Raw genomic sequence first — 72,089 nt, forward strand, 5'->3', positions numbered from 1 at the left:
ATCCAATGAGATCCACAGATGTTTATTTCACTAAGGAGGAATGTGAGGGCCTATCAAGATCTCAGAGAGACGTCAGCTCAGCTATTTAGTCTGGCTACCATGCCAAAAGAAATGCACAGTTTTGAAGAGTTTGTCTGAATTTGACTTGAAAGGAATTGCCTTTTGTTGCCAGGTTGGAGTGATAGTAGAGGCGGTTTCGGGGTTAAACCAAACCCTCAAGATCCTGTCTATTCTGTGGAATATGAGGCTCAAAATAACATCCGTGATCCATGAGTTTTCATTTCTGATACACCCTGTTTCGACTCATGATTTTCCTTAGAATAACATTGATTTTTACAAGTCATGGCACAATAACAGCAATCCAATTCCTGAGGCAGACACTCCCTCCTTCATGATCTCCATGATTTTGGTGCTTTCCTCCTCTCTCCTGCACAGGAAAGATAAATGCTTCAGAGAAAGTGATGCTGATGTTGGCAGCTCTTCACTTGAAAACATTTAGGACAACCCGAGTGAGACATTTGTGGTTTTCCTTTGGTTATTTCCTGCACAGAATAATTTCAGATACAGAACAACTTCACCATCTTTAACCACTCACAGTGGAATACTGTGTTCACCAGCTGGTATCCAGCACAGACCTAAGACTGCAGAAGAGATGCAGCAAGAGAAATAAAGAAAACACTGTACAAGTCACATGTTTTTCTGTCTTCATGTTTAAAATAACTGCACTCAAAAGGAAGAACACTTTTTATTTCACTCTTCTTGTGTGGGGAACAAGGATTGACTTTAATATGTTTGATTTTTATTTGCTCTTTCTCTTCTTTCTCTCTTGAAGTAGATGTTTTCTTTTCATGTAATAACACACACCTCTTGATGTGTCACACTCTCTGTCCTCTTCTCCCAGCTGATGTACATCCCACCTGTTTCCACTTTCAGGCCACTTCACTCCTACTGTAGAGCTTGTTCCTGGTGGAAATAAATAAATAATCCCACGCTCAGACACTTGACAAACACTAACAAACTCAGAACATAAATAAACAAAATGGAGACAGCGAGATAAAGTAACCCCCTTTCTCAGCTTACTGAAATGCTTACTTTCCACATCTCTGGTTGTGCCGTGTTTAGTGTTTACCTTTGGCAGTATGGCTTGGTGAATTTTGTGTGTTGAAGTGTGTGTGTGCGTGTTTATTTGGAAAATACATTTAATTGGGGTGTGGGCTTATTGTTTAGACTGCGTGAGTGTGGTGCTTGAAGCTGTGATTGTTCGCCTCCCATTTAGTCAGAAAAAAGCAGTCTGGTGCTGTTTTGTTTGGGTCACTGTGTGAGTGAGAGGAAGAGGGAACACTCATTGAGGCGGCGACACAGAAAATGATTTTTATGCCTGAGATGAGCTGGCGTTTGTTAAAAATTACAAAACTTTTGAGGTGAAATTGAGGTTTTATGGGAAGTTGCACATAGAAAATAAACAAAAGTTCAAAAAAGCAACAAAACATCAAACAACAAACATCTCAAAACCTTTAAATACATTACAACAACATAGAACATCGTGGTTAACAACGGGTCACCTCTGTTAAATTCATGCTGCCATTTACCAGCTACCTGCTACACATTGCACGGACGCAGTTACAGTTGGATCTGTAAGTCACAAAGTGACACCTATGGCTTAAGAAAAAAAAAAAAAAAAAAGCCAGTGTGATATACACCGTACTGAAGATGTCATCCCAACACAGCCATAACCAAGAAGTATGGTTTGAATGTTGGCCATATAGTTTTATTGTGCTCACTGTCATGCACAACTTTCATGGTACATTAAATAGCTTTATGGTTACCTGTCTGAAGAAGAGGAAGCTTAAGGTGGACTCACTGTGTCTGTGAGTGTGTAATATGTATGCTGAGGGTGTCCTTGGACAATGAGGCAAAGAACAATGATATACATCAGGGGTGGATTGATGATTTTTCTAAATCAGGGGCCTTAAAAGGACACATTTTACACAGAGGGGCCAAGCATATGTCCAACATTCATGCGGATTTTCTTACTCAGTAAGGTGTTCATTTCACCAGTCATTCCATGTTTGCCAGTGGCTCGCTAACTTTGAGTGAAGACACGCATCATTGTGCAAACTGAGCCCTGTTCAAGCACACAGCGTATGTCAAAAAAGCAGAGATTTTCACATTTATTGCATTTTAACCCCTTTTCAGTCCTAAATGTCCATGCCTAAAGTAAATTGATAGCTGTTCTTGAATCATTTGGAGAACAAGCATGCTTTTGGTCTCTTTTGAAAGAAACACTCTGAACTTTCATCCCCAGTTAGTATCAGTGTAAGTGCTACTGGCATTGAAGTAGCCTGAATATTTTTGTGCAAATAGATGCTTGATGACTATATCAGAGACTTCTTAGCTGGAAAACATGATGGGACCACAGCATGAGGCCTTATTACCCAGTTCAATAAAAACTGATAATAATAGCGCAGAAAGTGAATATCTTCATGTTGTCTCTAATGGCATATTGAGATGAAAAAGGGGCAATTTTCCATATATTCATCTACATAAATATCTATACTTACATTCATGGAATCTAAATTTTCTTCATCTATAAATCGTAAGCCGTAAACATGGGATGCGTAAACAGGCCCCTGCTGTGGCCTCACCACTGGATCTGCCCATGGGATATATAGATGTACATGTATGATCACAACCAATGATCCATCTGATTGACTTACATGGAAATAATCAGGAAACAGCTTAAATAAGATGCATCACAACATCACATCTTTATCTATTTATCTATGTTTGTGTGTGCGTTTTTGTAGCCTGCTGCTCGTTTGTATAGTAAATTTTCTGGGGATACAGAAAGTCCTTCTGTGCTTGTTGACATGTCTAGTTGAGACCTAATTAATGATCCTTATCCCTAATCATCGATAAGTAACAACCATTGATAATTAGCTTTGCTCCAGTTGTTTTAGAGCCCTACGAGCCTGGTGGCAGCTCAAGTAATCAAGATAAGTTAATCAGTTCAAGTCTATTGGCACTAAAGCTTGGAGTCCTGTGTGTGTGTGTGTGTGTGTGTGTGTGTGTGTGTGTGTCCCAAGTAGAGTAGGAGCTCCCTGGGTGACCCCGCCTGGCTGACTGCCCTCTCGCTGGAGATCTTTACGATTACTGCTAGAAATTACTCACAGATTGCGCTGCATTCTGTGCACTAACATGCACTGTTTGTGTGATTGTGAACAGGGCCCTGTCCCTCATGAATACCACAAGCATGTGAACATTAACTAATGGAACATTAGTGCCCAAGTTTATAAGAATTTCTGCTCTCTCACCTCATTTCACACAGCGTTTCAGCCTTCCGGAGACCATAACTTAAGGTTCAGTGTTTTACCAGCTGCCAAGAGCTTTAACCAAACTATAAGACGATGGGACAGGGAATATGGACCAAACACTGTGAAATGATATATTGGCCACTTACACATCCCAAACACATAATGTACTCCTGAAAGTGTGTCCATTTTGTTCAGAGTTAATCCCTTTGAATGAGAGATTTCACATCCTTGCAGAGATATTTCTGCTCCTCCAGGACTTCAGATAACATATTCTCCCTCCTCCAATGTCCATGATCTTCTGCTATTTACATTTCAGCAATACCATTACAATTTATAAGAGAATAATCACAACCATCCATGACGTATACTCTTCTGAAAACCACTAACTGCTGATCTCACATTTCTGCAGCTTCCCACCTCATCCAGAGTGAATGGTTGATCCTCCTTAATGGAGGATCAGCTGGATAACAACATTGTAGAAATCACTGGGGATTAAGGGGCTATTCTTTGGTTTGCTTTATCATGCCTTGCACTGCCAAATCCTCTCTGTTCACTCACGCTCTATATATCAAGGGATAGGGATAGAAAAAACACAACACAAGCTAGGCACCATGTAAGCAGTTCACATGGGGAGAAAGACAAATATTGCATGATATTTGTGCTTGCGTCTGTGTGTATGTCGTGTAAGCCATCGTATATACATTCGCAGACTATCTCTTTATGCATACACTGAAAATTCACTTTAAATTGAAATCCTATTTTTGAAACTGCAAAACACTAAAATTAAAACCGAACCAGATCAGAATTGTAACCATAGGTTAACCACACTTTTCACTTTGCTGTATGGCTCAGCAGACATTTGATGGGGACAGGTGTGTCTTCAAGGAGGATAAGCAATAGATGATCAACAATTTCGTCCTTCATTCAGACCTCGATTAACTGCTCCTGCCCCTAATTGGACCAATGGACCACTTGCTGGGCTGTCGTCTCTGCTGCCGGTGTTTGCTCCTGATTTTTAAATAACTTGGCAGCCATTCTGGGAACTTTGCCAAAATCCTCGTAAACCATTTACTGAAAATTGTTTCTTACTAAGATTTAACAAAAAACAGCCAATGTTCTGGTTGTCAGCATCCTTTTCTTTTTTTGACACTTGTCATCTTTAGAAAATTTTTGAATCCCAAGGGACTACAAACATTTACTAACTGCTTTAATTGGTTTAGATCCTGACCCTGAACTGCACCACCTCCTGTTTGAAACTGACCTTTGTAGCCCATCCCTCTCCCTCATTCCCTGTCATCTTTCTCCTAATTAAAGAGGCCATATTCTACTCATTTTCAGGTTCATACTTTTATTTTAGCAGCTGCTGTGTTCATAAAACATTATGTTTTTCATACTGTCCATTGCCGCAGCACTGCTATTGTCTGCTTTCTTTCTTTCTTTTGGCTCCAGTCCGTCTTACTTACTTGCTTCAAATTAGGCTTAACATTCACATAATTTGTCTTGACTGTCGCTCAGAATTACTCCCAGTCTGTGGGATGGGCCATATTATTTGTACAACATGCTAGCACCAAGTTAAACAGGCTAACCAACAAAATAAACACTGAGACAACATAAAACGTGGTGATACTTACAGCTCTTGGTGCCGATCCATCCTTGAGCTTGCAGTGTTACTGGTCCTTGTTGACAAAGCAGTCTGGTGGAGTAACTGTAAAATGCACACAGTTTTCCAGTCATTGTGAGGACGTTTCTGTCACATTTCCATCAAAAATAAAGTTAATCGACTGGGTCTGGACATCCTCAGATAGTGGATTAGATAGCAACTTTTGTACCTGCTCTCAAAGCAGCCAACAACAAAGAAATTGTAACTTTGTTCTGAACGTTACCTTCCACATCTTCGTAACAGCAGACAGCGAGGTGAGTGGGTTACATGGGCGGAGGATGGTCACGGTGCTGAAGGTGGTGCTGTGCCAAGTGTGACGTAGACAAGTAACGGAGTGTCTTTTGTGTAGGAGAGAATAACTCCCTTGTCATAGACTTTGAGCTTTGTTACTTTTCAGATGCTTCACATGCACAAAAAGCTATATAGCACACTAAAAGAAAGGGAACAACCCAAAAAGCATTTTATGGCATCTCTAAGGCATAAAATGACACTCGAATTTTGAAACATAGATAAAAGGGTAAAATCTTACGGCCCTTAGCCCATGTGCTAGAATGACAACTGTCAGTTTTTGCTTTTATTTGTTTGGAAAATTGGTCCTCATAGTGATACAAGTACAGGAGAATACTCTCTCTCTCTCTCTCTCTCTCTCTCTCTCACACACACACACACACACACACACACACACACACACACACGCACAAACACACAAAGTTTAACAGCTCTCAGGAGAATGGGCATGGATGGGATGGACACTGGACAGTATGCACTGTTTTACACAGTTAATGTCATCAATGCAGCTCATCACTAATGGTTTTACTGTGTGTGTGTGTGTGTGTGTGTGTGTGTGTGTGTGAGGGACTTGTCCTGAGGAAGTGCACACCCTGACACTGAACCTCCCACTGGAGAGGGAGTACACTGTTTTAACCTGTTAACCTGTAACCTATCCTCTTAGACCCAATCTCATCTGCTGATGGTACACACCCAGAGCCGGAGCAGCAATAGGTTAATTACCACCAAAATGCGAATACAAATATTTAGATCCCATTTCGCTCTCTGAGTGGGACACACAGCAGCTCTCTTTTCTGGGTCCAGCATTACGGCTGTCACCTCAACTGAATGTGACCTCTGTGTGTACTTGGCTCTGACCCTTCCACAGCTTCTGCTAATAGAAAAAAAGAAAAATGTGGATTTGGACAGACTCATATTTGTGTGTACATGTAGGACAGTGCCAAAGAAATCAATGTTTACTTCAAACTCATTGGGACTGCACCCTTGTGGCTAAAAGACACGTGGCCAAGGCCTCCCGCCCAGAAAGATATGCTGCCTGAACCCAAATACAGCTGTTTTTTCAACGCACCGACAGCACCTTAGGGAATCCCCGAAGAGCAAACACCAAGTTTAAAAAGATGATCAGCATCGACTTTGGCTGGACATGTATACTCACATAACCCAGACTTAGACAATTAGAGGATTATCCCAGAGCCATGACACGCATTTCCATGATCAAATTCATCTGAGTGACTCCCATTTACTTGGAAATATGTCATGCAAGGTCATTTATCACTCCACCCTATAATAGCCTGATATTCTTCTTCTTCTTCTTCCCATGTCTGTGGCTTTCAAATAAATCAGCTCATTGTATTTTATGATATCTGTCACATTCCTGTTACATTTCAGTACCACTTTCTAATAACCTCCTTGATTAAGAGTTATATGCTGTAATTAAGGCTTTTATTCATGTCATTTACTAATGCTTTGTAGATCAGGTATAAGCCAATAACACAACGTTTGGGTTGCCAGGTTTTTGAAAATCCCCCAGCGGGCACTTTCTTTGCACTTTTAATTAACTGCCTGGCCCAGAATCCATTTGTAAACAAATTTACTGGAAAACCTATAAGCATATAGAGTATCCATATAACTCTCCTTTTGCCATTTGTTTGTGTTGTACGCACTGTCAAACAAAATACACAATGTTAAAAAAACCAAAGCGTGTCATCTCTTGTGGTTGGATAAAATCTGAGGATGTGTAGTGACCGCTCCCAGCACAGTCCTGGCTGGCAGCGGTGCAGATGCTGAGGGCCCCTCCTCTCCAGCAGCAGCAGGATAATTGGGAGTTTGCCGGGGCGAACTGCCACAGAGAAACCAGCCATCCAACACACACACACAGACACACTCACACTCACACATACACACGCTCACACACACAGACACACACACACTCATACAGAGTGCACCAGGAGTTCAAGAGCGATAGTTTGCGCTCAACTACAATTAAGGGGAGTGGAAATATTTGGGGGAAATATTCGGCTTATCCATTTACTGTTTAGGGAAGAGGCTGCGCGATTCTTTCGCTCACTTTTCTCTGCGCGTCAGGCAATTAAGGAGAGCGACGCGGCTGTCCGCACCTTGGCCATGTGTCGCCTGTGAGAGGAGACGAGTAGAGTGCGCAGGTAAGGTGAAACAGGAAATATCGATAATGTAAGTCCTTTGCAGTTAAAACCAGCAACACTGTGTAGAGTTCAGATTCCTGTGCTGTTTAGTTCTTGGTATTTACTCGGCCATTGTTTCCAAGCTGTTGCATTATACTAAGAAACCGAAGTTGCTTGATGTTATCAGTGCGGATTTTTCTTGAATTACTGAATGTTTTCGACACGTTACAGTTTGTACATTTGGTCGTGTGACTTTATATATTTATTTGAATGTATTGTCCAGATTTATACATCTTCCTTTGATATCTCTCTGTGATAGTTTTTGATAGTTTGTGTCTTCAGCCACTTCTCCAACTTCAAGTTCTGCCTTTCCAAACCAGGATTTTAACTGCTTCTCCAAAAATGTCAGCGTTTTAGAGAATCTGAAGAGTTTCTTTTTAAACCATGGTGCCAACTAACTTTTCATATGATGCAATCCACTCTTACAGGATTTTATGAATCTGAAATGTTACCAATCCAGAAGTGGCAGGGAGGTTTTTTTTTTTTCCCTTTTCTTTTTTTTTTCTCAGATTACTGCAATTGTAAAACTCATGAATCTTTGTGGATCTTACTATTCATCAGCCATGATCTTTTTCTTAACTGTGTACTGATAGTGTTTAAATGAATAAAATAACATTAATGTGATATTAATCCATTCAAAACCTCTTGCGATGCAAGTGAATTTAAAACCTTTAAATCAATGTCTCACAGTGCAGTAATGTTTTATTTTACACCACTCAGAGAGCTGCAGAGGTACAGAGGTACAGATATGTATAGTTACTTGGTTGAGTGGCAGAGTGCTGGGAAACCAAATGTGTTTGAGAGTGTTTTGACAGTTTTTGAGGAGGGGGGCGAGTGTGCAGCTCCGAATGCTCTCAAACTGAACGTGACCAGGTGCACTTAAACAGCCAAGGCATTTTCCCTGATCCCTGATTCGCATTGTAGATCCTCAGCACATTAAACATACTGCAGTGAACCCGGCTTGCTTTACTTCTGGAGCTCACTGCAGTGTGTGTAGGCCTATTTCTGTTGCTTTACTGGGCGGCATAAAAGGGGAAAAAACAGTCCCGTGGGTTTAGTGGTGTAGTTATTTAGCCATCCATCCTCTGCCTGTGTATCTAACAGTCTCAAGGACCTGCTCTCCACTCACTGCGCCTCTAAAGGTTTATCTAACTCCCTACAAGGAGCTTTGGGTTGAGGGGGTGTTGTGAGAGAGGCAAAGAGGAGAGGCAGAGAGATGGGAGTTGTGTGGATATTGATTTCTCTGGCAGTGTTTCAGGGCTTTCGATCACTGTGAATGAGGTAAATAAGTGATTTCTGCTTCAGGCCACAGAAACACAAGTCGGAGAATCGTGTCTGATTTTCTCCTTTAAACACTGTCCAGTCGTTACGTCATTGAGGCGGTGTCTGTGAGGCATTAATGCGGACTGCTGTATACACAGGCAGTTAAAGGCTCACTCGACTGGAGATGGGGCAGGCTGAGGACTGCTGCTGAAGTCATCTGTACTTGTGAGCTTTGAGGACTTCGGGGGGAATTTTGAACAGTGACAACATGCTTTGCATATGAAACTGTGTCTGAATCTCATTTCTGTGAGTGCTATGGTATATTTTGGAAAGTGGATTTGATAATAAGTTATAATGTGAAACTAGCTGAAAGGTTTTGGCAGATGTATGAGTTCCTTTGTTCTCTACATCAATCGATTCAAGGCCGTGCTGTGCTAACCTTGAGCCTCCCTGGTGCTTTGACTCGCTCCTGTTCTGTATGGCGTGTCTGGACTGATCCAACATTACCCTAAAAATCACAGCATCAATGTTCAGCTGTGTTTTGAATGGCCTACAGCACCATTCCTGCGCTGTGTGACAACGTCATGCAGTTCATGCTGAGGCTTTTTCCTGGACGGTGATGAAATCTAAAAACTGAAAGAGGGCTTTCTCAAAACTCAACAGGTTTTGGGTGGAAAGTGTTATTAAAACATACTTGTCGCCATGCTGCACGCTAGCATAACCTTATATGGTCATGTTTCCAGAATCCTTCATTGCAGACAGACAAAACAGCTAAGGCACCTTTGCTGCAGTTAGTGTGTTTAGAGAGTCTACAACGGCTAGGTGCCAATGACTTGCAGACAGACAGCCCGGCTGGGTTTGCCTGCCCTGCAGCTCTGTGTTTCCTCTGCCTGTATTAAACTGGAGCCGGTGCGGAGCTGACCGCGTAACAAAAAACCTCCCCAGAACTTAGAAGGAACAATAGTGTCCCACATTTGTAGAAGACTTTAATGCTCTTGAGAGGAGTTGTTGCATAGCATGCACGGGTGTTCCTCTGTGTCCTCAGGCCATCAGGAGGCAAGAGAGAGCACTTCCAACTGTCAGTTTTCATGCCTTATTGCTCCCATCTGCCTACCTCAGGATGGTATTGGCTTACACACACATATGTTCACACATGCAGGCTCTCATACACATTCAGAGTTGCACGCCCAGGTCGTGCCCTGTTCAGCATGTGTAGAGTTACTTGTTTTGTTGTCCTTATCAACAAACCCATGTTTATCTATATGCCACTGGCTCAGTTACACGGTTGCTTCTCTGTTTTGAATAGCCACTCGACTTTGTTTCCACTTGTTGTTTTTCCATTTCCATCTTCTCTATTGAAAAGAGGCAAACCACAGATCTAGTATCACTTCTCACATCCACTCTCCCACCTTTCCATTCCTTGGTGTGACAGCAGACCTGAGCCAGCACTGTTCCACTTTTATATAGTTGAGTAGAGGAGGTGTGGGCTCCGTCTTTCAGCAGCAGAGACCGGAGGATTAAACATATAACATAACATTAAACATAAGGCAAGTCTTTAACAAAGGCAGCACAAGCACTATTATCTGTCTTTGATGTATTTGGTTACCATACCAGCAGTTGGCCGGAGTATTCTCTTACCAGTGTTTTCAGATAACAGCTTAGGGAAGGACAAAATGTGGACAGACAGGACCTCAGGGTTGGAATTTTACCCATCTCCTTTGGCTTTTCCCCACAGACATGCTCTTCACTTCCAAAACGGAAGGAATTCCGTAATGCGATTGTCATGAGATGCCTGTCATTTTTAATGTGGTGTTGTTAATGTGTTAATCCTCATATAAACTCTTTTAATAGGGCAGTGGAGTTAACTGTCAGTGCTCCTCTGCTGTTTAGTTATGTGAGAGGTGCTTTCAGTAATCAGACAGCCTGTGGATTTCTGATTTATAGGGTTTATTAGAAGGCAAACGGCTGCAGGAAATACAGGCTCTCCTAATGGCAAGGGATCAAATGATCCCCGTTCTAGTGCACAGAGAGGCATTGGATATCCTTGCCTAAGATGTTCTGTACTATACATTTATTCATTATTTAGGGCTAATTTACTGCAGCGTTTTCAACTTCAAAGCCCATCTCTGTCTCTATCACCATGTTTGCATGATTAAATTGTGTGCGTAAGGAGTTATCTTGGCAATTTATTTTGCATTCATTTTTTGGAATGATATGTAATTTCCCAAGAGATACAGACATGCTGTGCAGATAGATTTGGTGTTGCACTCCGATAAGGTGGAGTTATGTTTGTGTTTAAAATGTAAAATGAATCACAGCTCGCTGCCTTGATGTTTACTTTATGACCCGAGTAAAGAAATTACAGAAAAAATGAGGAAGTGATGCTATCGGGGTTACCAATAAGCTTTAGTATGATAGTATGGGATCACCTGTTTCATATTTACTTACTTTCTTCTTCTTGTTTCTTTTCATTTTGCCACAGTGAGATCTGGACTAAGTATGTGTAGTATTAAGGGAAAATGGTTTAGACAGAAGCTAGAACATATACTGTAGATGTTGGACCCTTCAGATCAATATTACTAGTGTTTATTAGTAGCCTTTGGACACAGAACTGACGGTGCTATTTTACTTTGTTTCCAGAAGTCTTTTAGCTTGTTATGAAAAGTGAAATGAATGACCCTTTCTCTAAAAATATATCCTGTATTACAGTGCCAAGAAGTAAAGAAAAGGAGTGGTTTTGTGTTCCTTCTTTACTGCCATCTATAACTGGAGCCAACAGAAGAACTTTAAATTTAATGCTCCTTGTACATGCTTGATAGTTTGTGTTTACTGAAAACACAAACAGTGTGGCCTGGTGGCTGTCCTGTACTGAGACATGAACTCACACAGACTCACGGGGGAGTTACACGCTTGCTCAAATGCAAGGTTGAAAAAAGATGATTGACTGTTGCCAAGAAAAACAACTAATGTCTTGAGAGCTAGAAACAATTACCTATGTTGTTCTGCCAGGTCAGTGCCTGTGGTCAGGGAATAAAGACAAATAGCCGTGCTAATGCACTCTGTCCCGTGGAGAGGGAAGGGTTTGATAATAGTGTACTCTGCAGGGCACCTGGGTGTTGCTAAATGCCTCATTAGGGGTGGTCTCTGTGTGAGAATGCCCATGGCCAGAGCACTTCTTCACCATCTGCTCCTTCCTCATGTTGCTGACAGCCTCTACAGGGAATATCGTGTCTTTTCACACTTCATCTGCTTTAGATTTCATATATTTCCAGATTTTTGATTGTGGTTCATTGATAGCTGCTGGTGAATTGTTGTTTTATACCACGTAAATATGCTGAATTTGTTTGACGTTGAGTCCGAAGCTGTTACATTTGAGGAGTTGACATCCATTAGGTGCTATATGTTGGGCTGAAATCAGAAGCCAGAAGCACCATATTGGCTGCTCTCTTCAAATCTGTCACCATCACCATCAGGATTGTTTCCCATCACCCCCTGCACCGTGTGCCGGTCATGCTGCCAAAGACAACAGGGACTATGGCCGCCAGGAAACAGGGGTGTTAGTTTAACCCACGTGGCACAAGCTGTCTGTTTCTTCTCCTTCTCACCTCTCTCCCTCTTTTTCCTCTATCTCTAGTATTCACTCTTTCCGAATTATTGACTCACTGGTAATGCATATCATGTAGTTCCCCGCGTGACCATCCCCCCTTGTCATCCTTTTCTCAACACATGGAGAAATTTTAATGCTCCTCTTGTAACACTTGAGTTTACTCCTTTGTTTGTGCTGCAGTCTTCTGGAGGGGAGCTGCACAGACCTGCTGATAGATGTGGGCACTCAAGCAGTTCAGAGAGATACATTACTTGAGCGCTACTCACATGGGTGAATTCGTGTCACTGCTCCTCTGAGCATACCATGGGGAGGATGAGCCCCACCACCAGCACTATCACTGTCGCTCAGAAAGAGTGCACGGATTTAAACCCGCTCGCTGTCTCACTCTCTTTGCTGATTAGCCATCCATCACACACACAGCTCTATATCTGTATTTCTAACCCTGAAGGTGTGAAGGTGCCTCAATTTGTCATCTTAGATAAACGGCAGTCTGTTTATCTGGGTCTAATCCTCCGCAGTTTAAAGCAGTAGGGCGCTTGGATGGGTGCCACTCTGCCCTGATTCTTAGTAATGAACTCAAGTTTCAAACACCAGATGACAAAACTGGACAGGGAAAATAAATGACGTGACGTGAATGTTACTTTTATAGCTTGCATCTGTCTGACAGCCTGGCAATTTACATTTTGTCATGCAGTCCAAATCTGCGTGCATTGACGGGAATGAATGTATGCGCTCAGGATGTCACCTTCCATAATTTTCTAGCCGCTGCAGGCACAATATTTCTCTCAAACACTGATTGTGTCTTTTCATGTCTGTAAGTTCAATTGCTTCAACTGGAAGCAACATGCTCGGTTTCAGTATTTGAGATGCGAGTGTGAACGTGTGTGGCACACTGGATCTATTAATCTAGGCTGACATTGTTTATGTTGTCACAGGACAGGTTGATGTGTGTTATCTGACATGGGGGTGGAAGGAAAGTAATGAGAGAGATGTAGCAATAAGGTCTAAGGGGGAGGCATTCTTTTGATGCATTCATTAATTTCCTCATCGATTGCCTGGTTACTTAGTAGCTCGGCGGTAGAGGAATGTGCAGGAATGCAGGTTTAAAAACACTGTTAGTTATCAGTTGGCACTTGTGTAGGGTGATGCTATAATAAGTTATCATGAGGTAAAGGAGCATTCCAAGTAACAGCTTGGTATGATGCAACACTTGCATGTAATTGTGCTGATTAGCTCCTGATTCAAAATCAGGAACAGTTGATTAGATTTATTTCCTATAAATCACTGGCTATTGGTTCTTTGCATTAGTATCTAGCTTTTCTGGTTTTCAGGTATTGTTGTTGAACATATAATACTTGATTAGGAGTTCAAGCACTACTTGTTATCGAATCATTTATAAAGGCTTAGTTTCTGATTTCTTCCTTACTTGTCTCTCACTCATCAAAGAACAAAAAAAAAAACTGGCAGTTGCATGCCCTTCAACACATCCTGTGTCCTCTGACGATCACATACTTGTGTTTGGAAGAAGGTGCTATTCAAAATGAAGATGAGTGAAAAGAATAAAGTCTACCACTAACTTCAAACCACAAATTTACTTAAATGGACAACTTGTCAATCCCAGTTAGGTCTTTGTCAAAATGACTGGGACTGAAATTTGTCACATCTGTTCCCTGTTGACCATAACCAAAAATAAAGTCCAGTTCATGCCACAGTCACTTCACTTTGTCCCATGTTCAATTAGTGCACATCGCTCAAGTTCTCCTTGCTTATTAGTAACAGAAAAGCCAGTGAATGTTCCCATGACTGTTCACTCATTTGATGCCCTTTATTGAGTGTGAACCAGTGTCTGTGCCACAGGCCTCTTTAATGCACTGTGAAGTCCTAGACAGGACGTGGACCATTTTTTTTACAGGACATAAAGGAGGAGCTGACAGGCTCATCAGCCAATGCTAAAACTATTTGCAAGTATCATTTAGCTAAAGAATTAAATGAGTTATCCAAGTCAAAAGAGGAAAGAGGATGGAGGGAAATTGAAAGAGGCATGTGGAGTGAAAGATAGTAGAATGCGACTGTTTTGTTAGCCTGACCTTTGTTGTGGACAAACAGATTTAAAGGCGACACAAAAGGAAAGCCAGTGACGGGCAACAGCTGATGTAGGACGGGTAAAGAGAGGGGACATGCCTGTAGGGCTCCATGGTGAAACAGCTGAATAGTCACAACAGAAACCTGTGTACATATTCTGCATGCAGTTAGATGAGACCGCACACATACACACACAGACACACAGACACACAGACACACACACACTTATGATTGCTCCTCCCTAGCTTGACTCTTTTCTCTGGTCTCCCTTAAGGGTTTCAGAAAAGGACAGAGTGAAAACGGAACAAGACCACTTCACACACCATGAAGACAGAGGGCTCTGTAAATCAGAGTCTGGATGAAGGAGGCACTCCACTCTGCATGTCTGGCAGTAATTATGGCAGCAAAGGGAAGAGGATTAAGGTACTATACCATCCAGGGGTCCCATTAGTGGGATTGATGTTGTTGGCCACCCTCCCTTTTGGAGCAAGCATCAAACAAAGTGTCCCCAGGGTCAAACTCAGCCACAGAGGTAAGAACTGAAATACTGTTGATTTGTCTGTTAATTTTTATTGTCGTTACATGTGTACATTTGCTTTAATAATGTCATATTATTACAGTATGTGTCCAGGGCAGCCTGAGAGGAAAATAAAGTTTGGGTAATTTGAGGTAATTTGGGATATTTTATCTCATGCCATCAACCTTCATCTGTGCACTTGTATGTAACTGGAGTTATAGTTAAAGCGATATATGCTCACGCTCACCTATAATTCCCTTGAATTTTTCACCTATTTTTGTCCGGTTGTGTTTCAGCCATTCAGTGTGCATGTTGAGCACACGTCTAGCTTTGTCCGTCTCCCTCTGTAACACTTACACTTGTCTTACACGGCCCGAAGGAAAAGTGAAAAGAGAGATTAGCAGACTCAGTTGCACTGTTAAAGTAAATGACCTTTGAAACATCACTGTAAAGTAGAATGAGAGATTTAAGACTCAGCTACCGATCCATTAGCCCACTTCATAATAAGCTTGTCACATGTCATGTATCCTTATTATATGAACCTGTTTTAATAAGATACAGTGCTGCTTCAGTCCAGCCCTACATGTCTTATTCACATGCAGAACTTGTTGATGCTCTTGGTCCGTTATAGACTGTCATTCAATCTGTTGTGTGTATATTAGCCGGTCCCGGCAATGTGCACTCTGTCCATGTGTTTAGTTTCGCGTCAACCCAGTCTGTTTGCTTTGTGCCACTGGGGGAAAGCTAAATTATTGCTCCCTTTAAAACCCATTCTAAACCCCAGTGCAAACTTTACTTCAAAGTCTCCATCCCTCACGCTATGTATCAGCAAAAGAAACCACACAAATGAACTTCAGTCTTACTCCATAAAATCGAATCCCTACTGTGACCTAAAAGTAAACTCGCTCTGCCTTCAACCTCCAAAGGCTCTTTTCTGGTTAAAGGCTTCTAAAACCCAGTATGGCTGGAAATAGATACACATGTATGTCCTGAGTGTCCAACATAAATATATGTAAGTAGCTGCAGGAATAATGATTGCTGGGGACGGTGTTTACTTAGCAGTTAGGCTAGTACAGTTTGTCTCACTTCATGTTTGTTCCAAACCTACCACATGATAAAATAAAGAAGTTCATCATTTCATAGATGATTGCATTTTAATGGGGCCATATATCTGAGGCAGCTTTTTTGATACTCTATCAGGGTGTGTCTCTTGGCTTTGGCCACGAGCACAGCTGATTAAACTGTTCATTCAAGAGAACGGCCATCTGACTATGCAGTGGTTTCCTTTGGATCTCGGATTAACAACAGAAGAACAATGTCCATGTTTGGCTCTCTCAGGCCGAATGACTGAAGCAAAGAAGAATCCATCAAAAGCAAAATCACCTCCAACCCAGTGCACCCATCATGCACACAACTTGTCATCATCTCATCAGCGCACACGCTTCAAAAGCAACACCACCCAGCACTGATCACTCTTCAAACATCACGTCGCATCACCCTCCTGTGAAAGCAAGGCTTCAGTGAGTGAGGGGTGAAACGAGCGATCAAAGTGAAATCATCCCTGATTGAGTGAACACCTCCAAAACAACTGCCTTCGACTCCAAAAACACATCACATGGCACAAGTTCAAGTTTCATCCAGAGCCACAAAGCAGGCAGTGTGGCCTTCTGCCAATGAAAAGTAAAATCATCTGGTCATGATTTGAATATATTTTAATATGATGGACTTTCATATTGTTTTTATGCCTTTGTTCTTAATGTGTGACCAAAAGGACTAAGTTACACCACATGAATTCATAGTCTTGTGGCCTGTATTACTCAAAATGCTAGAGTTTATTAGTTGTGTATAGTAGAGGGACAATTTATTGGACGTTTTCCTTCTACTTGTAAACAGGCTCAATACTGTACTGCAATTTAGTGAACAAATTCACTCAGTAACAGCATTTCAGTGGATTAAATCAGAGTGTCCTTTGAGCTTATCTTTAGTAGGTCTTTATCAACATTATGTTTTGGCTCAACATTTGATTCTGGCTATGACGTTACTCTGTATTTTCTGAAACCATGGGCAGAACATCCTACACTGCATATTAATGGCAGACCGAGGCTGCGATAATGCAACATGAAAACAGTGACCTCACCTCAGCTAGCTTAAGTGCAGTGATCAGTAGGTTACTTCTCATGAATACCGTTCTAATTCATGCTTAAATGATGTGACTTGTCCCAGCACATGTGGCAGATTCATATGCAATTTATCTAATCTAAGCAATTTAAGCATGACCTCACTCATCCATTGTTGGGTGGTCTGCCTTTCTACAATAGCAGATATTATAGTATTATAGAGAGCTTAAATCTGGTCTATCAGCAGAGCCTGAACTTGTCAGCAGCAAGCGAGCATGGTGACATGGGGATGTCTTACTCAAATAAATGTGAGGATGAGAGCGCCTCCGAGCTCCAGCAGCGGAGCTAATCAAGAGTTGTTCAGGGGTTTGAGAGCTCTCTTCTGTGGAGAAAGGTGTAGAGCGCTATGCCAAGCGGCAACAGCTAAGCAGGCTGTTTCAATGGGCTCATAGTGTTGTGTGTTTACAGAACAGATTAGCGTTAGCCAAGGGCTAGCAGGCCTAATCTCTCTGGAAGGTTTAGTCTGCTTGGGGCATGATGTGTGTGTAGGGGTGAGAGATATGAGCATGTGGGGGTGCTGTGCCGTGTGTGTGAGCTTGTGTATAGGAGGAGGTATTAAGCAGGATTGCGTGGTGTGGAGGGGTCCCAGAAGTTCAAATATTGAGGGTTGGTAACCTCTCCAATCCTTCACACCAAGAGGGTAATCACAATGTCAATCCTTTCAGAGTGACTCCCACAGGACTCCCCCGCATTGAGCCTGTGTTTATTCAAGGCATGTTGCTATACTGGCAGACTGAAAAGAGCCTAGTGATAGAAGAGATTTCCTCAAATCAAAGACATCAAGGACACAGCGCCGAGCTGAGAATTTAGTCAGTATTCAGCTCCCAGACACGAACCTTGGAAACTGGGAGTACAAAGACCAACCGATACTAATGGAAACAGGCAGAATGCAGTGTATTTTCACTCTTTATATACAGTTTCATCAAAGTGCTACAACTATAAATTATCTATAAATCAACCGCAAACCATACCATCATCTAATGGGTGAGCGACAAGTAATCCACCTGCTCTTATCATGGTAATCTCATATTACCCAGAACAGGCATATGCTCCAGCCACAGCTCATGTTTTTTGAAGATGTTCATCTGAAAAGGAGGTTTAGTCAGGAAAGGACCGGTAGAGAGACGGGCAGTTTTAAAATAAACAGCCCCCTGTCATCTCTTTTTAAATAGCTACCTTTAAACTGAGAGATACAATTAATGAAGTCGTCATGGAAATACCCTGATAAAGATCTCCGATAATGCATCCACCGAAGTAACAGGCGGTCGACTTCTGTGCAACTGTATCTCCTCTCTATCAGCATGTGTGGCTGAGGTGCTGAACCACAGAGGATTAGGCAGTTCCAAGTCAAGCCAAGACACGTTCTTCTGTAGAAAAGGAAACCCAGTGCTTGTTTAGGGGATTTCGTCATGAGTGAACTGCAGAGAAGAAGTTAAACTTGGCAGCGTAATCCTGCTGATACAGTTTTTAAAATGTACTGTAATTCAATGCTATATATGCTGGGAATAATCTCTTTGTTTGTCTCTTTGTCTGTGTCACTCTGTCTGGGTCAGAACTGCTGCAAGCCGGCAGTGTATCTCTGTTTTTAGGCCCTTCGGATGGTCTCCACTCCCACTCGCTGCTGTTGGATGAGGAGAGAGGTCGTCTTCTGTTGGGAGCCAGGGATCACATCTACCTTCTTGACCCTGACAATCTGGCCAGAGCCCCCAGAAAGGTACACTATGCTGTGAAGAGCACAGAGTGGGAATGTGCAGGACAGAAGAATATAGAATGGGAAAAAAAAATATCCAAGAATGACTTTGGTGCAATAAATGAACTGCAGGTTTTGGTTTTGTATCTATTCAGGCCATTTACTATCCTTGAGAGGTTGTTTAGGTAGATGTTGAAGTGTTTATAGCAGTTTTAAGAGTCCCCACACCCTCTGACAGAAGGATAGTGCTGGAAGAAATTCAAGTTAGAACAGGAGATGGAGTATCTCCTCTACACACAATAACCGGCCCAATCCCCCGACGTGCAAACTCATGCTTGGAGTCACTTGAGATGTCCTAGTAACCTCTGTTATTTGCCGTGAGCAGCATCATAGAAAGAGTCATTTGGTTTCAGCTCATCACACTTATACCTGTCCTGCCATTAAGTGGGGTGATGTCAGGTATTTTTTTTTTCATATTGTTTTAGAGGAGGGCTCACCTTTGAGTCAACAGCAGTCTGAAACTGTCTGTCTGGTGAGGTCAGGGTCATCATGTTGGGGGGCATGCACACACACACACACACACACATCTATACACAAACACACGTATGCATTTGGACGGATGCCATATGTTCAAGTTTGGAGATGTGAGGGTGTGTTTATGCAGCTGAGGTTGATCCGCAACTTGGACGACAGTGTGTTTATTTGATTTTTATCTGGTTGTTTTAACTCTTAGTCTTGCTCTCAAAGTGTTGCCTTTCTGTTGCCTCTCTGGTCATTGATACTGATGCTGGAGAGATATGCATCAAAAGATTAATTCTCTCTGCCTTTTGGGACCAGCCCTGAGCAGCGAATAGGGTCTAGAGACACAACATGGTGTTTATCAGTTAACGAAGAGGCATACCTGGAAAGGGACCCTCGGGCACCAAAACACAACCAGATATTCAGCTGAAAAGCATTCCAGTTGTTCCTACCTTGATTTTCAGCTGATAGCTGCTCTGCTCTGTAAACTTTTTACTACAGTCCTTAAACATCCCCATATGCTGTGGTAAAACTAGGCCACTGATCATTCTATATTCTGCATTTCAAAACCGGTTTAAGCCCTTACACAGGCCACACACCAGTCGGTCAACAGCTCCAGTTGTAACACTGGTTTTCTGTATGAATTCCTCAGCGACATGCGATGATTTGGAATCATGAGATGTTTTGATATTTGTGCCACTGTGTTTGCATGCATATTGAGCCTCTGTCGACCCATGAATAAGACTGGCGATGGCTCTCCTTGGTAGGATTTAGGGGAGGTAACACGCTAAGCACATAAGCCTGTTATAACACATGTATGAACATGGTGGGGTACATTGAAGGGACCTGGATGTTCTACGTCCATTGCTCTCTCGTACCAGCACCTGGAGCTCTTAATTATTCTATAAATGAGATCAGCTGTTCTATAATCCCAAGAGGTTGCAGAGGGAGGCAAGGAGGAGACTGGACAAAGCAGAAAGTAAACTGTGCAAGTGTTCAGGTGGACACACGAATCTACAATAATTACTGGAAAAGCAAAATATTGTGCCGTAAAAAAATGATTTGATAAAGTCAAGGACTGGCTTGCCAGAACTTCTCCCGTAGTTTATTCCAGAGTTGAGGGGCCCTGATGGCCTAACAGCCACTTAAAAAGGACCTTCTGGAGGATCTGGGGCTGCACTTTGGCTCCTATCAGGTTAGAGGATCATGAGCTTACTAGGTGATACCCTTTAAAGTAATACAAAACATTTTACAGCATATTCTACCTTAAATACAGAGGTAGGCAGTGTAGGGATGCTAAAACGTGAGTATTAGACTCTCTCCTCTCAGATATTGTGAGAAGTCTGGCTGCTGCATTATTGCAGCTTGAACACATTATATTGTTATTTTACTGACTTCTAAAAAACTTGAATTATAGAAGCATTTAAATGAAAATAACTGTATGAGGATGGTTTTATGATCTGAAGTGAAAGGCTCACATGCTACATTATGAGACTGAAAATGTTTCTGTTATTATTATTTCATTAGATTTATTGGCCTGCTTCCCGGGACCGCGTCGAAATGTGCAAACTGGCAGGCAAAAATGCAAATGTAAGTGTTTCTAAAGAAAGTATGTCATGACAAGAAATCGAAGACCCTTTTTTGATTTTGTTGTACATTGTGAGTTACCTATTCAATCAGACTACAATAGTTCATCCCTGACCCTTCTCTGTCCCTGCTGGTCCTAGCTGGAGTGTGCTAACTTTGTCAGGGTCCTCCACAACTACAATCGGACACATGTCTATGCCTGCGGGACAGGAGCCTTCCACCCTCACTGTGCTTTCATTGAAACCACCGGCCGCAGAGAGGTAAAGTAGATATGAGTGCAGGAATAATTTTTGAGTTCAGGAGTTGAATTTTTGAAAGTGTAATATTATCTTCCTTTTTGTCCTCAGGATGGCGTGTTCCAACTGCTGTCTAGCACAGTGGAGTCTGGCAGATTGAAATGTCCTTTTGACCCCATGCAGCCCTTTACCTCAGTCCTCTCAGGTAAGACGAGCCACCACACAGTCCTCTGCCTGCCTTCCCTCACCAGAATTTTATAGCTGCACAGCACCACTTACCCACGAATAAATTATGTTTCAATTCTCCACCCGGTTGTTTGAGTAAATTTGTATTCATGTATCTGCTTTCCCAGCACTTTTCTGCAAATTATTTTGGTCAAGAAAGATGCAAGCCGACATTTCTTGCTCAAAAACAAAGTTACTTGGCAGAGAATTGTAAACAACAAGTGTTTTGGGTCCTTATCTCTTTTGCATATGTTTGTTTCTTGAACCCTTTCTCAGTCTGTGTTTTCATACATGAGTTCACTGAGGTAAGCCAGTGAAATAGTAAAAGCCAAAGGATCTGTTTTATGATGCTGTGTGTATTGTATTGGACTGTAAAACATTATTTGACTTTTCATGGAGTATGTAATTGGTCCAGATCAGTATCTGTATGCGGGCACATCTTCCGACTTCCTGGGCAAAGACACAACGTTCACACGCTCCCTCGGCCCTCCACCTGACCAGCACTACATACGCACAGACATCTCCGAAGACTACTGGATCAATGGTACACACGCGCTTGCACATATCCACGTTACATGTCGAGCGCGCTCAAAACTTGTTATTGCTTTTCCTCCAAACTTCCAGCCTCTGCAGACACAAAGAGCCTCTCTGTGCCCTCAGGATGGTTATTGGCATTCCAATGCAGAGGAAACAGCCCACTTATTCATTTAGCTGGAACTTTTATATGAATGCCATAGCTGAACAGGGACCACACCTACAGGGGAATTTACAGTGTGCCACAAAGTTCACGGTCTTAGTCACACAGCCGCATAGCCACACACACACACACACACACACACACACACACCAGCATGCACAGTCATCACTGAGGAGGGAGTCTCCTCCCTCTGTATACATCTCCAGTCTCCAGTGTTTTACAGCCACTGATGGGTTGTCGTGTATCAGCAGTTGTCACCAGGACCTAAATCCTTACACATGGTCTCCACATTTCACAACCACACAGTGAGAGATGTTTGGAGTAATTATGTCCCCCTCTCTCTCTGTCTCACGGTGTGTATACAGCATGTGTTGGTGTAGGGCAGGCGGAGAGAAAGAGCACATGATTTCTCGCAGTGTTTCTGTTCCTGCGAGCCTGTGGAACATCTCTCCAGTGCCGCAGGACTAACAATGACCTTCTGTCGAGTGTGTTAGCAGGCATACATTAAGCTGTTCCAGTCGGGGAATCACCCTCTGGTGGTTGGCTCGGCATCCAGGGGTTGAGATAATGTTGATGTAATGTCACTGCAACACTTAAGCCTTTGGACAAGCTCCCCCTTGAATCAGGACGCCGATGGCAACATGCTGTTGACAGTCTCCCCTCTATTTCCTGCATCACGTATAGTTTTTATTGTCCTTGTTCTACCACCACCTTGTCGCACTTTTCAACGTTGTGAGAAAAGCAATTACTCACAATTCTTAGCATTTGTTTTTCTGATGTCACATGAGATGAGTGCAGAAGCCTTTGATATTTGTAAAATTTTCAGTCACATTTTTTTTTTAAAGTATTTGTCTTGGTTCACTTTCAGCAGCTTTAATTGATGACAAAGTTAGCAACTAGCTGGCAAACATAATGGAACATTTTGTGGATAACAAGCCAGATTTTTCCTTTGTTGCCATTAAGACCGAAACAGAGCAAGACGGAGAATGACTCTTGGCCTTACAGCCATTGTTCGTCCAGAGAAAAAACTCGAAGTGAATGCTTATGTTACTCTGTATCTGCTTGATGTGGGAAACTCTCTGAACATGTCCAACTGAACAATGTGGTACTATGTCAGTGTTGTGTTTACAGCTTCTTCTGCTGGCCAAGAATCAATTAATCCTGCTTTAAGTAAGGTTTTGAATGCAGGACTCTTAGTTGTAATGAAATATGTACATGGCATTGCTTTCAATTTAAGGATCTGTATACTGTTTCAAACATGATTAGGGTAGATATTTGAGCCTGTGTGTTCCAGCTAAAGGATGATCTCTGTGCCACACTGCTGCATAACAGATTCTGCCAGACAGGCTGAAAATCATAGAAAAGTAAACAGAACTGCTTTTAAACTAACCTAAATATTCTGGCAATCAGTGTTTATTAGTCCATGAATCAAGCTGGACAGCAAGTTGAAGAGTTATGTGCAGCCCCACACTTTAGCTTACTAAATAGAAATGGTAGTAAATCAGACATTACTGTAAAAACAGAACAAGACTGTAAATAAACATGTACTGTGTGCAGTGTTAATGCCACCTCAGGGCTGCAAGGCATGGCAAAGCCATTACCTGACTTATTTTAACACTCTCTCTTTTCCTCTCTGTGTCTTCAGAGGCCAGGTTTATATCTGCTCATCCCATTGCAGACACCTACAATCCAGATGATGATAAGATATACTTTTTCTTCCGTGAGGTGTCATGGGAAGGCAACGACAAGAGCATCGTGTCCCGAGTGGCTCGTGTGTGCAAGGTGAGATATTATAGAAGAGAGGTGTGGAAAGTGGGAGCTGTACAGAGGCATGGAGGCGAGGGGAGGGGAGGGGAGGGTATGGCAGATGAGTGGGGAGAAAGAGGAGGATGGAAGAATGAAAACCCCAACTCGGGTACTTGTAATGAGAGAAATGCTGTTTCAATGGTTGAATTAAAATAGATGCAACCTGACGGCACAAGACTTCTTACAGTGTGTGGGGAAGTCGTAGCTCCTACAACGATCTGATCAGATAAAGATCTCTGTGTCGGATGCTGCAGAGGTGTTTTATGTCCCCCAGGAGGAGGCCTTCCTGATTCATTCTTCTTTTGTAGCCATCTGAAGGAGTCTGTCAGGGGCAGTAAATCATAGTCTTAGCCCCTTTGTGTGCTGCTGACAGGGCATTCATAGTGCTGCTGCTTACATTGTCACAAAGCTTGATGCAGCTGAAAGACCTTTGTCGCATCTCATCGGCTTTATTAAGAGTGATAAGGAAAGAATATTTTGTGGCGGTGCCATTCAAATCTCAGGGACATATTTTGGCTTTGGGGAAATTTAAATTGCGTGAGAGCTTGCACGTGTGTCACCGTTACATTACATTACATTTGATTATGTTCATTTGGCAGATGCTTGCGTCCAATGCAGTGAGAGCATTCAGCCTTGACTGGAAAAAGGGCCAGTCATCATTCAGAGGTCCTTTGTTCGAAGCACATTGTCAAACTTCAAAGTCATACCTAAACCCTATAATTTTGACAATACAAGCATTCTCTTTGTTTGTATGTGAGATGATATTTCAGAAGTCTGTCATGTTTCAATGGCCATTAAGTTTTATTTGACAACATGTCAGAGAGCTGTGAGCTTGGACGGCCCTGCCCGGCTGACTGAGGATGGAACCATGTTAGATTCAAGATTGGGGACCTTTTGTATGATTACAGTGTGTCATTAGTCATTCCCAATGGGACTAGCCCACACAGCAGTGTGCTATTAGCATTTGGAGGTCTATTGCTACATTCTTTGAGAAGAGCTTTCGGTGTATTTATGACTTGGGAGTAAGCTGTAAGGCAGACTGGAAGGAGATTCTTCTGGATTACAGCCCTCTCTTTTTCTTTCAGCTAACTCTCTCTTGCTCTTTGTGTTTTTCACTTCCATTATCTGTAAGTGCCTTTTTTTTGCCTGTGTGTAAAAGGAATGAGGGCACTTCACTTCAATCCTCTTTGAAGATTATCGCCACTGTGAAACATCCTCATTAAGTGCTTACATTTTTTTTTCTTGTTGTCGTCTCTTAAACACAAGTGCGTTTTTTGTGTGTGTTGAGCCTTTTCTGTATCACTTAGATAGTGCACAGGCCCAGTTTAATGGGGAGGTTCTCTTAAGTTTTCTATGCATTATGAAGAAGTGTACTTGAATGCTCTCACCGCAGTGCAATCAAAGGTTGCTACTTAAAACAGCAATTCATATGCTAAGATGAAACCTGCATTATCAGTCAGCAGCTTCACTTGATTTCTTCCCACATGCTGCACTTCCATTTGTTTCTCCATGATGTTTTCCCCTCTTCTCTCGCTGTTTTACTCTCTTTCTCTTTCCTCTCCCTTTTCAATTACTCCTGACTGTCATTATACTAACAAAGAAGGTCTCCTTTGTGTCGGTTAAATAAGCAGATCCATACTAGAGGCATGTGGTTCACCTGTTTATTTTCCTAATTAGTGCAGGAAATCTGAGTCAGGCTGCGATGCTATGTGCCGTGTCTGCGTGTCAGTCCACTAGATCAATTACAGTTGGATTGTGCTTAAGCACACAGTGCGTGTTATTAATTGTGGTCGTCTTGTGGCTGTGTCGGACAGCTGCACTATGCTGACTGTGATTTTGTTACAGTGTATGTGGTTGTGTTTCAGAATGACGTGGGTGGGCTGAGGAGTCTGACCAATAAATGGACCACCTTCCTCAAGGCCAGACTTGTGTGTTCCATCCCCGGCCCCGACGGAGTGGACACACACTTTGATGAGCTCCGTAAGTGACTGTGAGAATAAAAAGTGAAAATGTAGGCCAATAAACTGGGTTTTATCTTCCAGAAACTACCTTCAGAGTGCACTTCAGACAGGGATTCACTTTCCAATTACACCAGCAGTGGCACAATGGTAACAGTAGTCAATATGAGATTGTAGTTGCTGGTTCGTATAATAAGATGGAGGTGCAGCAAAATATTTCCGTGCAGATGAAGGTAATAAAAAGAAATAACCTTTATGTTTCTTCCTCCTCTCTTATAGAGGACATCTTTCTGCTCCCTACCAGAGATGACAAAAACCCCATAGTGTATGCAGTCTTCACCACCTCTAGGTAAGTTCATTCTTCATCACACCATCATCAAAACCACCTGTGGTCTCTCCTTTTCTTCCCTCGCCTTAATCTGGTCTCTTGTTTCCACTTTCCTCTCAGCTCCATTTTCCGTGGCTCAGCAGTGTGTGTGTACAGCATGGCAGACATAAGGGCTGCTTTTAACGGACCCTATGCCCACAAGGAGGGGCCCGACCACCGATGGGTAGAATACGAGGGGAGGGTACCGTATCCCCGTCCTGGAACGGTGCGTTACCCACTGAAGGACACAGAGACGAACAAATTAGATGAATAAAATCCTCAACATCCTTGCTAATTACAAAATAATAAACATGGCCTAATTTAACAGAGTGCCTTGGTGGATTCAAGGGTGAAATGTTCAAGATGCTGTAGGGTGTGCATGCTCGCATCTGCACATGCAGCTCATGATGTATGACATAACCTTGGCTTTGATGAGGTCACTCGACATGTTAATCAGATTCTTGTTTCATTTTGTTTAAGAAACGTAATCAAGGGAGAGAAGCAGATGTATGAGAATATGGTGCATGCTTCAGGTGTACAGTTGAGTGAGTGCTGTGTTTGAGCTATAGTATATGTAGAAAGGTGGAGCAGGAGTGACACAGATGTTCCAGATGTGCTTTGCCTGCTGCTGTTTTTTATTTGACCAGCAGAGGGAGACATGCACCAGTAAATTATAATAGCGAAACCACTGGTCAGTTAGCTGAAAAACAGACACGGGAAAAATAACACATTCAGGGAGTGAAGTTATCTTTGTGAACTTTGGCACAAGATCAACACTTTTTATTTGTCCTTCAGTGTCCCAGCAAGACATACGACGCAAGGATCAAGACCACCAAAGACTTCCCGGATGAGGTCATCAGTTTCATTCGATTTCACCCTCTTATGTATCGCTCAGTCTATCCTCTGACTGGCCGACCCGTGTTCACACGTGTCCGAGTGGACTACACACTGACTCAGATTGTAGTGGACAGAGTTCTTGCAGAGGATGGACAATATGAAGTCATGTTCCTGGGAACAGGTGAGACATATGCCTTGAAGTTCTATATTTACCCAGCAGAGGGCACTAGATGATTAACTGTTGTCCTCAGCCTTAAATAGTTTTGCTGATGTTGTATGGTCTAACTTTTGGGATAATTAGTAAATGTAAGGTTGCGCTTAGAGCCTGCATCTGGACTTAAGTCTCAGAAATGACCCACAGAAATTCTTGGTCCATTGTTTCCTGTGTTTGTTTTTTGCTAGTGCTTCACAGGTGGGTGTGAGTAGAGGTACTCACTTTCATTGGTTGTGAAAAGAATACAGTGCTCAAACCTAGCAGGTTTACATTATTCACTTCTGAATGAAAAATACATGCGTGTGTGGTTCGCTCGATTTATTCCATCACTCCCTGTCGCAGATGCCGGCTCAATTCTGAAGGTGGTGAGCATCACTCAAGAGAACTGGTCAACGGAGGAAGTAGTGCTCGAAGAGCTTCAAGTTTTCCAGGTTTTTTGCTCCACACGTCTACACACACAAATCCACAAATACTGAAACACAAGCGCACACACTTCGATTCGCTGCGAGCGTTGCGTTTTGATAGACGATGCCAACTGTTCTGCAGCCGTCCTCGGTGGGACAGTTGACTCATCAAACAGTGAAATATTCATCAAGCCTCTGTTGTACAAACTTTTCCGAGCTATAAATCAACAAAGTCATCTGCTGTGTTTATTCAAACAAAAATTAATGTTTATTGATGTGTTGAAGCCGGTGAAGTTTGTTTGTTTTACTTTTTGCAGGATCCCACTCCCATCCTCAGCATGGAGATGTCTTCAAAACAGGTTTGGCCTTGTTCTCGTCCACGTTATTTCCACACTCTTCCCACATTATTTCTGCATGTCTTCTCTCCTCTCTGCCTTCATTCGTGTCACACACATTTCCGTCGCGTGCATAATGCCTCACGTGGCAGAAGACATATTGTTTTCTATCCCCATTTCATTCATGTATTCAATTTTCCTGTCTCTTGTCTTCCCCATTTTCTCATAGCTCTCTCTCCCCCTTCTGCCTCATTATCTTAGGGTCAGGGGTGTCAGTAGACACTTCAACCCCAATCACAGATTCCATTAATCTCCAGCAGTGTTTGACCTGTGTGAGTGTGTGTGTGTGTGTGTGTGCCTGTATGTGCATGCTCACTAGTGCTTTCACCGGGGGTTTTGAAGCTCTGTTTAGGAATCTCTCTAAGTTAAGACGAGTCAGAGCAGGCAGATCCTTCGAGTCACATTTGTAAAAAATTCCTCAAAGCGAGAAATCCTTAAATCTCTGTGCTTTGTTTCAAATGTATGTTTAAGGTTTTGACATTTTAAATGAGTCTTAGCGTGATTAACATCTTCACCCCTAGTTATTCTTGACCTTAATTCACACCCTGGGGAAATTTTGATGAAGATTATATGTATAAGGGAAAAAAAAACTTTCTCTATGTGTGTATTTTTTGCACTTCTAACCAAACGAATTTCCTGTACAGATAATAAACTTGAACTTGAAATTGATCTGCATGTCTACCCTCCCTAAAGCAGAGTGTGGTGTGTGTTTCACTGTAGCAACAGCTCTACGTGGGTTCAAGAGCAGGAGTAGCCCAGGTTTCACTCAGCAGATGTCACCTATATGGCCAAGCCTGTGCTGAATGCTGCCTGGCACGAGACCCATACTGCGCCTGGGATGGACACACATGCTCACGATACATCCCTGCGTCCAAGAGGTATGATAGAGATTTACTGAGTTGCAGCCATTCTGTGGCATTATCCAGAGCAGAGCCTGCAGATGCGTACATTCATAGTAAAAATGGAAAATTGTCAAAAAAAAAAAAAGCTTATTTAGAAATTGTTTTCAACTGTTTTGACCCTTTGTTGCCTTACTTCTCCTGTGTGTGTGTGTATGAGTGTGTGTACCCCAGAGTTCATAGTTGTTGCTAAATATGTTTCCTTCCTCCTCCTGTTTCCTTTCAGTTCTTATCTTCTCTTCAGCATTTTTCCATGCCAGAGGGTGTTAGCCCGTTTGAGGCATTGATTAGAGATGCTGTTCCTCAGCTGATTAATGCTACTGTCATTCCACACCTCTGGAGTTTAGTCCTCGAGGTGCAAAAGCATGTGTGTGCATACACTATGTGTGTCTGTGGTTGTTTCTTTTTTCTTTTTGCCCTTGCTTGCACGAAGCAAGGCTTTACAGAATCTATACCCTACAGTTAGAGGTCACACTGCCAGATTATTGGCCAGTGGGGATGCTGTTATGGTTTATGGACTAGTAGAGGCCCTGCTTTTGGTCTCCAGGGCTCCTTGAAAGCTGATCTTCACAGTGTCAGTGAGTACAGGCTATCACACAGGGCTGGCAGGAGGTGGAGGAGGTGAAATCAATACAAACTGAAGGAGCCCAAGTGAGTAACGCCCAGCTAGAGGCCAAAAAAAATTGGATTTTTTAAAAACCATTTCCAGTTTAACATTTATGCAAACGAGGCTATGAATGAGGTGGGGGTAATTTCACTGCTGCTTTCACTCCAGTTTCCCTTGTTTCAAGCATTTAGAAAGTGTCAACATATTGAAACAAGACACAGTAAGGCCCATTTGTGGACTTCAGGAAAATGACATGAATGGAGACCATAGGACTCAATAATAGACAGAATGACTTTCATACGTGTCGACCAGAGAAAGCCACTGAGGGTTAACGGTAACCAGAGGTTATCTTAAGTCACGTTTTCTACATTTATCTTTTTAATTTTCTTTTTTTCTATAAACATTCTGGCTTAATAGAAAAAGCACCGAAAATAGATTTGAATGATATTTTGTTTGGAAAAATATAGTTGCTGGCACAGTCCTGTATCTACTGAGTTTATAACATTAATGTGGCTCTGATGTAGTGGAAAATGGAAATACACAAGTAAAGATGAAGTACCTCAGGATTTGTACTTATGTACAGTACTTGAATAAATCTACATAGTTACATTCCACCACTGCTGACAGTATGGTGCGATATATATGCTGTGTGCTAACTAAAAATAACACATACATATATATATATGGTGTGTTTGTGTTTTGAGTGGTTTTTTTTTATATATATATAAAAAACACTCAAAACACACCACATGACGTGAAATAATCTTGATCTCTTTGTGTATTTATTCTCCAGGCGAGCCAGAAGACAGGACATCAAGCATGGAGACCCTGCCCGTCAGTGCTGGGACACAGAAGACAGTATGTAGAATTCAGCCTCTGTCTGTGTTTGTAACAAAGCCTGTTGTTTTCATTAAAAAAACACGTTTGGATCAGTAACAATTATTTTTTTAGGCCTTGTTCGGGGACGGGTGGAGGAGAGGGTCCTCTTTGGGGTGCAGAACAACTCCACATTCCTCGAGTGTATCCCCAAATCTCAACAGGCCCAGATCCGATGGTACATACAGAGACCTGGATCTGAAGGCAGGGAGGAGGTGAGAGAGTTCGCTCATCCACACACTTCATCCACCCAAACGTAAATTGTCGAGCACCGTCTTTGCTCTCCTCAATTCCGTTTCTTTCTCCGCTCTCTCTGAAGTCACAAGGTGGACCTTGTTTTTGCTTTTCTAGAGTTTACTTTAGGCAACATGAGGAGTCACATTGTTTTCATGCCAGGTCAGGAAGCAGGGAAGTTACAGGGCCACATAACTTTCAGCTCTTACATAAGTACTTCAAAACATCCAAAAACATAATTTTTAACTTCAACCTCACAGACTGTGACGTCTGAGCCTTGAACCCATCTGCATCTGCTAGTGCCATAAATCACACGGCTGCAGGTCCTGCTTATCTTGGTGAAGATCAAAACCATGCTTGGACCCAGAGGATACTGTGTATACAAAGTAGAACACCCAAAAGTCACATCCTTTGTGAAATTATAGGTAATAAGGGACCACTTCAGGATCTCACTAGTTCCTTGAAGAAGGGCATTATTGATGTTTATGGGTGCCTGGGGCTTTCTGAAATTTTCTGCGGCTCTACTGTTTTTGGTGAGGAATGACTTAAACCAGACCCACCAGAGGGAATAGGGTTGCGACATTACCTGTCATATAAAAAATAGGGAGCATGAGTCCATTTTGTTTTTGCCTTTTTGGATTTTCTCAGTAGCCAACCACTTTTCCCTGTAGGCCACCGTAATTTATTCACGCAGGATTATAGATTCTTTCAGTTGTGTTCCTGACAGCAAAATGGATGGATCAGAGTGGTGGATCAGAAATGCACACTAAAGCCTGACAACATACTGACTTCACACAAAGCATTGCTTTAATTGAAACAAGTGATGGATTAGTTGATGAAAGAGTGTAGAAAGTTGCTCTTTTTAAAGTACATTGAATGCCGAATTTCATGCAGTTGTAAAGCAGAAGCTAGAACAGATATAAGCCGCAAATATTTAGTCTTCACTTATAAAACCATAAACACACACAAAAAAATATTTTTTTGTATTTGCTCATTTATGCATGAGATGGTTCTACTTGCACTTGGCAAGTTTTGTTATTTTTCTGTTTCCTCAAAAGACACTGATAAGTCTGAGCCATCGTGGTTTTTTGTGGCACATAGCTTGAAGCCTGGAAAGATAAATTCTTGGCTTGTGTGATTTTGCAAATCCAGCTGCATTGCAAGGTCAGCATAGACCAAAATCACTTTAAAACTCACATCCTGGGAGGCAGGACGGTGGACAGCGGGGGATATACAGGGACAGAGAGGTAATGTGCTTGTATTTGGGGTGTTGAAAGGAACTCGTTGATGATGACACCCATGTCCTGATTGAGAGAACAGAGACCTGCTTACTATTTGCCCTCCCTTCCCCTATCAAAACATACAAACATCCTCCACCCACTGCGAGTGGCTTGCTTACTACTCAACCCACTCACTCCTCCTCTCTCCCCCCACTTCCCGCTAAACTTATTTACTCCCACGACTGGTCCCCTGTCCTCTCTCAGGGGTGAATGTAAACACACTGACAGGTGCAGAGGTCAGTAAAGACCCATGTGGTCCTTTATATCCCTGCATAGCAAAAAGCCCTGTGTTTTCCCCTATGTGTGTGTGTGTCTGTATGTGCGTGTTTCTTTATGATCCCCTACAGCAGAAATCATAACAGAGCGCTCCCTAGGGACAACCATGTGTTTTGAGGTAATGAACACAATGGGGTGTTTTCTGTGTTTGTGTGTCCAGGCATGCAATGATATGTGACCTGTTGAACTCTAGACAAAGTGATGAAGAAGTGAATGCAGGAGTTCTTCCTCCCTCGGGATTGTTATGTGATGGACACAGAAGCTAAACAAATAAAGCAGAACGTGCAGAAAATGATGGATCAACAGCAAGTTTAGTGGTGTTTATAAAGGCAAATGTTGGGAGTGTGTATATAAACATGTCAAGGTGACTGAAATGTAATCTCACTGTCTTTTCTGTTAATGATAAGGAAGAGCGAGCCACCACCTGGCCACTAACTGGTGGTCCAATATATATACATATTGTCATTTTACATTTTTGTCATGTATCGTGATTGAGTGATTACTAAGTTATTATTCATACTCAGCTGAACTTCAGCAAAAACTTCTACAGTCTGTCCAGTCTGTCATAATATATGTAAGATGCTGCTTTAGTGTTGAACGACTGAAGCCAAAAGAAACCAGATGGTGATGATCTGATCTGATTCAAACAATGTTCTGGGGAAAATAACAGAAATATTTAAATGGGTAAACACAGCTTTATCTTACACCAGAATTTTCATAAATAAATAGATGTGATTCTTTGTCACGGCAGCCAGTGAACATCTCAGATCTTTGCAGACACAAGATACCAAAGACAAAAGGAAACTGCAGCAAAATGCTTGGATTTTTTGTAATTACACACAGGGGTGAAAGATATGTTGTTTCTGCTAATGGGCTAATAAATTAACATTTAATGAGCACGTAAGACTGCAAACATGGGTTTTACAGTGAATGGCAAAAGCAGGAAGTAGTCTGAGAGAAATATGTTCTAAATCCTGGCAAGACTGTGTTTGAACACATCTCCTGTCTTAATTGTGCTCACATGTGTTTAGCTATAAAATAAGTGCTTAGCTAGTTCCACTTAGCTTCTTTCTCATGTGTGTTACTGTTAACGATCAAGCACATGATTGATTGTTTTCTTGGCTGAATCCCAGGAATGCTGCTGACAGTCAACACAACGTAAAGCAGTTCAAGCGAACCCCACCAACTGGAGGTCAAAAGAAAACTCTGTGTACTTTTTCAGGTGGTGGAGGAGATTAGTTATGGTATGTTTTCAGAGTGTCTTTGTTTTAGTCATATGACTTGGAAGATATTCAAATAGAAGTCTTGTAATTGATGCTGGTTGACCTTTTTCCTCATCTTTGTATGGAGACATGGCTTCACAGTTGCTGTTGCTTTTAGTCTTTTCAGTATTAGTCACTGTTTTCTCTCATTCTTGCTCATTACCACCTATCGCTAATGTTGTGTTTACTGGCAGCTGGATCCTGTTTAACAAGAATATTAAAACCACACCCCTATGAAACCAAAACAGCCAAAGATTATCATTGTGAACAAAAAAAATTCTGGTTTTCAGATTTATTTATCAGCACAGACGCAGGAGTTACGAACGAGCTGTCTCTTGATTTGATGTGTTCCATCTTGTAGTTGGGTTTGTTGGCGTAGGGTTTCCCTCTTGCGGGACAAGGTGGTCGACCTGCTTTCACAGCTGGACGTGTGGTGTTGGAGCAGGTGATGTGCGAAGTGTCCGGCTCATTTCAACCTCTCACTCGCTGTGCTTTTCTTCCGACTCTGCTTCCTTCTGTCTGTCATCCCTTTTCCACTCCTGTCCCTCAACCTCCCTCATCAGTTTTACCTTAACCTCTCCTCACTTAATCCCTGCCTTCCGTACTCTGTCTGCTTTGTATCTACATGCTTTTCCTGTTATCTCCACTATTTCCCACAGTCTCTACCCTTCTGGGTCTCTCTACACACTTTCTGCCTCCTGATGGGTTTTGATAAAAGCATCTTTGACCAGCTGCTCCTGCACCTGCAGCCCACTCCGATACTCACGATACACTCATACACACACTCCCCTCCTCTTATACCCTCATAAAGGTCAGCTATTAAAGATGTGAGCTGGAAGAGATCCCTCGATCTTTCTCACAGCATGCTTGTGAGTGTGTGTGTGTGTGTGTGTGTGTGTGTGTGTGTGTGTGTGTGTGTGTGTGTGTGTTTGTTGTGTGTATTCACCTCCTGGAGCCTGGAATGCTGGCCCATTAGAAAATTTGTAATAAGAAAAGCATGGATGATGTGAGTTTCATCCATGGTGTTTATTAGAACAAAGCACAGCCTTCCTGTGTGCATGGGAAGTTCTTAACCTGTTACTTAAGCTTTGAAAGCACTTATCCACACTTGTGATTCTTTTGAGTGTTAAAAGGTACGTTTCATTGGGTTGCTCCACATGCACAAACGCTTGTTCACACATACAAATATGCATCCGATTGTCCCCGGGGACACAGAACCCCAACAATACATTCAAAAGCTTTGTTTATTCACATGCCCAGATACACACACACACACACACACACACACATGCACGCACAGGTACACAAATAAAGACAGACCATCTGGGTGAGTTTAAGAGTCTGGCATTGCCATTTAGTCACAGATGCCTTGATTTGGATGGTGGGGGCGGGGGCTTCACAAAATAAACACATAAATAGTACTTGAATTAAAAGAGAATAGAATATATAGAAATATCAGAATCAGATCAGAATCAGAAATATATATATACAAAATATATATACAGATAACTAAACATAAATATATATACTGAGACAAGTGCCATTCAGAGGGAGGAGTTGTACAGTTTGATGGCCACAGGCAGGAATGATTTCCTGTGGCGTTCAGTCTTGCATTTTGGTGCGATGAGTCTCTCACTGAAAGAACTCTTGTGCCTGACAAGCACATCATGAAGTGGTTGTGAGATGTTGTCCGAGATAGTCCGTAGCTTAGTCAGCAAAAATCCCAACGAATCTGCAGAGACTTCACGAGTTACATTTTATGCTTTTCATGCATATCTCATGCATTTTGGCACATCGAACAGGTGTGTCAGGAAATGGGAACATGATAGGAGACTAATGTGGGCAAAGGTCAAGGTCCAGAGAGGCTCTGAGGCCTGTGGGTCTGCCTTGGGCTGGACAACACATCATCAGTGTCAGACTGACCACCACAGAGCTATATAGACATGCACACACACACACACACACACACACACAAGCAACTGAAGTTTATGCCGGGCCCCCTTGTCTAGCTCTCTTATCAGTTGCACCTCTGGGGGGTCGGACAGGCCTGTGGGAGGTAAGCTTTTGAAGCTTCCACACATGCTTGGACACACACACTGGACACGCACACACACACACACACACACACACACACACACACACACACACACACACACGCACACATATGCACACACACTCTATCCTCTGAACAGCTGTATTGTTTTAGGACCTGACAGTAGTTACTCCACCTGATGAATTGTGGTGGATTATAAGCACAAGCACTTCCGTTCACACCTTAACAACAATGGCATGCGCTCTCCCACACACACACACACACACACACACACACACACACACACACACACACGCCCCAAACACCTTTGCTTACGGCTGACACTCATCATGCATCTAAAGATCTCTCCACACCACATAATAACCCCAGGCCCCCTTCTCTGTGGGTGACACTCACCACACCCAATTCAATATGTTTCCTGTTTCAGGGGTCATTACCAAGTTCAATGCACCTTGGATACAAATCAGGTGTGAAAATGTATGTGTGTAAACAGGCTGGCAGGCACCAAGCTGGTGTCATTCTGATGGATTGTTTGGGGGCAGCGAGACACAGAATATCTTCCTGGTTCGTCGTAAAGCACTGAATCTTGATTTATGGAAAAAAAATTGAAAGGGCAATTTAAGAAAGGAATATCACACTTTTTGCATTGTATTGTGTACTAGCTGATTGGCCTAAGGGGAGGCATGTGTGGTCACATGATTTTGTCCTTTGTGATGAAGCTCTTACTGTATATGTTTATTTCTGTGTCCCAGGTCCGGCTGGATGATCGTGTTGTACACACAGATCGAGGTCTCCTGATTCGTTCCCTCCACGCCTCTGATGCTGGCGTGTACGTCTGTGTGGCTCAGGAGCACACACACTTTACCCACACTCTCCTCCGTCTCACGCTCCAACTTGTTACACATGGCCAACTGGATGGGAAGCCTAAGCCCAGTGAAGACCCCGTGGTGGATCTACGCACTGAGTCCCGCCAGCGTTACAAAGACTACCTGAGAGTGATGACCTCTCCCTTCAGCACTCTGGAGGAGTACTGTGATTCGCTGTGGCTGGAGAAGAGGCCGTCAAGGGCACGAGGACGAGGCTTAGGAGCTGGCAAATGGAAACATATCCAGGAAATGAAGAAGAGCAGGAACAGGAGACACCACAGAGAGAGGGAGGACAAGTGGGAAAAACAAGGGAGGGTGGTGAGGACAGCAAAGCAGTGAGGGATGTGGTAAAAAAAACAAAAACATTCAGGGTTATCTGTCTACAGAACTGTAAAATTGCATTGACAGATCAACTCAGAGTTAATGAGGTATGATAGACTAACACTGAAATACACAGTTCAGGAGTTCAAAATAAAATCGATTTCAACAAGCATTCATTTATTAACGATATAGTGAAAATGGTTCAGATTGCTGTGGACACAATCTTACATAGTCATCCATTGACTTCTGTTTCAGCTACATTGCTACAGGGGATTAGCTGACCAAATGAAGGATTGCAACATGACTGGTGTTTCGTACAGCGCTCACTGGCAAACATTACACACTGATGATTAATAGATGCGATCGTTTGATGATACTGAGACATGGTGGAAATAATGAGAGTGGGGACAAACAGTTTGCTTGTGGTGATGACAATGCATTCATGTTGAATGACTGTAAATATTTATAAAACATGTACAGGAGTTACAGCATGTTCACTTTAGTCTTATTATTGATCTATATAAGTATAATGATAATCATGTATTATGTTTGGGTTGACAAAATGACATATTTTTGTACAAGCATTTCACTCGTATATGCTGTAGGTTCCATAGATATTTTCTTTATTTCTATTTTGGAAAGCTATTTAAATAAATTTATCTTGGTGCCTCTGTTACCTGAATTGCTTGCTTATATTCAGTGGAGACAAAATCATTATAGAGGAAATCTATGACTGTGGAAGTGCAGTTTCAGGCACTCTCAGGCAAACAGCAGACAGGTTGAGAAGGGGTTAGGGTTAGTTCAGCTGAGCCTCTCCTGATATAGCAACACAAGTCCCTGTGCACTGTATGCAGATGTCAGAATGATTCAGGACCAGCTGGTCTCTTGTTTAGCGTTAGTGTGTGTGTGCATGAGTGTGTGTAAGAGAGAAAAAGAGTGTCTTCAGGAGAAACCATGCAGAATATAAAAGCTTGTGATCATACTAGCAAAGTTACAGGTTTCATAGAATAGACTTATAAAGCTGTAAAGGCTTTAACCCTGAGCCTGACTGAACAGTATGTTTACACTTACATAATAATGTAGATAACATCATACTCTGTATTGTGCTGACAAAAACATGATAAGGATCTCTCTGTGAAAGACAGTATCAGAGTCATTGGAGTCTTCTGTTTTGAGTCACGTACTGGTGACCAGTGAAATTAGATTTCCAGAGCGGCTGAAATACTGCAGGTATCACAGGGCACATACTGTCCCACCCATACTAATATTAAGATATCAAAAAAACATATTCTTCAATAGCCTTTACTGGTCTCATATAGAGTCCTTCCCATTACGCAACATTTTATTGCTTTAACTTTTGCAGAAACCACCATGCCTCTCATGTCATTATCTTTACTTGCCCTCTGTATGCATACATACATACTGCACGAGGGGCATTCAAGTCTCCCATTTTGTGTTTTTCCACAGTGATTTCTCCCTGTTTCTTCTAACAAAGACAATAAATATTTCAAGCACTTCCTCCTCGTCTATAGTTTATTTATCAGTCAGCGAACAAACAGTCTACATCTCCCCAAAAAGGGAAACAGTGAAGGAACACCAGAAAAGGACTAGAACAGGCTTTAAAACAGTGCTCATCCAGAAACAAAAAACAAAAGCCGCTTTTGTGCATTATCATCAAGATATAATTTGTTGGAGAAGCACAGCAGCAATTGTATAATTTTAGAGTAAAAATCAGTGCTACATCGTGAATGTATGTTAACCAGGTTGCCACACCCGGTTAATAGCACGATTCATCAATGTAAAGGTGGTACCAGACTGTATAGAAGTCAGTGACATAGCAAGAAGTCATTTCTCATGCAGGTAACTTTTCCAGGAATCTCATATTTACATTTACATATGCTTTGACGCAACTGTCCTTTCCTACATAAAACATCCTTTGTTAGATGTTATCTTCCCTCACATAGCACAAGACATAGTTGTGCGTCAGTTGCTCAGCACACTAGTGTGCACAGACTTAACTTGACCTTCACATTTGGCTGGAGAGGAACCAATGAGTGAAGATGACTTGCTGCGATAGACAGGCACACAGAGGCGGTGGGGGGTCAACCGAGAAAACAGAATTCAGGGAAAGAAACCAGATTTTATGGAAAGAAGTGCTTAATTTGATGTGATTGGTGTAATGAGCAAGCAAGTCTGCTCAGGACCCCTGCAGTGGCCTTACAGGATACTCACACAAAGACAAAGGCACATGCACACAGTATACTCCTTTTCCACTGTCCCATTTTAAATGGTTTCCCTGTGTCCAGTGACCCAGGTGGGCATGTCAAGATCAGATACAGTGCATGGGACCGGATTCTTCCCAGCAGGTGGCACAGGTTGGACTCTCTAATTAAATGACATTGTCTGGGCCTGGTTTAAAATGTGTTTTTTTGTTTTTTTTTAAGCTATTTTCGTGTCCTGCTGCATCAGGAATGCAGTGCTGTAATGTCATGTGCTATAAAATATCTGCTCCCCTAAGCAAGAGCTTAGTCAGAGCTTCCATGGCCCTATTATTTTGGATGAAGTATCTGACAACACATAGTGGAGTTTCTTTTTTCAACTGAAATAAAACATGTCAAGTGTCTCTGGTTAAAGAGAGGTTCAAACATCAAAACAAGCCTCAGAAAACTATTACCAAGAGTGCAAGTGTTACTGCTGGCTGGTAGTTGGCACATTACACCAGTAAGCACATGTTTGTGTTGGGTTTATGCAAGTGTGCCCAGGTGCAAGAATTTAAAGCCAAGCTGTTTTCCAATAAACACCGTCCCACAGCTCTATTCCAGAATCAAGATATCAAACACCGTGACAGGAAGACGAGAGGGAGAGAAAAAAGGAGATGAGAACGGAATTGAGGTGTCAGACTACAGAGGTGTCTCTGGTTCTATATTACAGGGTATTTACAGCTGTGCAGATGTGTGTGTTTGTCAGGTGTTGACACTGAACCTCTGGGCCCGGGTGCAGACAGCCAAGTGTTGCATGGGAGTTGTTGGGCTGGGCGATATTGATGGTCGCCTGAGGGTTTCGGCAGGTAAGAGGTATGTGTGTATGAGCCAGAAACAGTTGTTCCCTAAGAGTAATGACTACCTGTGCTCCCTCTGCCTGATTTACGGACGTCCATGATCTCTCCTCACTCCGGGATTTGTGGCAGGACAGGCAGGATGCAGTGAATATCTTAACCACACCCTATGATAGATGGTTTCATTTGCTGTGTAAAGAGCTGCTTTGAAAATCCATGTAAATGAGATGTCTCCTCTGAATGCTCCTTGTCCCGTCGCTCTCCCCTGCTGTGGCAAATCCTTTGTAGATGTGGCATGCGACTGAATCGGGACGTGAATCTGAATCCAAGTGTTGGCCGTGCAGTCGTCACTGCTGATTGGATATCGGATGTCATTTGGCGCTGTGCATCCGAGCATATCTGCTTTCACAGGGGTTTTGATCATGCCCATGTTTTTCTCATTAGGGGTCCGGGGTCACGAAAGAGGCTGTCAGGCTCAGACATCTCTGGTATCAAAGTACCAGAATTTAGGGAATAGTGCTTTTTCAAAGTGGCAAGTTCAAAAGCCATATTCACTGTACTCATGTGTTTTGTATATAACCAGATATAAAACATATGTAAATGAACTCATACAGCTCAAACTTGTGTCTGTGACAGTTTACGGTAGTTGGTCTGGCCTGTGGTCGTAAAATTCAGTTTAGTCTTTCCCTACAGGGACATGGGAAGTTTCTCATTTCATGTGGCATGGAAATGTCAGTCACACAAACCTCGTGAGACATTATCAAGCATGAGAAAACTTTCTGATTATATAACCACTGAATATGTGTTTCTGAAGTCTATAAAGGCATTCATTGTGATGGCAGGCTGCTGCCAATATGACTGTGTTTGGTAACAGCTGTGAAATCAATTCCTAATTGCCTCTAAGGATCAAGGATCAGTCAGTAAATAATTTTATTATCCTTGATGGAATAAATATAACTTTTAGTAACTTTAATAACTCAAAAAAATCTTTAACTTGTTAGTGACACAGCAAAAGAAATGTGTAACTTATTTCTGATATTTTATGTATAAACTATGGAACTGCAAAGGGAAAGATAATGTGATTACATGCAAAGCAGTTTGAAATGTCAATTTTGAAAGAAAACTATTCAAAATTTCACCCTAATTTTTTTAAATAATGTCCTTCATCACCATAATTACTTATGGAGGTGGTCGTTTACACATCCCCCATGCTGCAGACACGTTAAAAGGATTTTAGAGTAGCAGACCTGGACATGCTGTGATCAGGTTTCCAGTCCTGTATGCCTGATTAGATTAATTAAATATAAGGTTTGTTTTGCTCTCTTTAGAGAAGAAGTTAATTAAAATGGGCTCCTTTTTAGAGCTCAGTCTGAAGTCATATGATCTGGGGACATGGGGATTGCTCTCCCCTATTTTTTTCAGCCCTTCCTCCCCAGAAAAATCGCCATTGTAGGTTGTCTGTGCAAGTAGATTATTATGACCTGTAATAATTATGATGGGAGGAAAGGATGGAGTCAGGTTACGTAGTAGGAAGAGCAAAAAAGTCCACACATAGCAGAGGGTGGGGTGGATACATGGGCCAAGCAGGAGGCTGCTGGTTGTGCGCTGTATGAAACTGTAAGTCAGCATTGACTTTTTTAACTTGTTTAACCTACTTAAATTATGTAATGTATTTATTTTTTACTATTTTTAATCCGAACATTGATCTTTTCCTAAACCTAACCAAGGAGTTTTGTTGCTCAAACTTTGCCAAGTAGTTTTGGTTTCTAAACTGAACCAAGTCATTTTTGTTCCCCAAAACTACTGGGATGGTACAATGCATAAATTTGACTGATGGTTGTCTAGCTCTACCGTCACGCATGGAGGAGTAAGTACTGTGGTTTGTCAAGCACTCTGTTGCTCTTGTCCAGGTGGGCAGGTTTACATAAGGTCTGTTGGCTACCAATGTTCCACAGGTGAACTTTGAATTTTCCTCAATAACCTTTTCTGGCCTTTTCCTTTTCTCTCATCACTTCTCTCTGTTTCCATAGTAACTTTGGTGTTTTCCATGCGTCTGTATAGGTTCATCTCTAAGGCATGATCATAAAGACGTTGGTTTTGGCGGGGAAAGAGGAAAAGCCCCATAAGACTCAAAAGAAATCCTAAGTGAGGGTAAAGAGAGAGTGGACAAAGTGCTGTGCATGATTAGCAACAATGTATGTGGCTGTCCCATGCCCGCCGTGTACTGTGGAAACCCAAGCCCACAAGAGGGTACCTTGGGCCATGAAGGTTAATGAGCTCAGTAAACACGGAAATCTTCCAGAACATTGTGGGCCAGGGAGGATTTTCAGCTATTTTCCATACCATGAAGAAAGTACTCACATTTCAGGCTGGATTTTGAAGATCAGCATACAAACAGCCCCCCTAATTTTCTCAAAATACCCCCTCCAAACAGCTGTGGGTTACCTTGTTTTCCAGTCCAGTTGAACGTGTAATGAATTTCACACCGTCAAACTATAGATGTAGTATATAGCAAATTTCAGTGGATACACATTCCTGCATTATGTTGTAGCGCACTTTCATGCTGTGCTGATCTAACTTTGATCCACAAGGTTCACATTTAGATGTGAAAATATACATGACTAGATATGACTGACTATTACCTATTATCATTAGCCCCCTTCAAAATAATCCAAAGTGTTGGGTTGTGTCTTGTGTTTGGTCAGCATTGGAGCATAACTTGGTGTATTAAAATCACTCCGTGGATATGAAGGAATGTATTTCCCAAATGGGTGCTTTGTCTATGTCAGTTTTAAATTGTTTTTACACTCTGCACAGAAAGAGGACATCTTTAACTTGATCAAAGATATGTTGGTGCAGCGTACAAAACTTGTATTAAATTTGAACAAATATTCCACAGACAGGCCATTAAATTTGTGAGTCTCTCCACAGGAGCCTCGAATGATCACGAGTTGATTATTTCTGGAGATAACAAGGCGCTCATCCTTGTGATAATGTGTTGATTTGTCACATCATCTCAAAAAAATAACAGGCCGAGTTCTCGAGATAACAGGACAATCCGCCCGTTATCAGGAGAAAACAAAAGGCGCTTTCTTCTTATGACTTTAAATGTTTATCAGAGATCAGGATGCCAGCATGTATCAAAAGAATCTTGACAATTGTAGCAACTGATATAAGCATAAAGTGTCAGATCAAGAGGTATCCATAATTGATCAAAGCATCAGACTACTTCAATGTGACTTATTTATAATCATACAGTACTTTATTATAGCATTCAAACACCCACACAGCACGTGTGTAGTTTCTTTTGCAGTTCCCCTCTGCTAATGAAAATTCTTTGTTTGTAGCCTCCTGGACAGTAAATACTGCTTGAAGTTAACCGCTGTAGTATGTAACCCTATCCCCCACAATAATTAACCATAATGTAAATGCCAACATTCTTCCACATTCTTAAAACAAATGGTAAAAGGTCAAATGATTTGCTTTGAAACTCCCAAGCCCACTCAACAGAGCAGTATGTGTGTGTGTGTGTGTGTGTGTGTGTGTGTGTGTGTGTGTGTGTGTGTGTGTGTGTGTGTGTGTGTGTCATGGTCCACTCTTATGAATGTCATGAATTTGTTTTCTCATGAATAATAATCTTGTTATCCCAAGAAACCGGCCTTTTGTTTTGTTGAGATAACGAGATAAATTAACTTGTGATCTGGAGATAATGGCATTGCAAAAAAAAAAAAAAAATTGCAAGCACGCCTTTTCTTGACTTTTAATGCTTGCTTTTCCACAGCAGACTAATGGTCTCCTCTTTCTCAAAACATTACAAACTAAATTTTCCGCCCTATTCTCAGACAGTTTATCCATTTTCGTACAATAGAAATGAAAGCAACATGCAGCAAATTAAGACAAGAGCGGTTATTAAACCTTAAATAAAAGCAATCCTCAGCAACGTAATAAACATCAAAACTCGATCAACACATGACCATAAGGAACAATAAAACAATGATAACAAATAAAGCAACATGTTCATATTTGAGAATCTGCACACTAAGAAGGTGGCTGATAGATATCACAGGTATCTGTGCTCATTAAACAATTCAGACTTTATTCATAGAGTCATGTGGACACATTCAGGGTTGCATTTATCTGATACTTAACAAATTAACATCATATTGCTTATGTGTCTTCACCAGCTTCATACAATTTACTCCCACAACACTCACTTTAATTACAGTAATAAAGTAGCATCACCATCCTCCCCTGATCCTCACGAGAGAGGAACAAGCCAAGAAAGTAACACAAACTATAATAATAGCTCTTACACACTGTTGTGAACATGATGAGGGTTGACAGAGATGGCATTTCCATTAGTAATTACTTCACCGGTCTGCAATTTGAATCTAATCATTTTGAACAATTTACACAAGCTCTGTTAAAAATATCTGAGGACAATGAATGGCACTGACTGTGTCTGCTGATGGACAGATTATACTGCTGTTTCACAGTTTAGACTGTGGACGTGGAGTCTGAAGGGAGCAGAACTGTAGATAGAGACAGGGTGATTCATACATCTGCAGACAATGCTTTTAAATTACACAGTTAATTTAATATACTTAATGAATTGGCATATTCAGTTGAATGTCTACGTCAGCATAAGCCTTATTGCATTTGGGATTACAGTGTGTTGATATAACTTAGTGCATGCGTGTATTTGCAAAACCAGAACAACGCACATCCCTAATGGTATGTGTTTTGGTATGAGTATGTGTGTTTGCATGTCTGTGTGTGTGTGTGTGTCTCATGTTGCTGCTGGCATCCACAGATCCCAGGGGCGAACACCGTGTGCGTATCCATGACATGGATATGGCTTTCAGTTCAGTTTGATGCCACACCTCATTGACCTTTAGCCTTTCAATTGGTTTTTCCAATTGGTCACATATCTTTACTTTTTCCTTGCTTTGCTCTGCAGCCGCGTGGACTGCACTAATCTCATTTGGAAAATATTTCCCTGATTCATATAGCAGATATCAGCTGTAAGGAAAGGAATACCACACCACCATACATAATACATACAACACATTACTTGTGATTGGTCCCTACATCAGATGGGCTGTAAAAATTGACTTGACTGGAACTGACCACCATAAATTTGGCAGATGGGAACAGATGGACAGACCAGCTATCTATCTATCTATCTATCTATCTATCTATAGGACACAGAGATATTGGCACTGAAAAGGATGCAGAGATAAAAAGTGTGAGGTCTTCATCATATTGATCTGAGACACTGAGTAGGATACCTGGCAAGTGGTCAGGACAATCAGATGTTAGGGTGAGGAGAGGCAGAGGGAGGATGCAGCGGTGGGACAGAGAGGTGAGAGAAAAAAGTGGATACTTAAATGGGATTAGTATCCCTCTACAGACTGATGGCATGCGATGGCATCTCTTCCTTCTTTAGTCATACCACATCACATCATACCACCGAGGATTTGGCGGCTGAAACCGAACACCCTGCAACACTGCCCTCAGACTCGACTCCCTCTGCTTGACCCCAGGGTGAGAAAAATTCCTCCTCCTTTTGAAAGCCTATTTGTTATGCATTATAGCCAATAACAATAGGTTTGAAAGGTGAATTTTCCCTGACCTGCTCAGACTTTTGCCTGTTGGGGTCACTAATTCACTTGTTCATTCAGGAACAGTGTTTGAGAGTGCTGTGCAAAGCAGTCTGTGTCATGCAGTTTTGGTGGACTTTTCTCTGTTAAAGCAGCCTTTTCCTGTGCTTTTCTTCCTGATTTTCATTGACGATTAACTGTGTTTCTTGTATGTTTATTGACATTGATTGTGATTCCTTCACTACTTACACTGCACTATGGCATGAAGCAACAGCATTTCACTGGGTTTTGTATTTCTAGAATGAGGTTATGCACAAGGAACAATATCACAAATATTTGGCAAGCACTGCAATACACTACATTACAGTGCCAAGACGCTGCCAAAACCTGATTTCATGCTTTTATTTCTGGTGCTCGAAAATTAAGTTATTTTGACTTATTTATATTTAGTTGAGGGACCAAAGTGCATGCATATCTATCTGCACTGTATCGGTCTGGATGCGCCTGGATGGACTTGGTGCAAATATTGTCCCCTTTAACAGCCTCAGTTAAATCTGTTTTGTTTCACCCTTTACAGTTATCAACTGCAGTAATGACAGTGGCAATGAGATAAACAGATCTTCACATTTCTAAAAATATAACAAATCACGCAACAAGATGTGATAGAGTGCTAGTGGTGGCTAAGAGAAGAGGGATTTCAGCTGTGTAACCCAGGAAAGGCATCATAGCCCTGTTTAACACATTAACAAACAAGGTGGCGTAAGAGACTCCAGAGTGCTTTTAAGACTGCATGTGTGTTTCCGTGTGTGTGCATGCTTGGTATGTTCTAAGTATTTTCCAGAGGTGTGAATGGTGATGAGTTGCCAGCATCGGGAGATCAAAAGCTTAGATGAAATGTTTGTCACTATAACAGCTGCAGCACTGTGGATTTCCACTTGATACTTTGAAGCACAGTGGAGACTGCTGGCAAACTCTGTACTTATGTCTCTGCTAAATGAACAGGAAGAAACTGTTTTCCTTTAACTCAAAACATTTGCAGAACTTATTAAGACATTTCTGCATGTTTACCTTGGTTCGACTCTTCCATTTTACAAGGTCCACATTGGCGATTTTGCAAACAATCTGTTGTTCTTTTGCAACAACACACACAATGTTCCTCTCTGTTTTCCTGTGGATAACTTCCAAACAGAACTGTTTTATTAAGACCAAGGGGTATTTGATATAAATCCCCAGGTGCCAAGCCAAATTCACAACAACGTTACATAAGACCAAATCTGGGCAAAGTTTACTTCCGGATAAAGCAATAAAAGAGGAGGACGACAGTAACAGGCTGAATAATAACACAAACCTGACTATTAACCTCAGAAGGCAGATTTGCAGTGACCTTAAGAGCTTCTAACCCCACTGCAGGCAAAGTGCAACATCATCACCGGACTAAGATATTTATAGAAGGACATTTGACGTGTCACATTTCTATTTACGATTGCTAACAAGACTCGATGCTGGCACCCTGGCAAAAAAACAACAGCACAGCAGTGCAAAGGCAGTAAGTATTGGAATTGTCAGTAATAACCAGTTTCAGCTGAAAAGATGAATGGAAGGGCCATGCTCCTATTGAGTGAAAATTCCTTTTCAGATTTGGGACCATTCAGACGTCCCAGTAATGAATGCCAGTCATCAGCAGCCTAGCAGTCCAGTTAGCCTGGCCTATTGTGTACAGCTGGAAATGAAAAATGACATCCACGGCTCTACATCCCATACATTGCTTCATCATTCATAAAACTGATGTCATGGCCCGGCGATCACAGCAGGTCTTCACATGGCTTCCTTGTATTTTAAACTGATTTGTATGACGGATGATTCAGTGCTTTCATAAAGGAGAAGCTGCCTGTGCCTCTTCGACTGTGATAAGCACCCGTCTTCTAGCATTTGTCTTAATGAGGCCATTCTACATTCATTGCTGGCTAATTACTTTCCTTAATCATCACCAGACACATGGTAGTCTATTATGCTTATTATTTATGGTAGACTGTAAAATGGACTGTGTTTTTTACATTTTATGGAGTTTCTTTCTTTCTTTCTTTCTTTCTTTCTTTCTTTCTTTCTTTCTTTCTTTCTTTCTTCCTTCCCTCCTTCCTTCCTTCCTTCCTTCCTTCCTTCTGTCCTTCCTTTCCTCCCTCCTTCCTTCCTTCCTTCCTTCCTTCCTTCCTGCCTGCCTGTGGTTTTGGTAACCTTACCCATATGGCTTGGTCTTTGATGTCTTTCCCAAATCCATGTGCATGTTGGTTGTCATGTTGCTTCATGGCAGGCACATTCCTGTCTTCCAGCATGGGGGCCTCCCAACACACACACACACACACACACACACACACACACACACACACACACACACACACACACACACACACACACACAGGCAGTGTCTCAGTCAAATCAAAAAGGAAATATTCTGTCCCATATGTCTCACATGTAAACATGTCAATACTGGTGAAATATGATTTGCATTTAAGAAAAAATGTGAAATCCCACTGTTGTCACAATCACTCTGGCCACAGATATTAGTCTTTCATTCAGTCTCCCAGCTGAATCAGACAGTCGAATGATCAGCAGATGCACACCTTAACCTTTATCCCAACACCAACTCCTTTCTGCTTGCATACAGAGAGGTACTGAGGCACCAGTTTTGGCAAGCATGAAGGGCACTGCTATCATCAGGACAGAGGATGTTCAGTAGCCTTCTACAAGTGACAGATGACTGCACTCACTGCCACCTTGAGCCATGCTTAAAGTTGAAATATGTGAGAGAATAAGCAGAGCATATATTTCACACTAGACAGGGAGGTCACATCCAACTTGCTATGAATTTTATGGTGGATCAGATTCCTACTCGCTAGATATACAGTGTGTGTGTGTGTGTGTGTGTGTGTGTGTGTTACCTAGATAGAGAGAAAGGGCGAGAGATGAAATAAAAGTCACAATCAACTTGATAAATGGTATCACATGGTATAACATTCTCAGCGGAAAGTGTCATTTCATAAGATTCATGAGTCTCAGTCCTTCCAGCTGTTCAGGTCTGCACGCTGCATTCAAGGCTCAACTATTGCTGTCGGTGGTGTCTGATATCTATCTTGGGAGTGCTTGACAGTTTAAAAGACTCTGGACTTGAACTTCATTGAAGTGTACTTTTTGCCTCATTAATAGAAGAGCATTTATTACTGTTTGTACTGTAATCACATCACTGAAGACACTTGTGAATTCTCTCTTAAACAAATGTGGCATTTTTCAAAGGGAAAGTGTCATAGAAAATCATATTAATGTGTAATATAAAAGACAAACTATTTAATGGTGGAGGGATAATTTTTAACAACTGGTAATTTGGCTTGATCATATTTTATAGACACAAATGTGCTCAGCACCCTTTGCTGCCTTTGTTTATGCAAAGTGTATGCTAATGGACATTCGTTCTTGTGTGTGACTGTGTGAGTGTGTCTGTATATGAAAGAGTGCAAGAGAGAGATAAAGAGAGGGAGATTGATCACAGAGAGATATTACTCCCCTGTGAGTGTTGTAAGGGCAGCACTATTATGCAGATGAGGGTGTTAAATGTGGTTGGACACCACCCAGCATGTCATTAAATATATAATAGCAGTGGGACCTTAATGTTAGGCTGCTATTTCAATGGGCTCCATCTTTCCCCGTTGTGCGTTGAACCACCATTAACCACCTGGCAGAGCCTCTCGGCCGCTGACAGCTAATTTTTTTTTTTTATATATCTCTCATTCTTCTCACTGTTTTTTCCTCATCCTCTTGTTCTCTTTGCTCTTTTCCTCAAATCTGGATTTTTTTTTCTGCCTCAGTATGCTCTCTCTCTCTCTCTCTCTCTCTCTCCCTGTCTGTCTGTCTTGCATTCAAACCCAAAAATTACCTCTGGCTCATCCTGTTATGCCATTGGGCAGCTAGTGTAGATGGCCTACATATAGCCATCCATACCTGTTTGTAATGATGAGCTCAGACTACTACAGTGAAACCCATTACCCCAATTACCCAATTATCTAAAATGATGGATGATTATCAGACATCATTACCAATACTGCTGTAGCACCACCTCTAGAGTAGCTGTTTTTCTGGTCTGAATATGGCTATTCATGTCTCTATTTTCTTAGTGTCAACACACACACACACACACACACACACACACACACACACACATATGTATTTGGTCCTTGGTCGGCTGTCATACACCTATTTTGTGACAGGTCATTCAGTGCAGTATTTCCTTTTCTGAACGATTCAGGGATCCTGGATGAGGCTCTCGTATTCGATGGCAAAGGAAACAGAGCTGTTAGTGCAGGGTCACAACCTCTCAGCTGACATGTGAGAGGGTTGTGTGTGTGTTTGAGACATGTGAGGAGCCCAGATTACACTGTTCAATATCAAGTGATATGTTGTTTTTGTAGCCCCTCTGCCTCTCCCTGTCCATCCATCTGTCCACCAAACCAGGGCCCAACAACGCTCAACAAACAGGGCTCTGTCAGGCCTTCAGAGAAATAAAAATTCTTTTGAAATGACAGCAGTAACCCAGCAGTGATACAGATTGCGTTTCTGTCCTTTAATCAGCGATAATAGCCCTAGGTCCTCATGAGTCTAAAGTCAAGAATGTGCCTAAGCTCCCCGGCAATCCTACTTCCTGATGATTGTCCATCTCCTCCTCCTGTTCCCTCCTCCTCGTCTTCATCTTCTCCACCCACCTCCTACAATTCATGGCATCACACTCAGTGATGATGGACATCTCAAGCACAGACCACTGTTTACTCAGTCTAAAAATAAGAGGTTAGGCTCCAAACGTCATAACTCGTGCATGCCTGACATATAAGGTGCAGCAGCAGCTTGCATTTCTGTGTGTGCGTGTATGTTTCTCTTTGAAAGGTTGAAGGGCTCAACCTATCTATGCAGGTAAAAGAGATGTCTAATGAAGGACGAAGGCTCCTGTGTCTACTAGTCATCTCCCATGTGGCATGGTGTCACTTGCCCCCCTCTTCTCCCCACTCACCCCCTCTCTCCCCCCGAGTGGTGGTAATACAGCCAGGACTATTCTTAGCTTCTGTGTCAAGCCTGTCTCTGGGGAGCAGTCGAGGGGTCTCTGTTACATGACACACATACACACACACACACACACACACACATGCACACAGGTGTCTTCAGACATCTTTATTTGATCTTTATTAAGCACTGTAAGTCTAAAAGCAATTTGAGGAACAGCCCTCTAAGTATGAGATCATGTTCCACCACAACTGAAAATTCAGTTAATTGAGTGGTATGCAGATTGGGTTGCATCAGCAGGACGCCTGCAGTTGACATGTCACTGCTTATGGCTTCATCCATGGTACAATCACAAGAGCTAGGGTATTTATGTACTGTAATTTTAAGTTTTGCAAGTATGACTTTTCATACAGATGGCTGACACAGATATTAGTAGCTCTATATTTTGGATGAGGAGTAAAAATGTTGTATTATGTAAATTAATTTTATTCTAAAAGTTTTAGTAACCTGTGTTTTCCATGCAGCCCTCATATCTAGCATTGGAAAACAAAAGACCAGTTTCACTGTTTTAACTTAGAAATTATACTCGGTGCTGTTGCAGAGGAAAAGTAAAGTTCATCTGCAGCTTTACAGAGAGCTGCCCCAGGGTGACTCTGCATGTGACACATCAACACAAAAACTGATGCTACTGCCCCTTTTTTCAACCTTGGTAACTCTAGCCTCTCCTTGATAGCTTGATGGCGGTAACTCAATCCTCCTTTTAGATGTGTGCGGCTTTAATCTACTTTCTATGACAAATATATTACTCCCTTCGCACACTTCGTGAAAATAACCCTGTCTGTGTTCATTAGTGAGACGTTACCACCTGGCTTTTGGTGGCAGTTGTGAGGGTGTGTGTGTGTGTGTGTGTGTGGGTTCACATGTCCGGATCAGGAGTACAGTTGAGACTTCCCTCTCATGTAAATCCTGAGGTAAGTGTCTCGAGCACGCAGCACTTCATAACAAGGGCATTGCCTTACGGACCACACGTAAGATCGCACCCAGCTAACGCCTCACAGAGGGTAGAAAATCCTGTCAGTGTGTCTCTGTGTGTGGCAGAGGAAGGGACATAAAGACGAAGGTCTGGGTTAGTCCTCAGTACAGCTGTCCTGCCCGGGGTGAGGGCCAAGTAATTCTGCACTCGTCCAGTCAACTTCACACACATTACACACATGAACACCCACAAATACTGCACTCTCTGTGCAACAGTTTCTCGTGAAAGGTTGTTTTAAATAATTTCACTTTGATAGTGAATCTTTGGTGGAACGTAAAAGGAACGTACTGTATGCGCCTTGATTGAGGATATTGTGACATTTTGTAACGCAATTCAGCATTAAACAGTGTGATTGTAGAAACAAAGCAAAGGTTAGTTTGAAAATAAATGTCTCCAACAACATTTCACGCTTCAAATTGCAATGTTCCTTAATTTAAGTGTTAGCCAGTAACTTTCAACAGAATCACAGATGGAACAGTTTGTCCTTATTGCCAAATTAGATTTGCCAAATGCAGAGTAATTGACCTTTCAGTCATAACTTTATCTCCTAAAATGCCTTGTGATGAATCAAATGATCTTCTCTGACCATGGAGAATATGTCAAATACCAGAGCTTTTGCTAATACATCTCTGCAACAAACTCAATGTGCAGTAATCCAGAGGTATTCTTTAAAGCCCTTACTTAAAAGCTTAAGTCACTGCACCAGAAAGGGCCATTCTTATTCAGTTCCCTGGGTGCTGAGTAATGTAGGATGCCCTGAATTACAACATTAGGCGACTGTGGTTGTGTGTCTGCCAAGTGACCAGCTCCTTCATTAAACCCCAGACCCCCAGAACAGAATTACATCTCACAACTGCAGATTCAAAAGCTCATTGGCTTTATGCTCTGCACTGCAAGAAGCAGTCACTGTCATTTTACAGCACAGTTTTGTTTTTTTGCTTTTTTTTTACTACTTATTTTAAAATATTTTTCGACTGAGTGATCTTGAGATCATGAGACATAGACCACTCATGCTATAAAAAGATATTCATCTAAATACAGCAGTTCAATGTGCAATCTTTTGTAATCTCTTAAAGTGTGCAAAAATGCAAATGTTAACGAACGGAGGCCTAATTTTATTATCTGTTCTCTGTGTATTCTAGATCAACAAAGTAGCCAGAGCTGAGACACATATAAATTCATAATTCTCCACTAAGTCTCTACTGTTGATAAAAAAATATCTATTTGATCTGTTGCTGATCACTGTTCACAGTACGTAGCTGCAGGGCCATTCGCTACACAGAGCTGGTTTAACATACTTGGTTCAATGGTTGTACACAAGAGTCTGCAGTCGTTTTGCTCTGCAGCAGAGCTCTAATGCTGCGTTTCTGGTGGTTAATGGCCTCCCATGAGCCCGCTCCTGTTTTACTGCCCAGCCTGTGGGAGGGAGCAAGGGAAAGAGTGATGGTGCCTGGGGGAAAAGAGGAACAGAAGCCCAGAGAGAGAGAGAGAGAGGGAGGAGTAAGGCAAAAGAGAGAGTTAGAGGGATGAAAGGAGGAATGACGCATTGATACGAGATGGGAAAGAAAGAAGCCGACAAGGGTAGAAAGGTAGAGAGGGACTGGGATTGTGGAGTGAGACATGGTGTAAGGTGACCCGGAACCCTGCAGCCAGTCTGACTCCTGCTGATGGATGGGCTGTTCAACGGGAGATGTCGGGCTACTGGAGCTAAAGACTTGACATTTATCCACACAGCATTCTGCTCTCCAAATTATAAAGGAACTAGGCTAAAATACCAAACTGAAACTGAGTGTGTCATAAGTAATTTTCTAGCAACATGGTGTGAAGTTCTTTCAGCTCGAACGCAAATAGGAAGGCAACTCACACAGTCACCACCCTCGCAGCATGAGCTATTTATTTCACATGACAATTCTGTATGTGTGGCGTGTGTGTGTGTGTGTGTGTATATGTTTTACTGGTTTCTGTACGTGGCCTCCAGTGTACAAAGGTCCACCATCAAGTTCAGGGTCACATTCACACCCATTAATCACCAATGAGGCACCAGATTGAAGGAATGCCTCAGCTTCTCTGCCATTATCTCCCATTCAAGCAAGCTGAGGTTGTAATTTGTCACTTCAGGGTTCAAAATCTTCTTTTCATAGTCTGCTCTGAATGCTGATCCAGCAGGCCAGCAGTGAACCCATTTTTAAATTTGTGTTACCTCCTCTGCATCATGATACACTCGTTTGCAGACAGAATGTGCTCTAAAATTTTTAAAGTTTATCTATGTGTGTATGAAGTTATCCAAAAGGAACAAGAAGCAACTATAAAATATAGTATGTATAGTATTGTTTCATACAACCATGTACTTGCTTATATGGAAAAAAAAAGGATATAAGGGATGTAGGTAGAGATTTGTGAATGAGTCTGAAAAGAGAGTGAGGCTTTCTTTCTTTTTTTAGCCTGGGCTTAATGAAAGCTTGCAGGAAACTGTGATTGTACTTTAGTACCTCTGTAGTCAATAGAGTCGGAGTCAGTTATAGGGCAGAGTGATGAGCAGCCACACCAAAGCACCATTACTGCAGTTATATATAGAGGCTGTGCACCCCTGCCCTGCTCTGGAGGTGAATGGGCTCTATGCAAACACATTCTACAGCTTACATGACCTGTTTTCACACCCACCTCCTTGGCTCTGCTTTTCTTTTCTCTTCCAATTTTCACGTCTTCCATCCCTTGTTTTTAGTTAGTGGTTTGGCACAGCATGCACAGTATGTGGTTGAAGAGAAAATTAAAAACACAAAGCAGTCTGGTGGGATAGCTATTAGCGTAACATATAAGTTCACTCTCTGTCATGATTGTTGCCTCAATTTATATTTTTATGTGCATAAATAGACTGATTTTTGACTGATTTTCTGTCTCAGCAGAAACTTTCAAATTCACACCCAGGCTGCATCTGCAGCTGCAACCAGGACATTCCACATATGCAGGGTTGGTTTGGACCAACAATTCAGGACGGGACCTAATGTTATTCCAGGCCAAACTCACACACACATTCACAACAGACAACATATACTCTAACCCCTTTTATTGATTATTTTTTCTGTTCACTGTTTAAGAAAACATAAAAAACAGTGTTCAACTGTTAGTTCATTCATGTATTGTGTATCGTGTTGATCATCATTAAGCTCTGGAAACTCTGAGTAGCTGGAGGTGCTTCCACCTGACGGAAAAAAAGTATACAAATTTGTCTTAAGAGGTTTTTCTTTGTGCTGACTTGTTTGTTCTGGTGGGTTAAATGACTGCAATTTCAAGGAGAGAAAGTGTGAAAGAAAGTGAGAGAAAAAAACAGAAAGAGAGCGAGTGAGAGCAGAAAGAGGGATGGGCGGGGGTGGGGTGGGGGGGGTGCTGACAGCAACAGGATGCATGGACAGTGTCACAGAGGCCGGTGCAGTGTGCTATTGGTGGAGGCCTCCCATGGCGCTGTGAGTGTATTTGGCTTGCTGGCTTTGAGTGCGTGAGAGGTCAGAGCTGGATGGATACTGTGGCCATTGTCCTGATATGGCTGAGCACTCATTTCCTCTCACTGACCAGGTGCTGAGGCCAGACAGATGACCTGCAAGGAGTCTCTCTCTCTCTCTCTCTGTGTGTGTGTGTGTGTGTTAGTGTGTGTGCAAGAACTGTCACACATGCTACTTTTACCGTTAATAAACGTTTTACTGCTAATGGGCCAGGTGTTAATCACAGCAGAAATGATATACAGTTATGGCTCAAGATGTGATAGTATTATAGGTAATGCCATTACGGGACAATCTAAGCCACATTACATAAGTCCTGAGAAATGTTTAGGCTATTTAACTATCAATCATTATTGAGTTCGTGTCCCTCTGCTCATTCTCCCCCCGCTGTTTTCTCTCCAGAGTTAACTCACAAGGTGTTGTTTTTATTGCTCTTTCTTGGTGGGTCCTGGTCACCATGTGGAGCTCCTGCTGTGAGTGTAAATCAACAGCTTGTCGCACACACCAGCTCAGAGCCACCTGTGACAAAACGACCAGAGAAAAGAATCTGGTGGTGTACAATGAAAAAAAGAGAGAGAGAAGTCGAGAGAAAGAGAGAGAGAGAGAGAGAGAGAGAGAGAGATGTTCTCCCGTTCTTCCCTTTCATTGTACTGTCCATCACGTGACTCATCAGTGACTGAACAACAACAACAGCGCCAGGAGACACTTTCCACTCACACACTTTCCATATCCCCGAGATGTACTGACAAACACACCCGTGCAGTCACCAGTCTGCAGTGTCACCAACAGCTGCTGCCCACAAAGCTTGAGACAAAAAAAGGCTGAGAGAAACTCAAAGGTGGGAACAATGGGAGACCAGTGTTACCAGAGTCATTCTGAAAAGCTAAATGATAAAAAGTCTACCTTATGTGCATGCGGATGGATGGCTAAAACACTAAAACACAGGATTTTCTCTCTCTTATTTTGTCAGATTTGACTGGTTTAGTGTGGACATGGCCTCAGTAGCACCTCGACAAATCAAAGGCACACTTTCTCTTGCACTCTGTCTGTGGTCCAGCTGCTTTTTCCATTATGTGCCAGCCACCTGATCAATCACATTTACTCATACTGGATAACAAATATCACACATTAGCTGTCATCACTACAGAATATCTTAATGATATTGATCACAAACACTATAAGAGGAGAAAGTATTAATGATTCAGGAGGTTCAGAATAATTTTAGCCCTGCAATAAAAAGCGCAGCCCCTCTGTTCATTTCAATTGGACCACTATTTAGTCAGAGTAGGGGGGGTGATAAGGTGGGACTCCAGTGAAAAAACGCAGGATAGCCTAGCAAATAAAGCTGAAAATTAAACCTTGAAATTGAATGCGTGCAGGCACACATTCCTGGCAGATGACTCGGATTACATGAACGCTGTAATTCTACAAGTATCTCGTAATCGTTGCAACAAAAGAAACAACGTCCCCTGTGATAACTTCCCAGGGTTGTAAAATCCTGTCTCAGATTGACATTAATCACTGTCAGTGTTTTGGCATCCAATCAGCCTTCAAACTCATGGAGCTGTTTCTCAAACTGGATTTCCTGCATCATATCTCATGTCTGACTGGTAGCTGAAGCAACGCGTCCCTTGCATTTTTTTTAAGTGTAAGACTGTTTTCGGTCTTAGAGCCAGCTCAGGGCCCAGAATTGGCTGTTTTTTAAGGGGTCTGTAATTGCTAGCAATGCTCGTGGACACACCTACGTAAAGCTCCTCATCTTCTACAGTCAGCTACAGTCCATGCAGTCGACAGTCCAGTCCAGGTTCAGTTACCAAACATTTCCGCCTCAGGTAGAAATAATAAATAGAAAGTCTGGGCAGGTCAGATTAGAGAGACCGGTGTGTATTTACAGACAGCTGAAGACAAGGGCTGCATGCTAAAGCTCTAATGCCCGACAGATGGTTCCACTCACTTTAGTCAACTACAGGACGTACCCTCTCTCCATGCTGGCTATTTGATATGCTAAAGCTTGACCAGACCTCTGATATGTCTGCGTCGACTTTGTGGGAGGATAGCCTCTATAGAGGAATTCGTCAAGGATTTACCTCGTCAGATAATAATCTGCATCTCATAGTCTACAGGCTGCAATCTCTGCTTCTCACTCAGGTTGCTGAGAAAAATACAGAATTTATTAACCAGTGACTCTTTCTGGGTCACTCAAGGAAAAGTCCAGAGTAAAGTAAATGCACCTCACAAATACTGTTATGTTAAGATGTTTTCAGTCAACAAAAGTCTCCATGAGAAAGCAATCTTCATTACAAGTTAATGTCACAAGATAATTTTGTCTCCAGACTGACTGTTGACATTTAACAATCATAGAAACAGAAATCCTTCCAAAATAAACATCCTCTCTTTCCATGGTTTTGACTTGCGCTTTCCTGCTTCTGTAAAACTACCAGCTGCAACATGTCTGGGCACGTTTTTTATGTCGGATATCTCCAAAAACATTTCAGAAAACATTGAAAATCATCAGACAAAATACGCAGGAGTAGATAAAGAAGGTTGAGAGGACTGTTAAGCACCATGCATGGATGATGTAGATTTACATATATGTGGTCACAGTCAAACTAAATAGCTAAAATGATGATCTCAGACTGCAGTGGAATATTGTTTTTCGCCTTCTTGCTGCTGGTTTTCTATTTAAACCAGATGACCTGGGATTATGTACACCATTCACCATTCTCTCACCATCTATCTAAAATGCTGCCTGTTATGCTGACTGTGTAGACATTCTTGGAGAACATACTCTGTACAATAATTCATCAGGGATTTAGTGCGTCAGATAATAATCCTCCTGTCATAGTCTACAATGTGCACACAAGAGATCTGCCTCAAGCTGATGGGAAAAATGCTGAAATCATTACCAAGTTTGATTTAATTGCCACCCACCTTGCTACTGCAGGTCAACTTCAAGGAAAAATCCACCCTGAAACATGTTTTTAAAAAGTGGTTTCTTTTGGTATGTAGTGGTGTTTGTATTTCTAACACTTATACCTAAAATACAGCCGTATGAGAGAACAAATAATGTGCCGTGAAAAGTTAAATAGCAGTAGAAGCTTCAGTGAAGATCCATGTTGCGTTAGCCCTCAGAGGTTGAAGTAAGCAGAGCTTGACTGTTCTCTTACAATATTTTGTAGGTGTCCTTTGCCTTTTGAGTGTTGCTGGTGGTCTTAAAACATTTGACATTCAGCGTTTTGTTGATGTAGGTTTAAGAATCCAAAACATTTCCAAACATTCCTTATCGCTCCGCAATTGTAAACATTTAAACATTATCATAAGAGAGTGATGGGGAACAGGAAATAAAAAAAGTTCTTCAGTGTAACTGGAACCTTTTAGATAATGTCACTAATAATCTTGGGATAAATTTAAATACAGCTTTGAAATTAACTTATTTACAGATGTAGGTTGTGAGCTTACTATCTCATTTGCTGGGGGAAGTTGAAAGAAAGGCACAGAAGCCCTTTCTCTGACAGCAAGAACAGTGCGTTTTAGACCAACATTTGATTGCTTGATCTTACTGTTTCAGTACCAAAAAGTGAAAAGCAGTTTCAATTTCCTTTGAATATATGCAAAACTTCTTTATTAGTGTCAAATCAGGTAGTGGTTCCCAAGCTATTTGAACCTTTTTGTGACCTCTAAAAAGTGAAGCAGTGCCTAAGTCCAACTGCTGGGTGAATTATGAGCAATTCGGCCCTCTTAACCTTTTGAGTGTTCCATATAGTTTTTAGTGACTATATGATGTTAAACTGCCCAGAAGTATGTATTGAAAAAGAGTGGATACATAAAAATACAAAATGAAAGATAAGAAAAAAATGTTAATCATCTTGTGACCCCTCAAATACTTTTTGTGTCCCAACCAGCAGATTGGGAACCACTGCTTGGCAGGAAACACAGGTACAAGTACGTAGGTAATATCCAAATTTATTCCTTCTAGCCCCAGATTCACACTCCTTGTTTCTCTGGACAGTGTTTCCTTGCTGAGCTGTGGTGGAGGGATGGTAACACAGCAAGGCAATTTACTATACAGACTCTGATTATGGAAAATACTCACTTTTAGACTCACTTGAAGATTTATGTAACTCAGACTGAAGCCTTACATTGTCCTCAGGTGAAAAATGACATTTATTTTTGCTGTGTGATCGACTTGGATTTTCCTTTCTAACACTTTAGACTTCATAGACTACAGATTTCAGACTGTGCTGTAGAAGCCTTTTGGACCTGGTTTTCTTCTGTTTAAACAGGGTGACCTTAAATTATACACACCCTTCCACTTTGTATAAATGTGGGACAAAGTTAGAAGTTTTGTCATCAGAACTGTATTGCCTCTTTTTTAATAACTGTCTGGTCACATCCGTTTCTCTCGTCACTTCTGCATTAACACGCTGCAGGATGTTAAAGGGCATCTGCAGCGTCTCCATAATACAGTGGACTTTACAGTGGAGGTCAAAGAAGTGTCACAGATGTAAATACGTCTGATTGCTGGTGAAAGGTTTGCTATGATCCATGAATTTAGATTCAGTATGTAAAGTTCACATTCACATCCTCACTTCTTTTATTAAATGGAATTCTCCACTCATTCAATCGGATCTGCTGAATTTACAAAAGTCTTTTCTTTTCTTCAGTTGTGCTTCACTGACTTTTATTGAAAACTGTACTTATAACTTTGATTGCTCAACACTGTCCAATTTGGGCTATTAAGTTTAATTTCAAGCTTGTAAACATTATAACTTTGTCTACCGCTCTTCTGTTGTTAAGCCACTAATCACACTGGAGCCTTGAATGACTGTTGTTTACCAAGTTCGCCAACGGAATGCTAATCTGTACAGACACATAATTATCTCCTAAGATTTCTTGCTGTCTCTCGGCTGTTCTGTTCCTTGAATTTCATTAGACTCACAACTTTTTGGTCAAGCTAAATTATCTTGTCATTTGGACTAATTTGATTTAAATGAGATTTTGCTAATGGAATGGGTCATGCCTCAGTTCAATCATTCTCGTGGACTTTCTTCTATTAAAATCACTTTCATAACAGACAAATTATTCATCTGTGTTTTTTTTATGTAATGCTATTAGATTGGGCCAGTCTGTCTGGCTCTCTCTCCATAGCGAGAGAGGTAAGAGAGACAGTAGAACTCTTAGTACAGAGGGGCTTTGTAAAGGTAGCCAGGGACACACACACACCCACACACGCACACACTCACACACACACACCACACACACACACACACACACCCCCACACACACACACACACACACACACACACACACACACACACACATACATGCATGCATGCATCCATGTGCATACACACACTTCCTAGTGCCGCGGCGACAGGCAGTCCCACTCCATTAGGGGTAAAAACACAGAAATTAAACACTGCGTGCTTGCGGTTTTTAATTTAGCATGCTGACAGCCATCCAATAGTCCTGTGGTGACACTGATATCTTTACAACCATGGTGAGCACAGCCTGGGACAGGGACCAGGACAGACACCCACTCCAGCTTCAACCCCCTTCACACACCCACACACACGGACACACACACGCTCACTTTTCAAAATGTGTTCATGAGACACACTATCAAAGGTCTTTGTAAAGTCAACGAGCACCACACTTAGTGGCTTCCTTTCTCGCTTGCTCAGCTTTATAATGCCTTTCAGTACTCCTAAAATTTCTAAGTAACTGTGGGATTCAATGAAATCCCTCTGCTGTTTAAGCACTTGACGAGCCTTGGTTAATTTTACATTCAAAACACCAGAGAAGGCACTTAGAATGATTGAAGTTGATGCCACTGAACCAGGTAACCTCTTCTGATCATCCAACTTTGTTCAGTGTTGAATCAACGTTGTTTGACATCCCTTGAGGCCCTTTGGGACTTTACCACAATACCAAATTGCGTTAAACAAGTTGCCCAGCTTTTCTTCTTTTCGACCCCATTTGCTAAGATGATCGTCCCATTTAAAACTGTCTGGTCTGGACATGCTCGCCCGGTTCAACTTTCAACTGATTATTCCAATACATTATTATACATTGTCTACAGTGAGAAGTGATCCAAATTGACCTAGGCCCTTGAACTTGTCCTCCTCCTCCCATATGCATTGATAAGCCTGCGTAACCATCATTTGAACAACCTGGCAAGCGGATTTCACTTTCCTGTTCACTTCACTACAACAGTCCTCTATATTGTCTTCAAGATTTGTTGAAATTTCTTTTTCATTTTCAGGATATTTTCTCATTTTGAGCAAGAAACAATGTCTTTCCCAATGGCCCTAGCCACCTTCCTCTTCTGAACCTTCTCATTCAGCTCTCTGACATACTGGCTTATCTTCTTAGAACAAATAGTAAAATGTGACACACTGTCTTCTTTTTCCTCTGCCTTCAGATCTTGCTCCAAACAGATCTTCCCATTACAACTACACATTTTAGGGAAAGCAGGATCCCCAACCCTTGCACCCTGAAGCTAACAAAGACATCAAGACATGACATTGCACAAAAAAAGCTAAATGCCACTTAGTTCACCATTCTCTAGTGAGCACAGAACAGCTTCCACCAACTGTCCAAGTGAGGTAAAAATGGAAAGCTGCTTTGGGAAGACAAACAGAAGAGAAACCCTCTTCCAAGGCTTGCAGGTCACTTCCCTGACATCAATAGCAGCCACATATGAGTGAAACGTGTGCGTGTGTGGTTGTGTGTATTTTATTTGTTGAGACTTCACTGTTGTACTGCCAGTTAAGTAGTGCTGTGAAAGGCACTCATGTATTTTACATACATTTGCCTTTGTGCAGTGTGTGGTTAAGAAAGCATCTCTTGTCTCAGATTACCATAGTTCCATTACTAGTTGTTGAGTGATGAAAACAGATCTGACTCTGTGTCTTTGCTCAACTGAAGCTTGTGGCTTGGTGTCTTTACTATTGATTGGCTAAACCCTGTCCTGAGTTGACAATATTGACATGCTGTCAAGTGTCTTACTGCCATTTGGCTGTGCTCAGTATGACCTTGGTAGTGTGAGCTAAACATCACTGTAATGTGAGGAGTGAAACTGTCTTCAGACCAACATTTGCAATGTGTCAAAAAGTGTGGTTTCCTCATTAATTTAAATGATCCCACCCTGTTGGCGTAGCACGGGTGGCAACCAGTGTTGTGCATGATTGCACTAAAAAAACACATCCATCAAACATACTCATGTTTTGGATTAACGGTGTACTGACTGAGTTAATGACACTCACGTTTTCTATAGCTCCTGGCCATACCTGTCAACATTGGGATATGAAAAACCAGGAATTTTTCCGGCGCCCTGCCCTGGGCTGTCCCACCACCCTTACCACTGTCCACATACCCCTTACTTTTAGACGAGTGCACACACAGTGAATTCTAAAATATCAAAACGACAAGGATTGTGTTCACTAGTTTCTACATTAAGAAAGTCAGTACAATTAGGCTGTCAGAGTCAGATACCTGAAACAACACAGAGCTGAAGCATCGAGCCAGTCGTGTGAGATATCACAGAGTGCATGATGATCACAAGACATCATTAACAAAGGGCAAGATGAGCCAACAGCCACAAAGTTCCTCCACCCAAGTCAAGCTCACAGCTTTTTGTAAAGGACCAGCTGACCTTGCTTCCCAGTGTAATGATAACTTCTCAGAGATGTAAAATCCTGTCTTATTAACCACTGCGTACTATTTGGAATCTGCACATACAGCCACTAAAAGATATGAGATCATCTACAGGCAAGGATTCATGGATAGATAAACACACACATACATATATATAAATATACATGTAAAAGAATGCAGATGAATGCAGAAAAAAATAATGTGCAGGGTGTGGTCCAAATGTTTTGCTTTAATATTCTGAATTTGCAGTGTATGTGAAAACACATCTATATTCAGAGTCACAGATGTGCAAGTACATGAATCGAGTACTTCAGAGGTGGCCTCATGGGGATGTGTATAATTTTTAAAGTGCTTGCTCTTGAGGTGCTGGCAATGTGATTGTTCTATTGCTGCGCGGTGGTGACATTGTGTGTTGATGAAAACCACATGCAATGCCAAGACTGTATGCGGTTGGATTTGTGTGTGTGTATTTTTATGGAAGCTCAAGCTAAGTGGATTGTGGTCAAGGCTCAATGGACATCTAATTAAGAGGCTCTGACAGTGAACTGCATTACTACAACATGGTGACACATGTCTCCAAATTAATACTCAGCGATACGTTTGTATATGTGTGTTTTCTGAATGAGGACATACATAAAACAGCTCATGTGAAGTCATATGTTGGACTGTTGTAAGGGAAAGAATTGCTCTGCCGGAATATTCTGAATGGTTACCAGGCAGGCTGGTCTACTGTGTACAGCAGCTTGGAGTGTTATAAATCTTTGTCATTTGGGAACCGTAGGCTGTATATGCTGTAGTCTTTTTATGTGTCTGTGGCATCTGGAACACACAGTCAGTCATAGAGTCTCCATGAATGAGTCACAGATGAGTCTTTCGTCTTTGACGGGATCTCTATACTGCGATGTTTGCATCCCAGCACGTCCTTTCTCCTCAGGGAGACATTCACATCTGTGATTCCCCGCACTGTTCATTCACTCTCTACTCCTGCCTACCTGTCTCTCTCTATCTTCCTCTCACATTTTGCCAAATGCTGCATACTCCCGGTTTCCCCACAGAGGCAGGCAGCAGGCGGGCATGCCCATTGACAGCCCGTCCTCCCCAGAGAGTGGCTGATGTCACCGCCCTTCTCCCAGGCGACTGTGTGATACACATCAACACTTTCACACACCAATATGATTTTTCACCTCGGACCCGTAACTAAGGAAGGAACTGTGTGTGTATGGAGACACACACAAGCACACCTGTGTTTATGTTTGAAACACAGAGGGAGAGAGAGAGAGAGAGAGAGAGAGAGAGATGCTAACAATCAGTCGTTGGCAGATGGTGGAGTGATGTAGCGAGGGCTGATATTACTGCACACTTAAACTCATCGGCTGTTACTCCAACCCCCGACACTACTACAAAGCTGGATTCAATGCACACTCATCCACAGTGCCTCTCTCTCACGCACCCAAAGATGCTCGCACTCACACACACTCTCTCAGACAAATGGAAACCTGGATTAATAATTGTAAGTGTACACCCTTTTGTTTGTTTAAAAAAACATTCTTATGGTATTATTACAGGAGATTTGATACGTCTATGGTTGGTAAGAGACAGGACAGCTGTTGTTAGTTACCCATGAAGACGTGTGTTGTCTTGTCATCGCTAATATCATGCTGTCATGATGAGGAGTTCGGTGATCACATCCTTTCTCAGAGCAATGAAATGAGTTCCAATTACAGTTTGTTGGTGTTGTGGAGCTGAGTAACAGATACGGAGGGGCATGCCATGTGTTCTCACAACACAATCTGGTGGTTTTCTGAGTGTGTACATCACATCCATTTAGTAACTAGGAGAACAACTCCGTGTGTGTGTTTGTGTGTGATTTATGACGGCGGCCCGGTTTTTGGAATTATGAAGTGTTCAGTAATAAACTCAAGGCTTTTATGGAGTCTGTAGAGTCTCATAATTAGCATATGGGTCTGGATTTAGACATTGATTTTCAGCAGAGGAAAACACTCAGCTCTTCTGATTCGTTTAGGTGTGAAGCTCAAGGAAATTTCTTCAATATGGTACTTGTTTCACATTTCACGTATCATCTGTTTTTCTGGCTTCTGGGGAGCCATATTTCATTTTTGCAGTATGTATTTTAGAACTTAAATAAATCCTTACTCCACCAGATATTAGATGATTAACTGCAGAGCATATGGGTTAAGATCAGATTACTGCATAGTTTCAGTTTTTGTTGAACAAGTTGGCCAGTATGTACAGTACACCACGCGCACGCTTCCACACACACACATACACAAACCTGCAAGTACACCCCCTGCCTATATACCTTTCGTGACTGAGGATCTTTAATCAAATTTCCTGCTTCTGTAACCTGATGATACATAAAACACCCCTAACATGACTTGGTGCACTTTATCTTGACCAGACCATCAGCAATGAGGGGATAGGTTACCTAAATTCCAATATATGTGCATCTATGGGACACAGAATGAATGGCCTGTAATGATAAAAATAATTAAAATCAGCCATGATGTATGCTGTCAAAAGCTAGTCCGAGAAATGAAAAATACCACAGAAAACTAGAAACAACTTGTGTGCGATAGTCCCAGGGATGTTATGCCTCATGCCTGTGTGTTTACACTGATCCTGTAAGTCTCTAATTAAAAGCTATGTACAGGAATATGTTCTCTTAAGTGAGAGGCTAAAAGGCATGAAAGCTTATTTACTGCCATGATGCACTGTGGGGACTAGTTAAAGGTGCTGACAGTGGCTCATGCTGGTCCAGATACTGTAACATGTATACACACACACACACTCACACAAATGCACACACAATTAGGGAGAAATAGATAGAGCACAGCTGCCTTGTCTCTGGAGAGAGAGAGAGGGAGAACAGAGTACTCTTCTCAACAAGACCACTCCCTACCTTACACATAATTATACTAACAGCAAGACAGCAACAAAACAGGGTGTGACAGATTTTCATATTTGCCATTGCATAATTATATCAAAGCCACATGAATGGTGCTGAAACAGATCAAATGTCATTATCAGTGTCCCAGCTGCAAAGTTGCAGCCAGCTTTCTGGGATACACAAAGTGCTGAATCTCTGTTGAGGCATTATATTTGGGCCAGCTAGAACTGAAAATGCATTGTCTCCTGACATTTAGTCTAGATTTTTCCCTCACATGGTCAGCTGTCGCAAAGCCAGAACCATGCACATGGTTTCTGTTTCTCTGGGCACAACGCAACAGAACACCTTTCATTAAGTGTAGCTGACCATTACCACATGGAGGTGAGGTTAAGAGGGGTTAGCATAACTCTTCTGCTACTGCTCAACCAGATCCTGTAAAATTCAACCAGATTCCACAAAAAAATGAGCTGTTTGGATATGAAATGTGCAAAAACACGACTGCAAGGCAAATCGGCTTTTGCTTTTATGAGCTTGGAAGGAACTGAGACAAATTAGTTCAGTCAGAGATGTTATGTTGAGCTTTGAAATGTCTCTGAGCACACTCTGAAATGCTTATACCTTTAGAACAATAGCTGTACAGTGCAGTTTAAAGTGAGACTGCCAACAACACATATGTTGAAAACAACTGGAAATGCAGCTTCCCCCACTGTCTATTGTCATCACCTCGGGTGGCAGAAAGCATGGAGTCACTTATGCTATTTCCTCTCATTACACCCTCTTCACACACAGCTTTAGGGTCAGCATGCAGAGGCCTAATTGAGCCTTAAGATGGCACAAAAGAAATGTGCTACTAGTTTACTCCCACCACAGTCTATCGCTGGCATGAACAGCAAACCCTGAGCGGTTATTGTGGTTTCATTATAAAACAGACATTCCTTTTGAATGTTTGCTGGCAGTTAAATATGAGAGTCTTTGTTAAGGATCCAGACAGAATCAGTCCTCTGTCAATAATCTACTGATCAGTTTCTGAAGGAGGCTTTAGTATTTCCTCATACTGTACTATACTTAAGCTCTGTATATGTTAAAGTTTTCTTTGACATGAGCAGTACTGCATTTCCAGAGATGTGACAATGAAACACATGTAGTTAAATTATGCCCGGGCTTTCTGTGTTTGATTACTGTAGATTGTGGCATGGGGTTATAATCTATAAAATGCTGATATTTTACAGACATGCTCCTCAAATAAATTAATAAAAATAGAATAACTAATCAAAACAGTTCTCAATGTGATTGTCTTTTGTAAGAAATGTTGTATTAGAGCCAGCCAATTTTAACAGAAACCAGCTGATTCCAGAGCTGTGCTGGAAAAATAGTCACAGCTGTTATTGCTAATGCCAACATTGATAATATAGCACATACATTTCATTTTGAAGAACCCTTAATATACTTTCATGTAGGGGCAAATATTATTGATAATTTGACATAGATACACATAACTGTTTTATTACGTAAGCTCTCTATTCATCTCTTCCGATGTTATGGATGAACAAATGACTGCTATTGTAGGCAGCCTTCCTGGAAATTCATGGTTGGTAATATTTTCCATAAAAAATGAGAACAACCAAATTGCGCTTTCACTGTGCCATTAACAAGAATCTGCATTTCAACAGAGGGAGGGAGTCAGTCTTGTTCGTATTTCAGCAAACTTGTGTAAGGTATTTGTTTACTGCATTTGCCTTACTTACTTTGCCCAGAACTCCATATATTTTCTCAACCTTCATCTGCTTTCTCCATCAATCCCCAACATCCCTCATTTTCAGGATTACTTGCCCCCTGTTTCAATCCAGACGCCCTTTTTAAAAATCACTCACCCTCTTTTCATCTCAGCCACTCACCCTCCTCCCCGCCCAAAGCCCTCTTGGTGCTGACACAGCTGGGCGCTCTGTTAGTTCATGTTAGCTGACCCATTCGGTGAACCCCTCTGCCCCACCGGACGCTTCTGTTTGCAAACTGTGACAAAGTATCAGATTTACCCTTTTCTGTAGGTGCAGGCAGCGTGGAGGAACAGGGGATCGAGGCATGTTCCTCTATATCACCACACCCCCCCACTGCACCACATGGTGCACACATTCACTGACACATGTAGACATGCCTGCGCGTGCTTACACACACACACACACACACACACACACACACACACACACACACACATTCCAGGAAAACAGAGTGAGTGAAACCCTCTGTGGTTAGACTGCTGCTCTGAATAAAAGTCAGCCTTTGTCATTGAAGGACAAAGCCTTATTAAATTAACTTAAGTAATTATTTAGCATTTGCTTAAGTTGCTCCAAGGCACCAAATTATACACACACACATATATCCTAATTAGCTAAATGAGTCATTAATTTTAGTGGAGCGTTATTAAGATAAAGTTAATGAAGGTAAGACTAATTAAGACATGATGAATCGACATGTCTGTTATACCCATTAACATGATATCTGCTGCTACTCTGTTATCACGCTTATCAGCTTTTACTGCAGAATACCTCCTGGAAATTAGACATCAAAGTGTCATCCAAGTGCTATATCTTAGAGATTGACGTTAGTGGGGAAGTTAGTTTTCTCTAGCTTACGTCAGTACTTTTACTGATCATCACCATCTGTGTTTTTTTTTTTTCTGTAACAATGTCTTGAAGGCCTGCAGAAAAAAGTGCTGTGCAGCTTGTTGCTTTAGCTACATAGCTTTGCTAAAAAAGACACAAGGATGTCTGGAAATGCTGTTACCAGAGCACATCATAGAGGTCCAAACCTCTTCAGGACACTCAAGATGGACTGACCTGAATGAGTCATCAGGTGATTGATATACTAGCTTGCTAACTGCTGTTACTGTGAAGCAACTAATCTCACAAGGGTCATGGGGAAAAACACTGCAATTGGCTTGTATAAAAGGAAAGTTTAATACAGACATTTAGACTGCCTATAAATAAACATTTCACTGTGAGTATTGACAACTGGAAAGGACTCATATTGCTACTGGGCAGGATTGAACCTGTCAGAGTGTATCCTGAGCTGCTATCATCACTGTAGCTGTTAAGTAGTTTGATAGCTGGCTAAGCAGTTCTTGCTGACCTTGATTTTTCCTCTTTTTGCATTGCGTATTTTATGCTCTGCATTCTTCCTTGGTGTACTTGTATTTGGTGCTATAATTTTATTCCCTTATTACTCCTTTTTTGGATTGCCTATATTGTCTAAATGACCTGGCACACTGAACACTGCTGTTTCAGCCACACTTTTACAACTTGCAAGCAGTGTTAATAGTTTCAGCAATTACAGGATAGGGCCAAACAGCACTTCATGAAAAAACACAACACAGCCCTCTTATTCATTTTATGGGGACTACTGCTTTGGCACAATGTTGGGGTCCTATTCAAATGGCTCTGGTGAAAAATGTGTGGCCATTCAGCAAAAACGTTGAACCTGGCTCAACTTTTCTTTACAATGCAACGTGATATGTGCAAGAGTACATTCCCAGTATTTCATCTTTTCAGATTTACAACAGCAGTGGGACTAATAGAGTGCAATTACCTACAAAATTATGACATTATCAAATGATAAAAGCAATAGCCATTGACCTGTCAGACAGTGTAAGGATGCCTTATGTACACACTGTAGACAACAGAGCCTGAGGGGTATTTCTCTTCACTCTATCTTGTGTAGGAAGGGCAGGTGACAGAGCAGAGTGGTATAATGACCCTGATGTCCTGAGGTGACTCTCACTTTGTTCTGTGAAGACTCTCTAAGTGTGCCATTAATTTCTGCTCCTCCCCCTCACATTGCCATCCTTCCCCCTCACGGAGTGCCGGGTGAAGGGGTGGGGTCGGATTATGATAAGCGTGTCTGTGCAGGTGTGAGTGACAGCACTCGAAAGGTCACTTATGTCTCCAAAGTCTCTGTTTCCTCAGTTTCCTGTCAAATAAGAGTCAGTCACTGTTAGCAAAGAAAAAAGAAAAAGAATAGAAATCTCATGTGAAGGCTGTGGCATGAAGATATATTACAAATCCTAAATCTAAATCATAAATAAGCTTGAGTGTTTGTTCATAACATTTTTATTGTTCTGTGGTGTAATATGGTCTTATGTATCCCATGAGCAATGCTTTCGGGATAATATTGAGTTGGTCTTGAGCTGCTTCTTCTCATTTACTGCTAACTCCAACATAACACAATATATTATGCAACAGCATGGCAGACAACATACCAGAGAGAGGGAGCCAAGCATGATAACACACTGCTGCGGGTTTGCTTAATTACTCAATTTAACAATGTAGCTAACATTGTGTTCTCAATTATGCTTTGTTACATATTCAGAGTGCTGAAGTTCAGTGTGTCCTTTTTCCACTCAATTTGGTTGTTTTAAACAAACAAGGTAAAATATTCTGTAGTGGTATTAGCTTTGGCAGTGGGCTAGTCTGTCAAAGCATCTCGAAAAGAAAGCACATCATTAACACTGGAGAGACTGCCATGTTTTATAAAGAGTGGTTATTCACATACAGATGGCTTTATAGCTACAGTATGTAGTGAAAACTTGAAACAGCAAAAGCCACACAGAACTAGATTAGAAAATTAAGCCCTCATTAACAATCATTTAAACCCATGTTTACTAAACTCAGGGTGGTCACATGCAATGGGTCCATCATAACAATAAAAACAAAATGATGCATTTATACAATGCTCCCCAATTGGACGGAGACATGAAAGATGCAGAATGCTGGGGTATGATTGGAGATGGCAGGCAGAGTGATCACAGGCAGCTCATTGAGCATAGAGGTCAAGGGGCCACAGACAGAAATAGAAGGACTGTGCATGTCAGGATGGTTTGCTGAGTTCCTTTGTTTTGTGTTTGTATTCAGTCAGCAGCATTACCCGAATGTGTCCTCTCGCTGTAACAGCGGTTGCCTTCATGTTCGTTCACCCATGGGTCACTTAAGACTATACATCTATGAGCACCATGATGAGGCACCCAAGCAGGAAGAACATGAGGCTTGGAAGAGGATGAGATAAAGGGATTAGGGACGGGACCGAAAGGAAGGGTGGATAAATGAGATTTTAGACGTGGAGAGCAGTGGCGTGTTGTGTTTGATGCCTTGGCAAACACTGGTGCCTGACTAATGTGGCGTGATACACCGGGTACTAAAAGCAGGGCCAAGGGTTTCTTCCTGGGCATGAGTTTCTGGGTTGGAGTTTCTGCTTAATTGGATAGCTGGACCATTTTCCTCAAATATTTTCACAAAAGAGGATGCTGCAAGCTTCTCTTCTCTTCTCTTCTCTTCTCTTCTCTTCTCTTCCTCAGGCTTCCTTGTCCGACATGGAGCGCTTGCTGTCAGTGCTGTAATCAGAGATTGAGACATGGATACGTGTTGTTTCTGTCATCCCTCCAGGTAACAGCCTTTCTCACTTGACCGTGACAAGCTCAGCAGTTATTGATACTTTAGCTAAGGGGGTCATACAATAATACCCCCTTCTCTTTCTGCAGGTTGTGAGGGTCCTCCCAACCTAATGTGGATCAGAAACTCTTCATAGTCAGTGAGTGCTATATATTAACTTACAGGAATGCAGGCTTTCTACTTAGAAGTGAAACTAAACACACTGTCCTCTCATGATGACTTGTTTTCGTCTGCAGAGGACTCATTTTGATAAATGCCCTTTGTGTGACATGAAATTTGATCCGTTAAAAACAAGTTTGTATGAACAGTTTGCATCAGTGAAAAATTAGGGTCACCACTCTTGAGGGCCTCATTGTGGTGAAGCGTTTTGCAAATGGAACATTAATCCTAAATGCTTCTTGCCACAGGATTATTTATGACCGGATGTTAAAAATCTTGTTAAAATTATATAGCTGCACCTGGCAGACTGCAGCAGAAGTCAAAGCACGCGTGAGTAAAGACATACCTGTGGATGAGGGAGAATGTAGACAGAGGTGGAATGAAGCGTGGAGTTGTTAGTCTAACATGACAAAATGCTAAATTTTCATTATAGTGAAAAATGTGTACCTTTTGATATTCATGACAAAATGTAGCTGGGAATGTACTGTACCATGGTACATTTTGAGTTAACACCTGGACTGACTGGGTAGGACGAAAGACATGTTGTGTCACATTTCTGCTACGTGTCCAGCAATAAGCTAAAATGAGGTGCAATTTCCTCTTGACTAATTAGTGTGGAATTGGTGCTGTTTTATCAACATCCCCGGGGCCTTCGTGAAGCGAGCCTCTAGTCGGAGCTGCAGAACTACGCTGGAAACTGTCTGGACGAGAACAGACAGACACAGACAGGAGAGGTGTGAACAAGAGTGAAAGGAGTGACAGAAGACATCAACCAGAGGATGTTGTCTGTTGGTTTTAATGCATTGCGGCCTGAAACACAGGCCCTGTCTTTGGTCTCACTGCCAGTGGTAGAAGAATTTAATCTACACCAATGTATCATATTCTACGAGACCTCCATATATTTTTTCTATATGTTTTCCAGCTAATCCAAAAGGGTTTTTAAATAGTAATAGTGTAGTTTAAATAGTCGATTTTAAAATCA

The 72,089-nt window shown here is 41.9% G+C and overlaps 1 protein-coding gene across 1 annotated transcript; it reads left to right on the forward strand.

Moving 5' to 3' along the window:
- Positions 1 to 7,297: 7,297 nt before the first annotated feature.
- sema3d (sema domain, immunoglobulin domain (Ig), short basic domain, secreted, (semaphorin) 3D) lies at positions 7,298 to 38,237 on the forward strand. The gene is made up of 18 exons (XM_076733628.1): positions 7,298 to 7,424; positions 14,690 to 14,947; positions 18,663 to 18,823; positions 20,846 to 20,908; positions 21,046 to 21,165; positions 21,253 to 21,346; positions 21,782 to 21,910; positions 23,709 to 23,845; positions 25,735 to 25,849; positions 26,107 to 26,176; positions 26,276 to 26,420; positions 26,990 to 27,212; positions 27,588 to 27,676; positions 27,967 to 28,008; positions 28,765 to 28,922; positions 30,344 to 30,408; positions 30,502 to 30,641; positions 36,284 to 38,237. Exons 2-18 carry the CDS (start codon positions 14,740 to 14,742, stop codon positions 36,734 to 36,736), a joined length of 2,412 nt encoding a protein of 803 aa, XP_076589743.1. The 5' UTR covers positions 7,298 to 7,424; positions 14,690 to 14,739; the 3' UTR covers positions 36,737 to 38,237.
- Positions 38,238 to 72,089: the final 33,852 nt, after the last annotated feature.

Source organism: Chaetodon auriga, chromosome 6 (genome assembly GCF_051107435.1).
Source record: "Chaetodon auriga isolate fChaAug3 chromosome 6, fChaAug3.hap1, whole genome shotgun sequence".
NCBI classification, from domain to species: Eukaryota; Metazoa; Chordata; class Actinopteri; order Chaetodontiformes; family Chaetodontidae; genus Chaetodon; species Chaetodon auriga.

What these genes read in the sequence shown, in the direction of transcription:
- sema3d (XM_076733628.1), top strand. Translation starts at nt 14,740, where the DNA reads ATGAAGACAGAGGGCTCTGTAAATCAGAGTCTGGATGAAGGAGGCACT. An exon ending in TGGCCAGAGCCCCCAGAAAG is followed by an intron (nt 18,824 to 20,845) that starts GTACACTATGCT and finishes TTATTTCATTAG; the next exon opens with ATTTATTGGCCTGCTTCCCG. An exon ending in CTTTACCTCAGTCCTCTCAG is followed by an intron (nt 21,347 to 21,781) that starts GTAAGACGAGCC and finishes TAATTGGTCCAG; the next exon opens with ATCAGTATCTGTATGCGGGC.